The sequence below is a fragment of the Heteronotia binoei genome, chromosome 6 (assembly GCF_032191835.1).
Source record: "Heteronotia binoei isolate CCM8104 ecotype False Entrance Well chromosome 6, APGP_CSIRO_Hbin_v1, whole genome shotgun sequence".
Lineage (NCBI taxonomy): Eukaryota > Metazoa > Chordata > Lepidosauria > Squamata > Gekkonidae > Heteronotia > Heteronotia binoei.
In genome coordinates this window covers 40,195,358-40,264,756 of record NC_083228.1, presented here as the reverse complement: position 1 = coordinate 40,264,756, position 69,399 = coordinate 40,195,358, and the positions used below count along the sequence as shown (strand labels likewise).

The window sequence follows — 69,399 nt, the reverse complement described above, 5'->3', positions numbered from 1 at the left end:
TGGGGAACGCCAGGGCAGCCACTGCGGCTCAGCGTTGTTGAAAGGGGTCGGGTGGGCGATGTTGTGCCGAAGGAACTCAGCGGGAGCCGGGAGGCGTTTGCGAGACCCCATTGCTGATCTAGCAAGGGGGGGGGGGAGAGAAAGCTCTTTCTGGACAGCCTCGGAGTCGGGCTGCCCATCTGCAATAGGCGCTTTCCTCTTGGGCTAAGTGGTGGCAACCTGCACCCTCTTGGAGCGCAGGGCCAAGATCTCTCTCTCCCCCCCCCCCCTTTTACTTCTTTGTGCATCTCCCGCTCTCCTATTCTGTGCGCACCTGCGGGAGAGCCAGGCCCACTGACGTCAGGGGCCTTGGAAGGATCCCAGCTCGAACGTCTCAGCCCCGTCCGCTTCGCTGCGCTCTGCCAGGTGCCTGCAGCCGGCTCTTTCCCAGCCACAAGATACCGACGCCCGGATCGTGGGGGAGTGAGACAAGGGGAGCGAAGACCGACCCGGGAGGACGAAAGAGTCGGGGGTTGTGGAGGGGGTGGGGTAGGGCGTCAGGGTTAGGACTCTTCAACCTCCCCTCGCCCCTTTCCCGACGGGGCCGCCGCTTGGAGGCGCAACGATGGACCAAGACGCGTTGGAAACCGCAGCCAGCACGAGGGTCCCGGTGTGTGTGTTTGGGGGGCAATCTCGTCTCTTATTGGCTACCTGCGTGGTGAGCCCCCTCCCCCGACAGGGAAGATCTGTCAGGGCGACTCCCTCCCCCTTTCCCGGATTATCCCCCTCCCTTCTTTTATCCCGGACCCTCCCGGGCGCCAATCGCAGCCTTCTCGTCCTCCCTAGAAACACGCAGCCAAGACGTCATCGGCGAAGGTGGCTGGGGCAGGGAGCCGCCACTGGCTATATAAAGGTGTCGAGGGCGAGCATGGGGCCAGGGGGTGCGGTGGGGCTGGGGGCGAGTCCAGCGGGAGCCCAACCTGATGATCCCCTGGACGGCAGCCTTAGACAGCTGCTGGCCGCGGGAAGGAAGGAATGGGCGGGGAGGAGGAGCTGCGTCTGGAGCGCCCTGCCTGGGTAGGAACCCCTCTTGGCACGGAAGGGGCACCGGCTTCCCAGGAAAGGTGCGCGGAGGCGGCGGCGGGCTCAGACGGGGAAGAGGGAGGCGTAGCGGTGGACTGGGGAGCCGGGCTTCCTGCGCTCCGCCGGACTTGCTGCCTTGGACCTTGGCATCACGCAGGCAGCGAATGTGATGCGGTCCCAAACTGGAGGGCGCTTCTTCCCCGAGGTCCTTGGCTGCGCTGCTGCGGTCCTCTCTCACCGCTGCCCTCTTTCCTAGACAGCCGGAGGCCGGCGCTGAGTGCCGCCTGGAGGGGCCGTCGAGCCGGAGCGCCGGGATGGTGCCGCCGTCGGAGGCGGGGGAGGCGCTGTGGTGGCTGGAGGCCGGGCTGGCCGCCGCGGTGGCGCTGGGGCTCCTGCTGGCCTTGGCGCGGCATCTGTGGGCGCTCCGCTGGAGCTGGAGCCGGGACCGCGCCTGCGCCCTGCCCCTGCCCAAGGGCTCCATGGGCTGGCCCTTCTTCGGCGAGACGCTGCACTGGCTGGTCCAGGTGAGCGGGGAGCGGGGAGAAGCCCCGGGAGGCTGGGCTCTGGTGGTCTCGAGGTGCCTCCGGGAGTCCCAGTTCAGCTCCGTCCAGGCAGCGCTGGATTCGAAAGCTGCGGCTCTGCCTCCTTCTCTCGCAGCTCTGGCCACCCCTTCCCCAGCCCAGAGGGAGTCGCACCCAGAGGGTGATGGGGCTGGTTCCCACCGGGACCAGGGGCTGGGATCCTCCGTTTCCACCTTTCTGTAGCTGGACCGACGGGGGTTCAGGGAAGTTCTAGATGTAAAGCAAGCCAGTGTAGAGTGCTGGTTTAGAGGCTGGGAGCCCTGGGTTCGAAATCCGCTCCTGCCATGGTAACTGGTCAAGTGACCTTGGGCTAGTCACGCTCTCTCCGCCTGGCCGCCTACCTCGCAGGGTTGGAGTGAGCATAAAACGGAGGAGAAGAGAACAGTGGAAGCCACTTTGGGGAGAAAGGCGGGGCGCAAATGAATGAGTGAAAAGCATCTCCGCCGGGTCCTTCCCTGCATCAAAGCCCAGCTCTCCAGCGGTTCCTTCGCGCTGAGAAACAGGTGCTCTACCTGCTCGTTCTGGTCCCCTGAGCCTTGGAAGCAGAGTCTCTTCTGCGGCTTCAGCGCAGGGGCTGTGGAGGGGGTGGGGGAGGCACTCTGCACTTGCTCAGTGGTACCCTGGTCTAGCTTATGAATTCGACAGATGAGGGAGGGAGGGGCCAAGGCTTCAGCCCTCTCTCTCCCCCCTTCCCCCCCCCCCCCCCCCGCTCCGCAGGGCTCCAGTTTCCACAGCTCCCGGCGGCAGAGATACGGCTCCGTGTTCAAGACTCACCTGCTGGGCAAGCCGGTGATCCGCGTGAGCGGCGCCGAGCACGTGCGGCGGATCCTGCTGAGCGAGCACAGCCTGGTGGACGCCCAGTGGCCCCTCAGCACCCAGATCCTTCTGGGCCCCCACACCCTCCTCAACGCCCGCGCCGACACCCACCGCCAGCGCCGCAAGGTAGGCAAGGCAGCCCCGCTCGCCGGGGAGAGCCGCGGGACCCGGGGAGGAGAGGGGAGGGCGAGAAGGGCTCCTCCTCTTCAGCCAGCCCCCGAAGGCAAAGGCAGCCCCCACAGCAGGCGCGGCTGACAGTTCAAGCGGGCTGGTGGTACAGTCCTGCGGAAGCTGGGGCTCTACCACTGCCGCGCCTGCGACCTGGCTCCAGCGCAGTCAGCCGACGCAGCCAAAAAGAGCAGGACCGGAGCCCAAAACGGGAGGCAGTCATGGGTTCCGATCTAACACAAGTGCAGCGCAGGAGCTGCGGTTCCTAAGCAGGACGGGGCGGGGGGGATACTCTGCACTTGCTCGGTGGTACCCTGGTCTGTCTTAGGAATTAGAGAGATGAGGGGATCTTTCTGTGGGGATCAGCCCACATGACGCCAAATAGCGCCAACCTCTGCAGGGCTCCAGAACTCCGTCAGGCTGGATGTCCAAGACAAAGGACGGGTGGGGGGGAGGTAGGGAAAAAAGGGAGAAGATATTTCCAGGAGTGAAGGGGAGGGGGCCCCGTCGGGTCGTCTGCACGGTGACTCTGGGATTCCTTGGAGGTCTCGCATCCAAGGCCTGCCCAGGTCCACGGACCACCTTCCTGGCTCCCGGGGTCTGAGGAGATCGGCCTAAGTAAGCCCTCTTGAACTGGGAAGCCAGGCCATCGCCAACCGAGCGGGCCACCCGAAGCCAAGGGACACCTCGCTAAACTCCAGTGACATCCGCGAACATAGAAGGGGGCGACTCGGCTGGCGACTGCGCTGGTGGCAGGCAGGAGGCTCCTCAAGGCGTCTGCTCCGAATCCTCTCCCCGCCCCGGGGCTGACTCCGAGGCAAGGCTGTTGGGGATTGTGCGGGGAGGTGGATGAGGCGGCGGGGGCAGACGCCTCGAGGGAGAACTCTTGGAAATCATAAAGGCCAGCAGTGAGTTACCTGCCTGGTCTCCGCCCTCCTGTTTGCAGCCTGCTGCCTGGAAGCTGGCCCGCCCTCTTCTTTTTGCTTGGTCCTAAGGAAAAGGGGTGGGCTGGGGCTTGGGGGGATTTCATAGAATCGTAGCGTTAAAAGGGACCTCCAGGGCCCTCTAGTCCACCCCCTCTGCACAATGCTGGGAATTCACAAATGCCCCCCTCCCCCAACCCCCAGCGTCCCCCGCTCCGTGCCCAGAAGATGGGAAAAACCTCCAGGATCTCTGGCCAAAGTGGCCTGGAGGAAAACGGCTGACTGACCCCAAAGTGGCCACCGGCATTTCCCTGGGCCTGAGTGAAAGGATTTGCCTAGGGGAAGGATTCCCCAGCCCTCCCTCTTTGGAGAAGGGACTTGCCCATGGGCTGCCGGGCGCCCCCTTCTTTTCCGGAGCTCCCCAACGGTCTCTCTCTCTCTCTCTCTCTCTCTGTCTCTCTGCAGCTCCTGGCGCGCGTCTTCAGCCGCTCGGCGCTGGAGAGCTACTTGCCGGGCGTGCAGCGGCTGGTGCGAGGGGAGGTGGGCGGCTGGTGCCGGGCGGCGGGGGCGGTGGCGGTCTACCCGGCCACCAAGGCCTTGACCTTCCGCGTAGCGGCTCGCGTCCTGCTGGGGCTCCGCCTGGAGGAGCAGCGCTTCGCTGAGCTGGCCCGCGCCTTCGAGCAGCTGGTGGAGAACCTCTTCTCGCTGCCCCTCAACCTCCCCTTCAGCGGCCTCAGGAAGGTACCGGCGGGGCGGGAGTGGCGGGGGGGGGGGCTAGAGTGTGGGTGCCTGAGCCAGAGATCCAGTCAGAGACCGAGCGATCCCTCCAGATCCCCAAGAACAGCCGGCAGGTAGCCGGCAAAGCGCGCCTTCCAGCCCCGCCCTCTGCTCTGCAAGAGGAGAAACGCCTCCCTGGCGAAGGAAGACGTTGTGGCCCCCTGCGGCGCTGACTTGGATCGGCTCCGCTCCCGATTTCTGTGGCTTTGCCTTTAAAATTAAACCCTTCTTTTGCAACCTGAAGAAGTGTGTGCACACAAAAGCTTTCACCCCCAATAAAACTTGGTTGGTCTGAAAGGTGTCACTGGATGCAAACTTCTCAGGGCAGGGTTGGCCGAAAGCCCATTTGGCCTGTTTCTGGCAATGAGAGAATCCTGGGCTATCCGGGACAGGGTGAAGCACAGCCTTGCTTGATTTGACCTGGGCTTCCTTGGATGCAAGACTCCATATGAAAAGGATTTCCTTTCTTGCCGCTACACCTACCCCCAAATGACCCTGTTTGTTTCCGCCAGGGAATTAAGGCCCGGGACCTGTTGCACCAGTACATGGAAAAGGCCATCCTAGAGAAACTGCAGCGGAAGGACGCAAAGGCTGATAGTGATGCTCTGGATTTCATCATAGACAGCACCAAGGAGCACGGCAAAGAACTGACCATGCAGGAGCTGAAGGTAACCCTTGCTTCAGACCATAAGTAGTGTAGAAGTCATAAAAGTGCCCCTGACCATGTGCAGGGATTTGCAGCCTATTCCAGCTCTCCCATTCTCCTTCCAGTCTGCTCTGCATGCTCTGAACTATGAATGTATGTCAGGATCCTTTCCAGCCTACCTAAGGGTGGTCCTTGGTCTCCCCATGTTGAATTTCAGCTAGTCATGGAGTGCCTCCCCTGAGCTGGACAGTCCAGGCAAGTCCAATCTCGTAAGATCTCTGAAGCTTAGCAGGGTCATATGTTCATCTCCGGAATTCACCTTGTGCTTTTAACACAAGCAACATTAGAACTCTATTATAACATCATGATCATTTTGGGATAACAGATAATATACTAGTATCATATTTAAATCATAACTCGGCCTCTGGGAGGTCAAGAATCCTCAAGAATCAGAGTAGGAAAGTTGTGACAAGGAATCTCGTGGATGCTGAGAGCAAGAATCAGGAGGAAAAATAATGTTGTTCACTGCATTGCCAGTAGTATAAGGCTTCTCTTAAAGGTAAAGGTAGTCCTCTGTGCAAGCACCAGTCATATCCAACATCGCATCATGACGTTTTCACGGCAGACTTTTTGTGGGGCGGTTTGCCATTGCCTCCCCCGTCATCTACACTTCCCCCCCAGCAAGCTGGGTACTCATTTTATTGAGCTCAGAAGGATGGAAGGCTGAGTCAACCATGAGCCGGCTACCTGAACCTAGCTTCCCCCAGATAGAACTCAGGTTGTGAGCAGAGAGCTTGGACTGCAGCTTTAACACTTTGTGCCTTGAGGCTTCTCTTAGATAGATCCAAATTGTCATTAAAACATGAAGCTGCTTTATACTGAATCAAGACCATTGGCCCATCAAAGTCAATACTGTCTACTAAATTCTGTCAATCAGCAGTATCATCAATAATCTACTTCAGTTAATTATACAGGCATCTTGGAGTGTGTGCAGCCATGAAGCTGATTTGTAGTCAGTCTGTCCAAGGTCAACATTATCTACTATACTATAGAAATAACAATAATGCTCCAACTGGTTGCTCTCCAGGGTCTTACCTATCACCTGCTATTTGAGCCTTTTAGCTGGCAGTGCTGGGTATTGAACCTGTGACCTTCTGTATGCAAGGCAGATGCTCTGCCTCAGAGCCATGGCCCCAGTGAGACATGTTGAAGACTAGAATGGTATTCCTTTTAGTTTAATCAGTGGAGAAGAAGATTGTGTGTCTGTGGCAAACTTCCAGGCAATAGATTTGATGTTCAGCTATAAATTGACTGACCTCCTGCTTATGTCTTGAGTTGAATCCAGGGCTAGGAGTTCGGATATTTGTTGCCAGTAGTTCAGAGTGGGATTGTTTATTCTGTTCCATTTCCCACCACACTTCTAAATGTGTTGAACAGAAATCATGCCGGTTTTATTGCCTTGGATTCTCTTTTTGAAATGAATACGGCACAACAGCAGCAAATAGCCTTGAAGAAAATCTATTTTCTTTTAAATATGCAATTGGACACGCAGTCCATTTCAGGTAGGTCAGGTCTAAGCACAGTTAGGGAAGCAACTTTGGCTGCAATCCATGTTAACGTCCCCTGTTAACAATCCATGTTCCTTCCCCTGTTAACTTGCAATAATAGGATGCCTCTTTTGCCAGACCCAACCACAAAACCACATCAGAGTGATAATGCTGTATGAAAGCCAGGGGAAAAAAGGTTGTTTGATTGGCATTCACTTGGATTATACAATACTCCAATTGAAATCCAATTGAATGGTCAAGAATAAAAGCTTCCAGAATCCCAATATTAACCAGAACCATGAGTGGGATTTTAAGAGGGTTACAGCTTGCAAGTCTTCATATGACATAAGCCAGGAAGAAGGAAAAGGAGTTCAGATAATGAAATATGTATATGAGGCCTGTGGATCAGCAATGTGTTGTGACTTCTCTAAAGGAGTCTGTGCATATCTCAACAAAGCCAAGGACAACTCTGAATGCCATTGGGAAAGGAATTAAATAAGCCAATCTTTAGAGCATTATAAGAGTTTCAGAGCCAAAGCCAGTAAGATTTTCAATTTTCTGTGGGTATTGCGATTGTATGTGTCTACACCCATTTTGCTTTGCTTTCTAAGCTTCAACTACCTTCTGCTGGACAGCTGCCCTTTTTTCTTTCCTGGTGATGATTCTGTACATGTCCAACTGGAAATTTCACTGAAGTACTTGAGGGGGTTGCTGAAAAACCACATGGCTAACTCAGAACATTTCTTTACTTATACGGAATAAATAAATAAGGGAGGCACTGGTTTTTCCTAGAGAGTCAACCTGTCTGGTATCAGAGTTCCAATGATATTCTCTGGCTAAGAATAACAGAAGCCTGCCTGGAAATGGATTAATAAATTCTTTGGATTTCTTGCAACTAACAAGTGTCTTTCCCTTTTGGAACATTTATTTTTTCTGGATAAGGCAGAACTGTAGCCAAGTGGCTCAACTAGGTCAGTTCATGCTGCAGTGAAGAATTTACAGCTGCAGTAGTAATCCAACAGCAGCTATATTATGTTGAGTCACAGCTCTGGTCTCAAACTCAAACCTCAGCTATGTTCTCCCTTGAATTTCCCATTGTACATTGATCCTCATCTGCAGTCTTTGGTGCATCCTCCCCAAATTCTCATGATGTTACATTGCAATCTGAAGTTCTATCCAGGATCTTGAGTTGGCTCTGACATGCCCAAGCAAGCCTGATCTTATCAGGCCTTGGAAGCTGAGCAGAGCTGACTCTGGCAAGTACTTGGATGGGAGACCTTCGTGGAATACCAGCAGTCAGGAGGCAGGGGCAGGCTTTATTCAGCCACATCTCTGAATATCCTCCAGTCCCGCAGAGGTCACAATGACTTCCAGGTGCACACAAACACACACTCAGGGCTGACCCTGCCATTAGGCAAACTAGGTGATTACCTAGGGCACCAGCCTTCCGGGGGTGCCGAATTGGGTGCCCCCATGTGACTTGGTGATGATATCAGCGTGGGGGCTGTGTGTGCCAGAAGTTGTGTGCCTTGTCTAGGATCCTAGACAATCTAGGGCCAGCCGTAGTGCAAATGCATATATAAATACAAAAATTAAAAAAAAAATTAAAAAGGATCTTGAATTGAAAACACAAATGAGTTCTGTTGCTTTGAGCAATGAAGGAAAACAGTATGGGACTGGAGTCATTAAATATGAATAAGCACATTGCATGAAAAAAAGCACTTTCACAGATGTCTCTTGGTGCCTTGCCTTGCAGGAGTCTGCAATCGAGCTGATATTTGCGGCTTTCTTCACGACGGCCAGTGCCAGCACTTCTCTGATTCTCCTTCTCCTTAAACACCCCTGGGCTATCAAAAAGATCCAGCAAGAGCTGGCATCCCATGACCTCCCCAGGCAGTGCTGTTGCTTCATCACGGGACGATCTCCAACAAGCCAACAGGCCTGCCGAAAGACAGTCAGTGAACAAGAGGTTCAACACAAGGACTCTGAGGCACCTCTTCCACCCAGGCTGGGATGGAAAGCAGGGACAGACCCAAGAGGGGAGGGGAGAGCTTCTCCCTTGCCTCACATGAGACCTGAGTGCGATTGCCAGTCTTCCCTGACCCTGGAGAAGATGTGCCGCTTGCGCTACCTGGACTGTGTTATCAAGGAAGTGCTCCGTTTGCTGCCCCCGGTGTCTGGAGGCTACAGGACAGCCCTGCAGACTTTTGAGTTGGATGTGAGTTACAGGTCTTTTGGCAAAGATTCCTTTTGTAGATCTGCGCAGACAGGGCCAGCCGTAGACTGGCACCCTAAGCAAGGCTAACTTCTGCCCCCCCCACACACACTGATAACGTCACCAAGTCACATGGAGGGTGCCCAATTTGGTGCCCCCAGAAGGCTGGCGGCCTAGGCAATTGCAGGGCTGGCCCTGTGTGTGGAAAGTGTAGGGTGGGCTTGGGCTAGATTGCACAAGACCCATCCTCACCATTCTGTAGGGGTATCAGAAGCACTTTTGCTGCTGCGGCTGATGGGAAGGGAGTTCCCAGAGGTACTGTGGCCCATGAGTTTCTCTTGCTTCAGAGTTTTGGTGGTGGGGGGGAGTGAGTTATGACAGTGAGGGATCCTAGTTGCCATTGGGGGCACGCAAAAGACCCAGTGGGCACACCCTTGTGAGGGGCAGTGGGCAACTGAGTGCAATCCATGGGAGTGGAACAAGGGAGGCATGGTAGTGAATGGGGGCCCTCTCAGTTGCACATAACTGTTTAGCATAGCTTTGTGAACAGAAAGGTGCTCAGAAAAAGCCCTGTCAAATGTCAATAAGCCATTGAGTAAGGAAGGGACTCCAGAGTTCCTCACAACAACCCTGTGAGGTAGGTAGGCCTGAGAGTGTGACTGGTCCAAGGTTACCCAGCAAGCTTCTGTGTCCAAGTGGGAATCAAACTTGAGTCTCCCATATCCTAGTCTAAGCACTACCCGGCATTGACTCTCACATTGGTAGGGTTCAGTTTTAATACATTATCTAGTCACCAAAGTGTCTCTGCTCAGACCTATTGCTAATTAGAGCAGGGTTACAGCCAGACAAGGTCTTCAACCCTTGGGTCAGGACTTTTGGGTGCAGTGCAGCACCCCACCCGCCTTTCTGGGGCAGCTATTTGCTGCTAGAACATGTGTAGAGAGCAAGAGTGCCATCCATTGTACCTCTGTTTGCCCATGCACAGCAAGATTAGATAATTCAGTGGTGAAGAGGATGACTAATTAGCACAGGCAAGTTCAAACACATTGACTCCTCCTCTTCGTGTCACATGGTAGTGATGTCATGTGACTTTCTGCTATGTCTTGGAGTGCATGCTGGAGCCAAAGGAAAGTCTCCGGTCTGGAAAAATTAAAGACCTCTGACCAACTATTTAACTTATATTAACTGTTGTGGCAGGACAAAGGTTATGGTCCAATTGATGGGGAATTATAAAGCACTTAGTTGTAGATAGGTCACTTAGTTTTCTGTATCAGAGCATATTTTATTAGGAAGTCAGCAGGATAGAAAAAGATGGTTACAATGAACGGATACATTTTTATAAGAGCTTGCTTCTTGGACAGTGGCTCTGTAGAACTTTCATAGTGTTTCTCTCTCTCTCTCTCTCTCTCTCTCTCTCTCTCTCTCTCTCTCTCTCTCTCTCTCTCTCTCTCTCTCTCACACACACACACACACACACACAGGAGAGTTGGAGCAGGTGCTGTATCAAATGATGTGAATGATAGTGCCAGCATCCTTACTTATGCATAGCAATTTCCTTTATTGGCATTATAAAACTGTTAGTGTAGAAAAGTATAGGATAAAAGAAAATGCTGAAATAAAGCATACATATGTAAAAAAAAACATATTCCATCTTTCAGTTCCAATCTTTAAAAGTTATGAATTAAATAATTATAAAATAGCTTAGTTTACTATAGTACTACATATAAGAAGGGCTGCCTGAAGGAACTTTGCCGCAGTTTCCTTACTTTTAAAACTGTTCTTCCAAAATCTATTATCTATCCTCTACTCCTCCTTACTTGGACCACTACATTAAACAACTTAACTTTCAGGGTAAGAGTCCTTCAACTCTGATCCATAAATCTCTGAAATATCAGCCACCTACTAACATCTGTGGGGCTTGAGAGTTGCAGCTCAAATATAAGGACTTGGCAGCTCAAATGGTGGTGAGTGTTCTCAGCAGGTCCCCCTCCCACCGTCTCCAATGCTGATTTCCTTTTCTTTCCTTCCTGTAGGGCTACCAGATCCCCAAAGGATGGAGTGTTATGTACAGTATCCGGGACACACACGAGACTGCCAGCATCTATCAAAGTTCCCCAGATACATTTGATCCTGAGCGCTTTTGGGTACCCCAGGAAGAGGGTGAGGAACACAAAGCAGCTGGCTCTGTCCGCTTCCACTATATCCCCTTTGGCGGGGGAGTCCGGAACTGCATTGGCAAGGAACTGGCCCAGGTCATCCTCAAGCTGCTTGCCATTGAGCTGGTCAGCACGGCCCGCTGGGAGCTAGCCACCCCTCACTTCCCCAAGATGCAAACGGTGCCGATTGTGCACCCCGTGGATGGTCTGCAGCTCTATTTTCATCCCCTGAAGCCTGGGAGAGAAAGTGGTGAGCCCAACAATGCAGACACTTGAACACCATTTGTAATCTCAACTGTGTGTGTCTATAATCTTCAATATAGGACCATTGCAGAGCAAACATTTGGGACCATACTAGATCCCTGCAGGCATAAGGCCCTCCTTTCTGTCTGTTGAGTGTGGGAGGAGAAAAGGCCTAGGTCCCTGTCCTTGGTCCTTAACGGCCTATTAAAATCCATGCACATTTAGAGACGTGACTCCACGGTGAGAACCCCTGCTGTAATAATCAGTTGCACTTTGTGTTAATTTAATGCATGTGTCATACTACCTTGTAACCGGGCTAAGGGAAGTTCTACTTCATGGTTAGATGTTTCAAAAGGAATCCTACTGCTGCTGGTTTTTACGAAGGAACAGAAATGAGCCAGCTGTCTATAGAATGGGTACACTATCTCATTGCTGGATACTGCTTGCCATCAAATGATGAATGCGCAGGCAAGAGCTGGCCCTTAAGACTGTATTCAGTCAGTCTTGCACCCAGTCTGCTCTCTAGTCACCATCATGGATGAAAATGTAAGGATATACTGGCATACCAATCCATGATTTCCATGGTCTGAGGGTATGCTTCATAGTAAAGATCTCTGTGAACCCAGAACAGAGTGTAAGCTTCAAAGGGACAGCAAATGAAAGGAAGGCTTTGATTTCTACTTCTTAAGATCTAGTTCTTGTGTATGTCATGTAACACTTCTTAAAAGGTAATCAGCATAACTGAGGAGTTGTATTAAAAAGGGAGAAAGTGAATTTTGCATGGTAGCTAACTCATCTGCTGGGTTGCACTGGTTTGGGTTGACCTTAAATTTCATAGAATCATAGAGTTGGAAAGGACCTCCAGGGTAATCTAGTTCAACCCTCAGCACAATGCAGGGAATTCACAAATACCTCCCCCCGCCCCCCCATACAACCCCAGTGACCCCTGCTCCATGCCCAGAAGACTGGGGTGGGGGGACCCTCCAGGATCCCTAGCCAAATCCCACATCACAAAATGTAGATATGTAAGTTATCTGATTCTGAGAAACTGTGAGGGAGAGCAATCATGTGGGGAAGATTCTTATATCTGGTTTACACATCATGTATGCTTCTCTCTTATTGCTGAATATGTGAGTCAATTCCATTGGCAAACATAGATCTCAAGGAGATATGAGGTTGTACATAATTTTGAATAGTGACTGATTAACATAGGCAACTCATTGCTTGATACTTCTGCCATCAAGTGATGAATGCACAGGCACGAGCCAACCCTTAAGACTGTATTCAGTCAGTCTTGCGCCCAATCTGCTCTCTAGTCACCCACAAAAATATTAACCGAAAGAATAAGGCTGCCTTGCTGAATTCACTAGCAGCTCTCTCCATAGAACAATTCCATAACAATAGATGTATTTGATTAAATTTCAGATGAGTAGTTAGCCTGTTTGGCACAAATAAGCCTTGTGGCACCCTGAGGACAAATGCATGTAAAGAAAATCCAATCTAAGCTTTCATGGACAAAAGGAATTTGTCTGTGATCACACACACTAAATAATGCACTTTCAATGCACTTTACAAAAGGATTTTCCCAACTCATATAATAAAATCTTGTTGGACAGTGCCTTGAAAGTGGATTGAAAGTGCATTATTTAGTGTGTGTGATCACTCTTAAAAGCTTATACCCTGAAACTCTTGCTGGTTTCTATGGTGCAACTGGACTCCAATCTAACTGTTCTACTGTAGGCTAACATGGCTGCCCTCTGAAACTGAGCTTACCACAAAACTCTGTTTATGTTTAAATCAGTTCCACATAATTACACATGTGGACTGTAGATTGCTTTAATTGGTGAGCAGATGCCTTTGGGGAGGAATGCCATCCACAAAGTCAATTAGACCAAAGGGGGTATCTCTGGAGTCTATGAAAGAAGTTGGGCCAAGGCCTCTCATCATGACCCCTGCCTGTTGCTGAGCAAAACACCACTGGGAGAAGGTATGTTTAGGGTATGTCGAGGCCTGCTCTGCAAGCAGAAACGAATGATCTTGTGTAAGAGGAATGCTATATGTGGAAACATATAATAAGAATCATGGGGTCTATTCTGTTAGCAGTGTCTGAGTAGGTATGATCTTGCTTTGGATCTAAGGACTGGATTTGGTTCAGTGGTCCTGCCAGATGTCTAATTCAAGTGACTATGACTTGTCTAAGGTGCCAGGAGTATTGTGCCATGTAGAGGAAGAGAATCAGACTGTGAATTGTGGCTCAGAAATTGATGATGATTTTTTTAAAAAAAAATCGAAATGTGTACCTGGTTCAGAACTGTTGCATTAATTCTAGGATTTCCATGACAGCAAGAAAAACAGTCTTGTCTCAAGCCTAATTCTCACAGAGGTGATAAGTTAGTGTCTTATACTTATTTGGCTTGCAAATGGGGGCTCACATGCTTGAATGTTCTGCCATACCCATGCCCTCCTACCCCATCCATCCCTGTGCATAGAACATTTAGGGAGAAAGCCAGTCTGTTCTCTAATGTACTAAATTTCTATGTGCAGTAGATCTTGGAATGAGGAGCCTTCAGTCACTATGACCTTAGTTCTAATGTCAGTGGTACAGCTCACAGGGTTTATCACCTCAGTGAACATCAGCTTTCAGCTGCAGCACTTCGGAGGGGCCCTCGCACTTCACTCTCTGCCTCTTCTTCTTCTTCCTTAGAATGTCTATACCAGGAGGTCCATCAGATGTTGTATGGTAGTGTTGTATGTTTAAACTGTACTGTCCCAACCACCATGCTGCTAGTGGTAAAAGGATTAGCAATCTGCATTCAGGGTAACTTCTGTAGCAAATTTAGTTACAGGTAAAATCCCTTTGTGGGGAAAAGGGTCTATCAGAAATAAATGTTGGTAAGGCATTGTTGTGCTTAGTCTTTATTATTGATGTCTGCCAGAATTGAAGATGATGATGATATTGGATTTATATCCCATCCTTCGCTCTGAATCTCAGAGTGGCTCACAATCTCCTTTACCTTCCTCTCCCACAACAGACCACCCTGTGAGGTGGGTGAGGCTGAGAGAACTCCCTTTCAAGGACAACTCTGTGAGAGCTATGGCTGACTCAAGGCCATTCCAGCAGCTGTAAGTGGAGGGGAATCAAACCCAGTTCTCCCAGATAAGAGTCCACACACTTAACCACTGCACCAAACTGATAACTGACTTGGAGTATGGGATTCAGAAAACCTTCTGTTTCCCACACGTGGCTAAAAGGGACCATTTTAAAGCAGAATCACATCCTTCTACATCCATTGGACTTGGAAGTTTATAACTGTATTTAAGACTGCACCATAAGAGCTGGTGCACACACTATCTTGATGGCAGGTGTTCTACAGAAAACAACAACTCTGGTAAGATTTACACAAAAAAGTATCCTACTGTCACTGAAGCTGAAATGGGTTTAAAACTTAAGTATTGCAATAAAGGGAATACAACTGATTGCCTCCTAGCTGGCAACTACCTTCTAAACAAACCATATCTAATGTTAAGGCTGAAAATGATTCAACAGTAAGAAATGAATCTGAAGACAGTGATACTTTGATTTGGACTTACCAGAAAATCCAATTTTAAATAAATTTTGCTGTGGTCTACACTTTGGTCAAAGGTTAAATGTAGAAGAGGAACACAGAGGAACTAAAAGGCACAACAAGACAGCCAAACAACAAATCTCCTGGGATGGATGGTTTCCCCAATTAGTTTACAAGAAGTTCTTGGGTGTCAACTTGTGGGAAAATAATGTAAGATAATCTGAAAAGGAATTCGTAAAGTTATATATCTCCTTAACCAGAAGATTTATTTCAGCCTGATGGATTTATTTCACATTGAAAAGATCACTCTCATGAGGAATAAAATAATATCCATAGAACTCTAAATAGTATCCATTATTGCAACCACAACAAATTGCCAGTACTGGAGCCATTTTGATGCCCTATCTGATAGCTTATAAAGAACTGAAATACATGGAGTTTGTCAGGACTAACAAAACCTGAGGATCAGGAGTCCCTGGCCTTTTTGGGCCTGTGGGTACCTTTGGAATTTTGAAAGGAGGCAGCAAGTGCCATCCCAAAATGGCTGCTATATGAGGTGGGGCCAAATCCCTAATAGCTGTAGCAGGAGGAGGAACCAAAAGGAAAACTTCCTTCCTCCTTTTACAAAAGAATTGCATACAGCTGCCACATCCAGAGTCTGGCCATTGTGTTTTCAGGGTTAGTATTAACTGTACTTTGGTTGGAAAAATAGTCCAGCTCCTGGGAGGGGAGAAGAGAGAGCCTGAAAAAGGAATGTGCTTCTATTCCTGAACGCATCTTCCCTCTTGGAATAGCCTGCCTCCCTCGACTGTAAGACTAGACCAAAGCCCCCTCTCTGTATTGCAAAAGAAGCTCATAGCAACAAGAAGTCAGACCTGGAATGGAGCCACACCCTGAGGAAGGAAAGCTGGACTGATTCTTACCAGGCACCCTGGTACTCTCTTGACTGTGGCTGCTGTTGCAACTGCAGAAACCCCTTCTGTTTGAATGAGGGCAGCCAATGAAAAGCCCTGCCTTACAATTTTATTTGTTTCACCGCAAGGCTGGATCACAACAAGAGAATACAAACAGTAAAACAACAATTGAATAATTCAATAATTTAAACAGTTAAGAGCAATATAGATTAAAAGCAGATAGTGCTGTCGATTAAAGGGTAACAATCCCAAAGCTAGAGTGCTGGGCCTGTAAGATCTACTCAGTCTAAACAGCTTAAAGATGGAAAACTTCAGCAAGAGAGGCCAACTTCATTGTCCCCACCCACTTTCTGACAAGCTTGGCGAGCACAAGGGGAATTAGTAGCAGGTGCCCCACTGGGCTGCCCTGCATAGGCTTATCTTTTTATGGGCATTTGGAGGAGAAAAATATTGCCTCCAATCTCAGATAGGTCAGTAGTACATCCTACTGTTGAAATATCAGAAGACCCCAAGATTTTCATTCTAACATCTAGTCATAAAAAGTAGTGTCAGCAAAAGGATTAACTGCTTTGGAGAGTGTATAATCTAACAAAATGGGTACCAGATAAAATTCTATAAACTTTCTTCAAGTGTCATGTTCTCAGGAGACTTCATCTGATGGTGTGCTGGGAGTCTGTGCTCTTTTGCTCCTTGTAGGGCAGGGTAGGATAGAAACACAAAAAAACAAATCAGTATTGGAGGTTGTGGAAATTTTTGAATGAACCTCTGCCTGACTGGAGAAAATTAAGAGGAGAAATGCCCACCTCTTGCAAATGCAGCAATGAGAAAAGTTCCTGCCTTTGGACTTGTAGAGTGCAACTATTAAGGGCACATAAGCACAACCACTAAACAATAGCAACAAATGCACGCGGCAACCCAACCTGGGGAGGAGTCTGAATTTGTCTCCCTTCTGCATCCTTCCCAGCAGTGAACCTCAGAGAAGGTTGGCCAGCAAGGGCTGTGTTAAATGCTGGTGGCAGGTTGACCTTCTAGTGACCCAGAAGTCTCTGCCCTCCTGACCTTGTCTTGAAGGTGGATCTTTGTGATAAAATGAGAGGGGAGGGAAACAGTAGGTGGGAAGATCCAGGAGTCAATGACTAACTTTAATTAGCACCACTCTCTAAATGATCTGTCCAAATGCTGCGGGTCCTATTGTGAGATTAATAAAAGGCTTCTGAATTGGAAGAAAAAGGAAAAGAAAGAAATGAAAATGGTGAGGCCTGTTGGGTTTCGATTGGGTCATCAGCCTTTGTTCCCCAGCCTCACATCTTTTGATATGGGTTTAACCTCCAGCCTATCTTGTTTTTATACTCCAGACTTGAATTAGGAATGGATGAGGGAGGGAAATTATTTTTATTTTATTCTATTAGATTTATATCCCATCTCCCTGTAGCAGGCTCAGGGCTGCTAGCAACCAGTAAAAACACAACATCGAAGCATAACACATAAAAATCAACAAAATACTATACCATAAAATAAGCAGTTAAAAAAAATCTGTGACCACCATACCTAACCACTCAGGCTCCTGCGTTAAGGGGTTTGGGAGAGAAGGGTCATTTTAACATCTGAGCTCCCCAGAATTTTCTTCCAGTTTCCACTCTAACCTTGATCCTTTGACTGAAAGGCTAGTAAAGAAGTCTGCCTTTCAAATGTAAAAGTGCCTTCACAAAAATCAGGGCATCTTCATTACAGCCTAAGAGCCAATGGGTGTATCTCCTTACAGAACACCACAGCGCTGTACACTGTTAAAAAGCATCCCTAATCTAAATTGGGCACTTTCACACAGTTTCAATGCCCTTCGGTGACCATTTGCAAGTAACAGTAAAATCCAGTTTCAAGGTGTATTGAAAGTGCATTATTTAATGTGTGTGAAAGCACCCTTATTATTGAAGGAAATTCGAATTTGAAGTTGGCTTGTAGTGATCCTTTTATTTACCCTTTTTCACCAGGCAACACACACACACAAGCAATTAAGGAAGGAACCAGGCCAGACTTTATCAAGTGAGTTTTTTGTTTGTTTTTAAAAATCTAGACGGCAGTCCCTTGTAAAGTTATAAATGTGGGTCAGGGAAAAAAGGAACAGATCCGATTTCAAATCGAATAGGTGCTGGCATTACAGACCCGTTTCTGATTTAACCCATCCCCTGCAGAAACGAATTCACATTCGGATTACAGAAGAGCACGATTTAAATTCCTGATGAAATCTGATGCGACATCTTCATTCTGTTCTTTGCGCCCTTCCTTAAACGCGAACCCTGCGGAGTCCCCACCCACTTACCTCTGAGGGAACATGGAGAGGGGAAACACCTTGGTCGTCTAGTTAGTCAGTTTTTTAAAAAACACAACCCGGTCGCGCTCTCAAGCTCAGGAATTGCGGCCTTTCCTCGCATGCCCTTGCTCCGGAGCCAACGCCAAGGAAGACGGTCCCCCCCTCCCGCGAAGCCTTTAGCCCGTTTGCAAGCGACGCGTAATAAAGGCGCAGCTCCTAAAGGCGCGGCCGTCTGTTGGGACTGCCCGAGGGTTAGCTAATTTCTCGACCTCCTTCCAAGATGCCTTTAATGATCCCGTTCGCTCTTCGCGCCTCGGGAGCTCTTGTCTGTCTGTCTGCCCCTCTTTCTTTCTTTCTTTCTTTCTTTCTTTCTTTCTTTCTTTCTTATTTCTTTCTTTCTTTCTTTCTTTCTTTCTTTCTTCTTTCTCTCTTTCTCTCTTCTCTTTCTCTTCTTTCTCTCTTTCTCTCTTTCTCTCTTTCTCTCTTTCTCTCTTTCTCTCTTTCTCTTCTTCTCTCTCTTTCTCTCTCTCTCTCTTTCTCTCTTTCTCTCTCTCTCTCTTTCTCTCTTTCTCTCTCTCTTTCTCTCTCTCTCTTTCTTTCTCTCTTTCTCTCTCTCTTTCTCTCTTTCCCTCTCTCTTCCCTCTCTCTTTCTCTCTCTCTCTCTTTCTCTCTCTCTCTTTCTCTCTCTCTTTCTCTCCCTTTTCTTCCTTTCTTCTGCCGCCTCCGCCCGGCGACTAGATGGCTGCAGTGCTGGGGCATCATCCAGGGTTTTCCCATCCGCGGCGGCAATTAAGGGCGCTCTTCCGAGTCAGCGAGGCCCGCATCTCGTTAGGGGACGCGCGGGCGGGCAGTGAACTTGGCGCGGAAGGAGGTGGCCGGGCAGCCCCGGCCGGGTTCACGCAAATGTCACGGTCCTGCCTGCAGCGGGGTCGCCCGCGGGTCAGCGCCTGGGAAGGGCGGCCCCCGGGCCCGGGAAAGCGCCGCGCCTGCCCCGCCATCCTTCCAGGGTCCCGGGGGGAAGGGCGTTATATAGGTCAGACCCCCGTGCGGGGGGGCGCACGGCCAGAGTGAGGCTTGGGAAAGATGGGATCCCCCCCCCGCCCCCAGGTCAGCCTGAGCTGAAATGGAGCCCCCGGAGGAGGGACCACCCCAGAAAGACCCCCACGACTCCCACCCCCCTCTTTCCTTCCTCTCTCCTCCCGCGAAAGGAACCCGAGGAGCTTCCATCGCGGCCAAAAGGGAGCCGCGTCTTGGAGAAGGAACGAAGGGCGCTCGCAGCGCTTACTCGGGAGGAGAGGCGGATCTAGAATTGTCCTTCCCGCGCCTCCCGACGGGAACGCAGTGGGGCTTCCTTCGCAGGAGACCAGCCCAGGCGCTTTTGGGGGTTTCGAGCAGGGAGAGGTGCCTGCTTGGCTCAGCAGCAGCAGGAAGTCCCATTTCTCCTCCTCGGTGGGGCTTCCCCTAGCCAGGTCAGCGCGCGTAGGCCTGTGCAGACGCCCGGCCGCGGGATCGAGTCGGGAGGGTGGTCGTCCGTGCTCGTCTGCCAGCAGTTTAAAGACCAGCCCATTCCCCCGGCCTCTGGGGCGTCCAAGCTCTCTTCCTCGGATCTGTAGGATTTGTATCTGTATGTTGTATCGGAAGGGCTGGGAAGGCGGAGACCGACGACGACAACAGCAGCAAAAGGCCACGTCTAGCCCGCTGACCATGCTGAAAGGAGCACAGGGGCAACAGAGAAGGGAGGCAATGCCAGACCAGTTTTGCACTCGGCCTTTAATCCTTGCTTAGCCCTGTCCCAAGATGACATTCTACGTAGAGTTGGTTTCTCTGATTCTAGCGTAGAAGGTCAGTTTGGGGGACCGGGCTAACCCAGGATTAAAGGTCCAGCGCGGAATTGGTCTCCGTTTCTCGATCTGTGCAGCGTCAGGAGATCCGGGAGCGTCCCCCATAGGCAGAATCCACAGGAGACACGCGAGCTTGGGTCGAAAGGGCGTCTGAGTTTAAGAACTACGATGCCGGAGTCTGGATTGAGGACGCAGCCCTCCACATGCTGGAGAGGAGCCCTCCAGAGGCTTGGATTCCCAGTCAAAATGCGGAGAGTCGGGTGGTCAGATGTAGTCTATGCTTGTCTGCTTCAGTGGGTTTTAAATTGCATATAAGAATGCAAGGACGATAGTTACTTACTGTGTTAGCTGTAAGGTCAAATAATAGGTTTAAGCAGCGTTCCCTCTAAGCTGAGTTATTGTGAGCGTGTTGGCAGGTTTTTGGTCTCCAACTCACATATTTTTGTCTTTGCTCAGGAAAAATGGCCCCAGAGAAAATTAATTTATACAATAACAATTTTAACGCCAGTAGCTCACCAAGTAGAATTTTTGCTCACAAGACTTCACAGATTTGAGGAGATATACTGATCCCAGGAAGGTTACTTATCAATTTGGGGATGGATTTAGTAATTAATTGCTGATTGATACATGTGATTGATTGCTTTATACGTTAAGATTGTTGTAAAATTATTTATATATATATCTCTCTCAAGTAAACTGCAGGTTCGAGTCCTCTGCGCGGTTAGGGTTGCGATCCTGGTCGTTACTGTCTTCTTGGGAGTCAACTCCATGGACCTCAGCAGGAATTAAACATCTGGAGGCTCAAATCTTGTTCCCACCCCAGATGACGCGAAGATGCTTTAGGCGTTCCGAAGGTGTGGCCATCTTTTACCCGGGGGTGGGAAGCAGTCATGTTGCAATCCTACAAACCCTTTCTCGGCCCACTGATTCAAAGGAGACTTATTTCCGGGGGGCACCTGCTCCCTCTGTTGCCGGGCATCGGCAGCTGCTGGTGTGGTGTGTGGACGTGTAAACTAACAAACAAAAAAGCAACAAGCAACAATGCGCTGCGCAGCGAACCGCCTTTGCAAGGCACGCCTGGCTTCGGTTGCGTGTGGAGGGGAAGGCAAAGGCCGGTTTCAACACCATTACTCAGGGGGGCCAGCGGAAGGCGTTGTCCGGATCGACCCCCCCCCTCCCAAACCCCTGCTGCAATCCATCCGACCCGGGCTTGCCTAGAAGACTCGGCCCATAGCGCAGGCAGCAGGAGAGAAAAGTCCTCCACCGGCTGCTGTTCGGGCTGCCCCGGAGTCACTCACCAGCTCCCTCCTCCAGCTCGTGTCCCCTGGGAGTAAGACCACCCATGGACCTCCGCGTAAAGCACGCACAAGCTGCGTCGTGGATCGCAACCTTCCCGGTCTCCGTCCCCCGCATGTCCCCCCAGAGATACAAAGTCCCAGGGATGGAATGGGGCTCTGACTCCCAAGGGAATGGACCTCGAGCTAAAGAATTAAGCCCTTTATTTCTGCTCGGGCGTCTCTGCTGCTGCTTAAGGCACAGGAAGACGCTGAGGGGGGGGGGGGAGGGGGCGTCTGGAAATTGCGGCGCTTTGCTCAGCTGCAGCCGTCTGCTGCCCCTCACAGCCCTCCGCGGGGCGCATCGCTCGGACGCCAGTCGGAGCCTCCCGGCTCCTTCCAGGGGTGGGCAGAAAGGAGCCGGTCGGCGGGCCATTGGCTGGCGGCCTCTTCGGGCTGAGCCCCGATTGGTCGCTGCACTTCAGGGGCCAACGAAGGCGGGCCGGAGTAGGTGGGTCTCGTCTGGAATCCAGCTGGGCACCCAAGCCAGGAGGACTCCCCCCTCGGGGTCAAGGGGGGCGGGGGTGGAAAGTGCCGTCCAGTTCCCCAGCTGACATGGTGGGGACCCCCCTGAGGGGGGATTTCAAGGCAAGAGCGGTTCGCCAGCGCTTGTCTCCGCCTCCTGACCCTGGGGGGGGGGGTCTCCCATCCAAGTACTGACCCTGCTTCGCTTCTGAGATCTGACGAGATGGGGCTAGCCTGGGCGGGGGGTGGTGGTGGTAATCTAGCATGCATTAGAAGTGAGCTGACTTTATGAATCCACAAGATATTGTAAGATCGCCGGTGAGGAAGGTTAGTTTTGTTTTGCAGCACCATTCAGTCGCCCCACGCGAAAGCATTCGTGCAGGACAGAGCAGACCAAGCAACAACAGAGCGGAGAATCGCTTCCGCTTCACCCGATGAACTTGACCTCAGGCAAGGGGCCATCTCTGGAACGCGCACGACACCTCGCCAGTTCCCTCTTGCCCCTCTCGGCCCACTCCCTCCCTTCCTCCACTTTTATAGGGAAACCCTCCTCCCCGCCCCCGCCAGCGAACTCGCTGGGCCAGACTGGTGCGGAAAAGCGCAGGAATCTGACCTGATGCAGGTGAGTTTCCCCCAGCTGGGTAAACATTTCAAGCCGCTAAAACCGCTGCGCCTGTGCAAGTTTCCAGTCTCTCTCTGCTGGCGCACCACCGTCTATCCGAATCGGGTCCCTCCCCTGCCCGCCGCCTGAGAATCTGGGTAGACTCTCAGCGCACGTCCGCCTTCCAGGAGGAGCCCGGGAGACTCGTCTCCTTCTAGCCGGAGTGTCTGCTGTCTGGGCGCAGAAGAGACCGGCCGAGCGCCGCCGCCGCCTCCCCCTGGGCTGGCTCTCTGCTCCTTCCCGGGGGCGCCCTTGGTGCAGCTGCAGAGCTGGGGGCTCCCGAGAGGAGCGCTGCGTGCCTCCGGCGTTTGGCCAGCCTCCAGCGCAGCACTCCGTGGCACGGAAAGGGGCGGCCGGCCTGGCAGCGTCCGAAGGGACTGCGTTGGAAAGGAGGCCCGGGAATCCAGCCAGCTCCCTCCGCTCGCTTACGGCGAAGGAGTAAGAAGCCCCGGAGCGAGCGAGCGAGCGAGGCGATTCTAAGCAGCCAGAGCCACACGGGGAGGCGGGAGACGGTCTCCGGAGCGGCGAAGGAGCCCTGCAGCGGGTAGGTCTTCGGGAGCCGCCCCCAGGCAAGAGGCGCTTGGAAGCGGCCGGGCGAGCCCCCCGCCCTCTCGGAAGCTTGCTGCATGTGGGTCAGTCGGAGGTAAGATTCCCGTGGCTCCTCCCCAGCCGCTCAAGAGGAAGCGCCGCCTTTGGCAACACCAACCACCAGGCGCCTCCGGGGCCAGCGCGAAGGCCTCTTCTCCCGCCCCCGCTGCGGACCATCCACCAGCGCCGAGCGAGCAGCCCTTCCGGGGGGGGGGGGGAGGTCTGGCTGCAGCCGCCTCGCTCGGGAGCTTCGACAGAACCCAGTGGCGGCGCCTTGAAGCCCAACGACGTTTCATTCCAGGCAGCTGGACCAAAGGGCGCCTGCCCCTCGAAGGAACCTGGGGTCGGGGAGGTGCCGCTGGAGGACTCGACGTTGGTTCTGCCGCTTCAGACCCACACGGCTGCTCACCTGGACGGAAGGGAAAGAGTTAAACCCGTTTGGGGCGGCGGCCTGGGGCTGAACTCGACTGCGGAGGGGCAGAGAAGAAGAAAGGTCTGAACAAAGAGCAGCCCACCTACCCACCCCCGCCGCCGCCAGCCTAAGGCCTGATGGCGCGTGTTGTTGGGGAGGGGGCTCGGAAGTTAGTTCCCCTCCCTCCATTCATTCCAGCGCGCTAAAGAGACTCACTGGCTCAGGCTGACGCTTTGCTTTTGGCAGAAACACGTCGGTGAATGAAGAGGTCGCCTCTGAATCCTACTCAGGCAGCTGCTGACTCCCCGGGAAGGGGAGCCGGCCTAGGATTGGGGCTCCCCTGCCTGCGGAGCCTCTCGCCTCTCGCCTCTCTCAAGGCCGGTGGCCTTGATGCTGGCAGGCTGGCCTGTCTTGCAGGGGTGTTGTGCGGGACTCCCACGTGGAAGGGAGGGAGTCTCCTGGAAAGAAAGATCGTGAAAAGTTCTAGACAGACCGGAACGATGCCCAGAGTCCCCGGGCGGCTTTTGCGGGGCCGGGGTGGAGCTTGTTTAACCTTGTCGAGCCCAGGGCGCAGACCGGAGTTCTCCATTCCCCTCGAGGCCGCTGGGAATTGGGACCCTGAATGCCACTCCGGCTGCGCCTCCCGGCCCCTGCTGCTGCTCCTCCTCCTCCTCCTGGGCCTTGGCGCTGGCTGGCGCAGCGGTCGGTGAGTGGGTGGGGGGTTTGGATGCGGCGCCTCCTGGGGATCCGGCTGGCTGGGCGCGTGTTTACCTTTGGGCGTCGCCGTCGCCGTCACCTCTGGCTCCCTCGCTGACCTGCGGTTGAACCTGCTGCCATTAGCGCCGCCTCAGCGGCTCGCCAATGGGCGCCGGTGGCCGCTGCTCCGCCGCCGCCTCTCTCTGCCCAGCAGCCCGCCCGGTGGGGGTGGGGGGAGGAAGCGCAGGCCAAGGGCTCCGGCTCGAGCAGTCCCGGGGAGGCCGGAGCGCTCGGCGAGGCCCTGCGTTCCAATCCAGCCCCCCCCCCCCCCGCTTTCCCGCGAGAATCTCCTCCCCCTTTCCTTGTTAAACTTCTTTTTATCGTTGCAGATCGATGGCGAAGGAAGGTCCTCCTCAAGGGGGAATCCAAGGGGGATCTCCCCAAAAGTCCAGGGTCCTCGTGGCCTTCCCGGGCTGTCCCTCTGAACAAGCAACCTACGCTGGGAGGCTAAACATCGTCGCCGCCAAACTGCCGCCCCCCCCCCCAACTCCAGCGCTGAACTTTACGCGATAAAGAAGAGCGCTTGGGAAGCCACGCAGAGAAAACTCGCTTGTAGCAGCATCACAACCAGCAGCACCCGCCTGCCCCCCCCCCCCTTGAGGGATCCTTTAGCAAACCCTTGTCTCCATGCGGAGAACAGCGGTCAGTACATAGCTTTGGATAAGAACATTTGAGGGCTTTGAAGGGCGGGGGGCTACAACCGAGCCTTCCACCCGCGACAGGCAGAAATTCATGCCCGGAAAAGGTTTTGTAAACTGTACTTCTATATCTGATGCAGCTCGAGACACTGGAGACAGACAATCCAGCTGCTGAGAGGGCAAAAGGAACCCCGCCTGACGGGAGTTTGGCTCAAACCCATTTCCGACCCCAACCAGGCTGCTTTAAGAATCCTGCGCTCCGCAATAATCCCCCTCAATGCGATGGGGTTCAGTCCCACGGAAGCCGGAACAGAACGGCAGGTCTGCAGCGCTCGGCGGCTGCATAGTCCTCCTTCCCGGCTGAAACGCAGAAGGCAGGTCTTCTGCCACGTCGGAGCGCCAGCCTAGACTACGATTCTACCGTGCAGTCCTAAACAGAAGGAAGCCCTTCTGAACCCATTGACTCCAACGAATCTAGAGGGGAATTACTTTGCTTAGGGCTGCTTACGTAGGCGCCACTGAGCCACCCATGCCTTCTGATGGGAGCGTGTGGGTGGAAATCCCTTTAAATCCAGCTGCCCCTTGAGTAGATACTGCCTTTTCAATTGATCGCAGCTGTCCAAAGCTCTGCAAGGAAGGGCGCAGCAGTTTAGGGGAGCATCCTAAAAAGACGTACAAACGCTCACATTAACCCTTGACTTGGAATTTTGCAGGGGAGGAGGAGATGGTGGCGGGAAAGGAATCTGCGCAGGGTCCCAGCAGCTACCGCCGACACCTTCGAGGGCTCAGCCCTAACTCGGAAAGCAAGGCACAAAACCGTATCCTCAAAGGAGGACCTCGCGCTCCTCTCCTGCACGTAATAGATCCGACCTACGTTATCAGTTACCCAGTTAGGCACGTACCGCCCTATAACTGCGGAGTCCTGCCTTCTATATAGTGACTAGAAAGCCAGTTCCAGGGGATTCGATCCGGGCTTACTCCTAAGTAAGTGCGTCTAGAATCTCAGCCGGGACTGCATTGGTCACTGTTTGCATCGGATTTATTGCAGCTTCGCCTTCTGCTAAACCTTCCTTCGAGCCTGGCCAGTCTAATAACCGGCAGAATTGCCCAGGAAACGGGTTTCTGCTCCGTTTTGGAACCGGGTAAAGACAACGCTTGTCCCAAGTGCCTCTCCATGGTCGTCTTAAATATCCACAGCCCGCCCCCAGCTCCCCAAGCTGGCTGTGGTTTGCAAGCAGCCCTCAGAAATCAAGGCTGCAAATCCTAAGCAAGGAATACCTCAAAGCACATTTACACCCCCCCCCCCCTCGTTTCCTTTCGCCTTTGCCCCCCGGTAAAGTCCGGGAGACTAGTTTGCCTTAAAGAGGCTATCGGGTCGGCACTCCTGTGTGAACCCCAGCTAGGTGGGGAGCAATGTTCCCTCTAAGCTGTGGAGTTTTGTGAGCAAAAATGCTGCTTTATGAGCTGCTAGCACTAAAGTTGTGAGCTGCCGCATAAATTAGTGTTCTGTGGGGCCATTTTTCCTGAGCTAAGACAAAAATGTGTGAGCCGGACGCGTGAGCTGGCTCCCATTAACTCAGCTGAGAGGGAACACTGGTGGGGACTTGAGCAATCTCTCCAAGGCAAAGAATTCCCCGCGCCCTTAAATCTTCGGAGCAGCCGGCGCAGGCGTGCCGGGCGGAGGGTCTCCAAGGCCACTGGAGCGCAAAGAGACTAGGAATGGCCTGGCCCCGATCCTCGACGCCCTTACAAGGGAGTCAGCGCTAGTGGCCTCCACCGCCTTCCACAGCCTCATCGTGCCAGAATCTTTGGGAGAAGCCCGCAACACATTCCTTTCCCGGGCAGCCTCCGGGCCGGACTGAAACGGACTGCTCCATCCATCTGGATAGATCCAAGCGGGCAGCCGTGTTGGTCTGAAGCAGTTGAACAAAGCAGGAGTTAAGTCGCACCTTTAAGACCAACCAATTGGTCTTAATTTAGAGCGTAAGCTTTCGTGTGCTCTTAAGCACACTTCATCAGACGAGGAGTCCAGCACAGTGAGCAGAGCCATGCATAGCTGGTAGGCAGTGGCCATGTTGCATGTATGGCTTTGCTCACTGTGCTGGAGTCCTCGTCTGATGAAGCGTGCTTAAGAGCACACGACAGCTTACGCTCTAAATAAAACCCGGTTGGTCTTAAAGGTGCGGCTTGACTCCTGCTTTGTTTCCCCCATCCATCCATCGGCAGCCTGGGCGTCCTGCGGTCTGTTTCGGCCGGCGAGGGCGGAGCCAGGAGGGCGCAGCAGCCCGGCGGGGGGGGGGGAATGGGCGGCGCCTGTGCGCCCCCGGCGGCAATTAAGGCTGAACTTTGGGTGAACTAATTGATCGCCGCCGGGAGGACGGAGGTAAAGTGGGCAGCGACCTGGGGCGGCTGGGAGAGGGGTGGCTATAAAAGGGGGGCCCGCCGCGGGGCCGGGCCCTTCTGCTGGCTGGCTGGCTGGGCGCAGGAGGCAGGTGCCCCCCACCCCGCCCCACCGCCACGCGTCGCCCGGGGCCATGGGCTGCTTCTCGGCGGCTTTGCTGGCCAGCGCCGCCTGCACCTTCGTGCTGCCCCTGCTGCTCTTCCTGGCCGCCGCCAAGCTCTGGGAGTTGTACTGCGTGCGCGGCCGGGATGGCGCCTGCCCCCTGCCCCTGCCGCCCGGCACCATGGGCTTGCCCTTCTTCGGCGAGACGCTGCAGCTGGTCTTGCAGGTAACGCGAGCCGGCGGGAAGAGCGGGGCCCGGGCCGGGCGGGAAGCGGGCGGGCGGGCGAGGCCCCTTTCCTCCTCTCCTCTCCTGTCCCCTTCTCTCGGCAGCGGCGGAAATTCCTGCAGATGAAGCGCCAGAAGTACGGCTTCATCTACAAGACGCACCTCTTCGGGAGGCCCACGGTGCGGGTGATGGGGGTGGAGAACGTGCGCCACATCCTGCTGGGCGAGCACCGGCTGGTGGCCGTGCAGTGGCCCGCCTCGGTGCGCACCATCCTGGGCTCCGGCTGCCTCTCCAATCTCCACGACGCGCAGCACAAGCACCGCAAGAAGGCGAGGCGAGGCGCGCGCGGGGGTGGGGTGGGGGGGGGTGGATCTCCTGGGCTGGCCTGGGGGGGCTTTCTCCGGCCCCGAGTCACTGGGTGGCGGGAGTCCTCGGAGGCGCTCAGGACGAATCAGGGGCTGCGGCAGGCAGGCGGATCTCCTCGGCTTTGGCAGCCAGCCTGCGGATGGGAAGCCAAGCGCCAGAGAACTCCGCTGCCCAAAGGCTGTAGCTGGCTGGCTGGCTCTCTCTCCTGGCGACGCGCTCTGAAGCGCGTTGACGCTGCCCGGAGTCGGTGCGGCTGGTTTCCTAGAAATGGTGCTCGACCAGACTTCGGAGCCAGCATGCACAGGATCGGACTGTAAGACGCGCCCGTTTTAGATCTGGAGAGGATCGCTTCAGCTCCGGGCTAAGTCGGTTCCAGGCAACCGACTCCGATAAGATCCATGCGGCCACCTTGAAAGAGCGGTCTGGAGACAGTCGAGGTCTGGCTGCCCCCCCCCCCCCTGCGGTGACACTGCTTCCACCCTTCCCAAGACATTGGTCGGGAGTGCCGGAAACTTGGGCCCTATTGGGCTGATGCTCAGAAACGGCTATTGGGGGTTGTGTAAGCCGCCTTAGGGACAAGTTCAGGCAGGCTAGATTCGAGTCCAGTTGCACCTTCGGAAGCTTAGAATAAGAGGCGGGGAGGCGGGGGGAAGCTCCCCAGCATCATAATTCCCATAGGCCCCTAAGGTGCTACCGGACCCGAGTCTGGCTGCCAGAGCTGCGCTCCTGAAACGAGAATCAGGAAGACGGCCTGTCGTTTGCGCCCCTTCGAAACAACGATTCTTCGGCTGTTTCCGCCGAGAAGCACAGCTGTGCGCGCCTCTACTCCTTCCCCAACGAGTGTGCCGGTAAACTGCAGCCCCGGCCACTATGGAGATGACAGGGCAAGATGGGGAGCCCAGTTAGCGTGTCGGAAAGGCAAGGGGTCGAGTAGCACCTGAAGACCGGCAAAACGTGCGGCAGGGCGATGAGCTTTCCTGAGCCGCCACTCCTCGCTCCTTCTGCAGCTACTCAGGGCAGCTCGTCCCCTCCCTGGCGCAGCTTCGCTGAGTCTTTAAGATACGACTGGCCGCTTGCTCTTGCCCTCTGCTTAAGCCCCGCTGAACAGGCTGCTGTTGGTGGGGCCCGAGCCCCCCTGAGGGTCGAAGGGACGTCTGGAGACCCCGAGGCGTTTGAAACTAGCGGGACTCCCAAGTCCGTGTTCTTGGCACGAAGGCGCGTAAACAACTGCCTTCTAGTCAATGGAGCTGCAGGCTGCGTCCAAGCCGTGCGCCCTCCTCCCCCCCGAAGGGTGGGCCGGGAAGCCTCTTTGGAAGAAAGTCCTCTCGATCCCGGCGGTTAGAATCTGCCTGGGAATCTTGCAGCCCCCTGCCAGTTGCTGATCCGGCCTTTCTTCGGCAGGTCATCATGCGGGCTTTCTCCCAAGAAGCGCTGCAGCACTACATCCCCGTCATCCAGGAGGAGGTGAGCGCTTGCCTCAAGCAGTGGCTGGCCAGCAGCGGAGGGGAGGGCGACGCCGCCTGCCTGCTCGTCTACCTGGAGGTGAAGCGCCTCATGTTCCGCATCGCCATGCGCATCCTGCTGGGGTTCCGGCCCAGCCAGACCGGGCCCGACAGCGAGCAGCACCTGGTGGAGGCCTTCGAGGAGATGATCCGCAACCTCTTCTCCCTGCCCATCGACGTGCCCTTCAGCGGCCTCTACAAGGTAAGGCGGGGAGCTGAGGAGGAGAAGGGAAGGCGGGGCGCTGGAGTCGGGCTCGCCGGCTAACTCAGGCTGCTGCTCTCTGCCGGCAGGGCTTGAGAGCGCGGGACATCATCCATGCCAAGATCGAGGAGAACATCCAGGCCAAGCTGGCCGGGAAGGAGCCCGCCGACGGCTATAAGGATGCGCTGCAGCTGCTGATGGAGCACACGCAGAGCAACGGGGAGCAGCTCAACATGCAGGTGAGCCCAACCAGGAGGGAGGGAGGGAGGGCAGGCTTCCCTCCCTCCCTCCCACCAAGAGGTTCTCTCGCCCCTTCTTCCATGCCAGGCTTTACAACGTTTTAGTTGGCTTGGAGCAGGGGTGGCTCATAAAGCTCCCACTGTCCCCTTGGAGAATGCATTTAAATCCAAGTCAGCCGGTGGCTTGGAGAATGCATTTAAAGTTGCTTTCTTTCCCTCAGCCCTCTTTCCCAATTTATTTCCTACCTTCGGGCTCTCAAACATCTGATGTTTGTCTTGCAACTTTCAGACATCTGACCTTTAGTTTATGCGGTTTTTACATTAAGCAAGTTTGGCCACCCCTGGCTTGGAGACTCTGAAAGTCCCAACAAATGCTCCCCCTCCCCATATAAAATCTAGCTACTGATACTAGAACAGATAGGTAGCCACCAACTGCATCATGCAGGCAGCCAGTTAAACTTGTTTTTTGGTAGTGGGGGGATGTTTCCATGATGTGCTGTTTAGTCGTGCCAGGGTGTGTGTGTTTGTGATGGGACAGGCAAAAGTTCAATTGGTAACACTTTCCCTTTAGAATCTCCATGACCTGATGAGTGCCTGCCTTCATGTAGTTTTGGAAGGTCCCAGGGCCCCGCCCAGTGTTTTCATGTTTCATATTAACAGCTTGTAGTAGACATAATGTGTGGGCAGACAAGGGAAGCAAACGCAGCTTCAGAATTCCCCTTTTGCTAGCCAATTAGACAGGCTTTTATACCCACACCAGCCAAAGAAAGTATTTCTACCATGACTCTGTATAATTTAATGAGATTTTTATCCTCCCCTCCCCCACAAATGGGCTCAGGAAGGGGTACAATGCATCAACAAACACACAAAATAATTAGATATAATTTAAGTTAAAATCTAGAAATCTCAATTAAACCTACATGATGGCAAGATGGTAATGCCTAGACCTCAGGGATATAACTGGATATGACTTGCTTAACTGGATTAACTTGCTTCCAAGGGATAGCAAATTTCATCTCTGTTAGCAGGCAGAGATTCTCTCCAGCGTTCCCTCTAAGCTGAGTCAGTATGAGCTAGCTCACGGTTTTTTAGCCTCCAGCTCAAATGTTTTTGTCTTTCAGGAGAAATGGCCCCAGAGCAAACTAATTTTTGGAGTAGCTCACAAACTAGAATTTTTTGCTCACAAGGCTCCACAGCTTAGAGGGGAGCTTTGATCCCTTCTAATGTTGTTTGTATACCCTTTTTTAAGGTATGGGGGTGGAGAAGAAAAAGAGCAAAATGGCAAATGGAAGCCAATGTTAGGGCTGAGGTCAAACAAAATTTTCAGTGGGTCTTGGACTGGAAGACCTAAAGGTATTGGTTCCTTGCCTCAATTCTGAAGGCTGGGAGCTCACCAAGTGTGCCACCTTATAAAATTTGGTGTAGTGGTTAAATGTGCGGACTCTTATCTGGGAGACCGGGTTTGATTCCCCACTCCTCCACTTGCAGCGGCTGGAATGGTCTTCGGTTAGCCATAGCTATAGCAGGAGTTGTTCTTGAAAGGGCAGCTGCTGTGAGAGCCTTCTCAGCCCCACCCACCTCACAGGGTGCCTGTTGTGGGGGAAGAAGATATAGGAGATTGTAAGCCATTTAGAGTCTCTGATTTAGAGAGAAGGGCGGGTATAAATTTGCAGTCGTCAGTCTTCTTCTTAAGGACTAGGCATGATGGCCTGAGCGATCACTATCCTTTTACTCCCCACCTGTAACCTGCAAAGTAGCCTCAGCTTCTCTACCAGTTCAGCCTGCCAGCTACCTTTCCTCTCCCACCCCTCATTCCATTTTTTAAAAAAGAAGTTGGCCAATTCCCTTCTGCATTCAATTTGGAGGAGTCTGACATGACATCGTCCTGGCTGTCCCTTGAATAGTGAAATCTTCCTTGGCTGATTATATTGCTTTCGGTAACAATCTTAACTGATGTCAGGCTTAACTGAGCTAGGTTACAATCTTGGGCCACCCTAAGAGCTAAACCAATTGCAACAAAGGGAGAGGGGTTTCCCAGCAAAATGCTTAAGACCAAACAGAACTCTGCACCTGAATAAAACAATAGCTCTGAAAGTGGTGGTGATGGGGGGAAGGGAATCTATTCTTGTTAGGTGATGAACCCATGCAATTTAGCAGGCAGCAGCTTGAAATGACCATCCTCTCCTAGGTAAAAGAGGAAGATGGATGCACTGCTGAGATGGTGCCAGCCACAAACTTTTTGCGTGTTCATAAAATTAAATTTTAAACAACCCATTCCCTGATTTAATGAGATGCAAGGCTTTTTAAATAGCAGGAACTCCTTCGCATATTAGGCCACACACCCCTGACGTAGCCAATCCCCCAAGAGCTTACAGGGCTCGTAGTACAGGGCCTACTTGTAAGCTCCAGCCCTTAATATCAGTGCTCAGTGTACTTGCTGTCTCTTTAAAAAGCTTGTACATATGAAACTGCCTTATACTGAATCAGACCCTGGGTCCATTAAAGTCAGTATTGTCTGTTCAGACTGGCAGTGGCTCTCCAGGATCTCAAGCTGAGGTTTTTCACACCTACTTGCCTGGATCCTTTTTAGTTGGAGATGCCGGGGATTGAACCTGGGACCTTCTGCTTACCAAGCAGATGCTCTACCACTGAGCCACTGTCCCTCCCCTCTTTACATCAGGGGGACGGCAGAGAGAAAGGTGGGCTGATTCACTAACCACACTCCACTCCCCTTGGCTGGATCTTCTCGGGCCAAGCTGAGGTGGTATAAAGCTGGTGACAAGATTGCAAGAGGCTATTTGTATGACTGAACCCCACCATTTAGAAAATAGGAGGTGAGGGAGAAGGCTAGTTTAAAATCCTAATCTCAGACTGTTTCTTAAACACAGGTTTTTTTCACCCTGTGGAGTAATATCCTCTCCCACCCCACTCCTCTGCAGTCTAAGTAGAACAGCCTAGATACACACTATCTTAATGAGGTCAGCAATGCCTTTGTGTCCCAATACATGCTATTGTTTTGACTTATCATGCTGTGACTACTTAGCTACCCAACCAGATTCCTACGTGCCTGGTAGGAATCTGGTTGGATAGCTAAGGTAATGGTGGGATATTTTAAGACCAAGGGCTGAAAAGAATGCTGTTCAAGTTAAAGTGCTACAGTAGGATCCTTCCATCTCGCAGTTTTGCCCTGCCTAATACTATCACATGGAAGAACCCCATGGCGCAGAGTGGGAAAGCTGCAGTATTGCAGTCTAGGCTCCCTGCTCTCAACCTGAGTTCGATCCCAGCGGAAGCTGGGTTCAGGTAGATGGCTCCAGGTTGACTCAGCCTTCCACCCTTCTGAGGTCAGAAAAATGAGTACCCACCTTGTTGGGGGGAAAGTGTAGATGACTGGGGACTAGACTTCCCTAGACTTTATGTGCAAATGGCGTCTCGAAGGACAGCAGGAACCCTAATGACTCATACCATGCTATTTTGATGTCATGTCAACTAATGTTGTAATTAGCCTTTAATAGCTAATGTTGTATGTTTCCATTTCCGTATTTTATATTGGTACATGCTACACATCTGTTGATGTCTCATCACTATTGTACCTTGAACTTTATATTAATAAAGCTTTTCGAAATTAAAAAAAAAAATGACTGGGGAAGGCAATGGCAAACCACCCCGTAAAAAGTCTGCCGTGAAAATGTTGTGAAAGCAGCATCACCCCAGAGTCGGGAACGACTGGTGCTTGCACAAGGGACTACCTTTACTTCTTTTTTTTAATACTATCACAGTATTTTCAATGTATCAGGAACATTTCTGATACCTATTTCTATTGCTTAATGATCACTGACACTTAACCAAGGGTAGTTTAGCATTTTATTTGCTTTCCAGTGAAGATGTGTCCACAGTTTCAAGGATTCCACAGGAATAGATGCCCAGTTGAAAAACGGAGCCTTCTTATAATTCAGTAATTGAATAGAAGAGGAGATTTGGGGCATCTTCCCAATAAGTCACAGGGAAATCGGCATGTGCTGAAAACCTAAAGATGCAGATACTCCATCACTCTATGCAACTACCCTTAACCAAGATCACTGAATGGGGCCAAATTATTCCAGAACTAGGTAACTTTCATGTTCTAAAACAGAAATAGCTGGGTAGGATGTCCTTTCTAAACACAGCAATGTTAAGATTCCCTCACCCTCATTCCAAACTAAGATCTTTAAATCTACAAGAAGTATGATGGCGAAACCAGACTGAAAGGTGGAGGGGGGGGACTTTGTATGACAGAACAGAATCAGTTAACACTCAATTTGCCATAGGACAGGGGTGGCCAACGGTAGCTCTCCAGATGTTTTTGCCTACAACTCCCATCAGCCCCAGCCATTGGCCATGCTGGCTGGGGCTGATGGGAGTTGTAGGCAAAAAAACATCTGGAGAGCTACCATTGACCACCCCTGCCATGGAACTAAAATTCTTAATAAAGCAGCATTTACCACCATTACCAAAGCCCAGGTATTCTTTGGCTCCCTTGTGCAATTTATACTCTACCACACTGAGTTTAATCAAATCATCTTCAGGGCTAGAAAGATGGCAAACAGCCTAACTCTGGAATGGAGGATTCTGTGTGCTTCTGCCTGTCTGCCTTTAAATCTGTAGTTCAGGTATAAAAAATGTGAAGATTTCCATGTGCAATAATAATAATGTGCAGTAATAATGATGAGATGCAGAATGTTCAGTCTGTCCTTATTTGAAGGCTGATTGATAGCTATAGGAAGTTATTTTTGCATGTATGAAGGCAGGCAGCCATATACAGGAAGGGGCTTGAGATGGCTGAGAGTCACAGGGGAAGACTATGGTGGTGCAAAAATTGGCAAATCTCTTCAGTGTCTGCTGGTTAGTGAGTTTGTCTCTTCAACCTTTTTGAGTTTGCCGTGCAAAAAGGATAGGTGTGTTAAGCCCTGGGTAACCTTTATCTTCCTCCAAAAGGAGCTCAAAGAATCTGCAACCGAGCTGCTCTTTGGAGGGCACGAAACCACTGCCAGTGCTGCTACATCCCTCATCACCTTCTTAGGCCTTCACCCGCAAGTCCTGCAAAAAGTGAGAGAGGAACTGCAAGCTAAGGTGAGTGTGCCAGAAGACAAATCAGGCTGGAATCAGAGGAGGGTCTGGACAATGCCCTATGAGGCATGCTTACCCTGGATAAGAGGAACATGACCACAGTCTTCAGATACCTAAAGATTTCCATACAGAAGAGCTTGTTTTCTTCACTGTTCCAGAGCATAAGTCAAGATCTAATGGCTTTCATTGATAGTACAATCAAGCCACAACTGACTTATGGCGACCCCATGGGGTTTTCAAGGCAGGAGACATTCAGAAGTGGTTTACCATTGCCTGTCTCCATGTCACAACCCCAGTGTTCCTTGGAGGTCTCCCATCCAATACTTGGCAGGGCCAACTCTGCTTAGCTTCTTGAGATCTGGTAAAACTGGGTTTGCCTGGTCTTAGAGGATAGTGTATTAAAGATGAACATTGGGAGAAACTTATTGGCACTGAGATAAGAACATTTCAGTAATACAGACATTTCATTATTTCGGAGAGCCAGTTTGGTGTAGTGGTTAAGTGTGCGGACTCTTATCTGGGAGAACCGGGTTTGATTCCCCACTCCTCCACTTGCACCTGCTGGAATGGCCTTGGGTCAGCCAGAGCTCTGGCAGAGGTTGTCCTTGAAAGGGCAGCTGCTGTGAGAGCCCTCTCAGCCCCACCCACCTCACAGGGTGTCTGTTGTGGGGGAGGAAGGTAAAGGAGATTGTGAGGCGCTCTGAGACTCTTTGGAGTGGAGGGCAGGATATAAATCCAATATCTTCTTCTTCATCATCTTCATTAATACAGCCAGTGGAGGAGTGGGTGAGTTCTCCCTCCAGGCTTCCTCTACTGAGCAGGAGTGATTTAGACTAGATCATCTGTAAAGGCTCCTTCCAGCATTCTGAAAAGCACAGCTGTGTAGGAAATATGTTGCTGTGAGACAGTGGACAGGGGTGTTGGGTACTTGCTGAGGCAATCTGTTTTGGACACACTTAAAATACTATAAATAGCTACTCATACTGATGCTTAAATCTTGTCACTATCAGCTAAGGGTAGCTAATTCTTAACTGCCTGAAGCATACAAGGTCTCACTTGCAAACAATGATTTCAACATGGCTGCTGGCACCTTTGTGCTTGCTTTCAGAAAACATGTTATTAAGAAGGGTTGCAGCAGTTAGTTTTAACTTTTTCGATGTCAAAGTTGTTTGGGGTTAATCAGCCATCATTTTTTCTCTCATAATTTAATTTTTTTTTTAAAAAAAAAATAGGGCTTAGGATTTGTCATAGAGGAGGCATTCTTATTTTTGCATTCAGCACACATCCTTTTGGAAGAGGCATTTTCCCTTATAACAACTAAAAACAAAATGATGGAGCTGAATATCTGTAGCTACAGTCAATACCTTTATTGGAATAAATATCTGCACATATTTGTATATATACTAAATCTTTTTTCCCCCCATCCCCTTTAACATAACATAATATAACAACTCCTGGTCAGGAAATTCCTGAAGATTTGAAGTGGAGTCTGGGGAGGTTTGAAAGAAGAAGGACCTTGGTGGGTTATGATATCATAGAGTCCACTCTACAAGCAGCCATTTTATCCATGGGAACTGATCTCCATGGGAACTGATCTCCACCCCGACCCCTCCCATAGTCTGGAGATCAGTTGTAATTCTAGGAAATCTCCAGGCCTCACTTGGGGGGGGGGGTGGTGGTAACCATAGCAGGAAGCCATTCTGGGAGTGATGGTGAATGGAAGGTGTAAAGATTTTTGTCCATTTCATTAAACGTTTGGTATATTCTATCTATCAGCAAACGATAGCAATGAATACACTGTGACTGAGAATCTTATAGCTGAAAAAGAGGCAGGGCCTTGAGGACATGATGTATGCCAGCAACATTAAGTGACTAGGCCTGCAAATTAGTGGGTGCTGGAAATGTGTTCTAGGGTTTGTGACTTGTACTTTTAATTTCCAGGGATTGCTGGGCAACGTAAGCCAGGATAAAAATTTGGGAATGGAAGTGTTGGAACAGCTGAAGTACACAGGCTGCGTCATCAAAGAGACTCTCCGGCTGAGCCCACCAGTTCCAGGAGGATTCCGAGTGGCTCTCAAGACTTTTGAGTTAAATGTAAGAAGGGAAGTAAATTCCTGGCAGTTCCCGTAACAGCCGTGTCTGCAACATATTGCTTGAGAGGAGTCAAACTTATTTCAATTGGGACTTGCTTTATGGTGCTTACATTGCCGAAATAACTAGACTGACCATGCTGTAACCAAATGGATTATGGCAGCATTTAGCATCTCTCCAGCTCTGTGGGAGAAGCCACATATACCGAAGCTCAAGTTCAACTTTGAATTGTTCTTATCGGATCCTATGTTCAGAATTTTTAAGGTGATCAAAGTCTATCAGGATTAGGGGCTGGTCTCAGTTTCAGACCACAGTCTCTTCTATAGAGCTGCTGTGATGGGAAAATTATGACTGTTGAAGATAGCTTGCTTTAGTTCTGCCTCTTCTGGATCATGCATCAATAGTCTTTTAAAGGCATAAAAACACATAAATTCCCAGGAACTTGGGCCCAGTTTTGCCTTCCAAACTGGCATCCATCCTGCAATGTGGACCAGTGCTATTATACAATTTCGCAACATATAGGAGTACCTGTCCACTATTCAATCTATCAATATCTTTCAGCTTATTGTAGTAAAGTATCTTTTTGCTTCCCAAAAAGAACTTCAGAAGAGAATGGTAGGTTCCTAATAGGAGAGTAGTGTACTAACCAAAGAGAATTCATGTGCTTCTTTAGGACATGTCTGCAGCTGCATGCAGATATCTTCTCCCCTGTACAGACAGTAGGTGCTGATCACCTATGCATGTGTTGGGAGAAGCATTCCCCTCAACAGGTGACCAGCTAAAAAGTCACCTGTTTCCAGACACAGATTATTCTTGGAAGATCTTTGACCTGTAACAATCTGGTCTATTAGAGGGGCAAATAAGAAGGAAGCATTGTGTCAGTCATGGATGAGGGTAAGGTATAAATCCACATGCTGGGAAATCTCTTGTTTGGAACATCAGTCCTGGTGGTTGTGAGATACTGCATTTGTCCTTCAGAATTCTTGCAGACATGACTATGATAGAAGAACAGAACATTGCAAATGTATTGAAGTAAAGGAGGAGAGCTGTATCTCCACTTGACTTCAGGTAGGAAGGGTTGTCATAGATGATGATTATGCCACTGATGGTTTGTTGTATATTTGATACTAACCACTTTGTTCCATTGGTAGCATACATCTCTCTATACATTTACTATGTTGTGCTTGGTTAGTGTCACAAAGAGGAGCTAACCCTGGCCAGACACTATCTGCAAGAAAACAGTTGAGATAAATCTGTCTTACATTATGTTTGGTCACTGTTCTGTTTGTCTCTTCTTTTTTTGATAGGGATACCAGATTCCTAAAGGTTGGAATGTTATCTACAGTATTTGTGATACCCATGACGTTGCAGAACTCTTCACCAACAAAGATGAATTCAACCCTGACCGATTCATGTCCCCTTTCCCAGAAGATGCATCCCGATTCAGTTTCATTCCTTTTGGAGGTGGCCTGAGGAGCTGTGTAGGCAAAGAGTTTGCAAAAATCCTTCTCAAAATCTTCACTGTAGAGCTGGCCCGGAACTGTAACTGGCAACTTTTGAATGGTCCCCCCACAATGAAGACAGGCCCCATAGTATACCCAGTGGACAATCTGCCTACAAAATTCACAAGATTCAATGGTCAAGTCTAATAAGTTTCCGAGTAGTGTCTTGGTGGTCCTAACTTAATTTTTTGATGCATTTAAAGTGTATACTACAGCTTTTTTTTAGTGCTCTAAACTCATTATTATATTTAAGTGTATGATAGCTATTTATGTGTTTTCTAAGAATATTTTAAAGCTATTTCATATATTTTGGACTGGTTTTTCAAGCAAGCACTATAATTATGGGTCCTCAGGATTCATAATTGGATAATTTTATTTCTATAGAAATAAAGTATCCTATTTAAGGACTTTATTCAAAGCTTGTTTACTAAATATAGTGAAGGTATTTAAGAATCTGTATGTGTATCTGTGGATGCACTCAGAAGTGAAAATGCAATGAGTTGTATATATACCCTGAACCAAAAAGCCACACTATGGCTTATGTCTAAATAAAGATTTTGAGAAACAGGATTTCAGCACTTGGTGTTCATACTTATGGGAATCTAGAGTACTCAAAGAAAATACAAGGATGCTCAAGGGCAAGCTAATGATCTGATCCTCAGTATTTTGGCTTTGCAAGTCTCAGTTATCTGAGGAATTTAGTTGCAAAGAGAACTGTGATAGTGATTTTCTATAGTGACATCGCCAATTCCCTAGGGATACATTAAGTTGTCTAGAACATGGCCTGGAGACCAGAATTTCCTGATCACCACCCAGATGTTCCCAATAAAGTTGATTGGTAGTATGGACCACAGGTGTTCAGAGGACTTGAGTGTATAGAGGTGGACAGGGAAGGGTGAAGCACAGGTTGCTAATGGTGCTTCCTGTTTCCAGAAGCTGTAGGAGACTACATTCATTACCCATGGAGACTCCTTGGACAGTTTTACTCATAAATAAACCCGCCCCCAGATTTACTGCACTTTGATTAAAAATTTTCACGAGATTAGCAGGATGGTTGTTTCAGAGACCAAATCAGTGCTGCAGGTCACGTATTGGGTATTAATCAAGGTCAGCCCTGCAAGGTAGGATGCTTGCAAGCTGGGTTCCAAAACTTTTTCTTTGGTAGCTGGAACCAAAATGGGTCAAGGTGTTGGGTTTAGATTGAAGCCTCCAAATCCAAATAACATAACAGAGGTATAAATAATAAGATTCATTAAAAGAAAATGCAAAAGTGTACAAATATAAGAGCAGTGACAAGCCTGGAAGAAAATAACCTCTAAATAGTTAACTCAAGATTAAGGCTTTTTGGTCCTCTGACACAGATGTTATACCTTACTAGTCTGAGGCACAAGAGTCCAGGAAAAGTTTCAAAGTCTGAACTTCAAGAGGTATTCCAGCCATGCAAGGCCCAATCTAGTCAAAAAGATGACCCAAAGGAACAAATTGAATGAATTATCTTCCTTTAGCCAGACTGCCATAGCTGGCCTGATCCTGTTCGGCCAACCAGGTGTGTTGCTAAGATGTGCCCATGTACTTCTGCAGCCAGTATGTGCTCAAAGTCCAGCAAGCACTCACTTCCACCCAATGCTTTGGGCTAATGAGATGGAATGGGAGTGCAAGACTTCCTCTTGGTCTCTGACCTTGAAACTCCCATGATCCCATTTGCACCTGTGTCCATCTCAACTCTTATCATTCTCTCTCTGATCTTGAAAGCCATCTTGATGTTAATTTCCCAAAGAGGTCCTTCTGTAATTTACCAGGCCCAAAAGCCTGAACCAAAGATTTTGAAAGGCCAAGAAACAGAGTAAGGCCAGTCTCTCGACACTAACTATCAACTCATCTTGTATTCCTGCTTAACTGTTAGCAGGTTTGCAATTGCCTGAATAGTAAATGGAAGCATTTACACAACCCTATCAGCATATCTTTAACACTGTAAAAAGACACACCAGAAAACACACCATCTACTCACCATACTGATGTTAGCGTGAGGGACGGCCCTGCCAGTAGGCAAACTAGTCAATTGCCTAGGGTGCCAGCCTTCTGGGGGTGCCAAATTGGGCGCCCTCATGTGACATTATCAGTGCAGGTGGGGGGCACCAGAAATTAGCCTTGCTTAGGGTGCCAGACAGTCTAGGGCTGGCTCTGGTTAGGGTTGCCAGGTCTGTGCTGGAAAATACCTGGAGGCTTTTGGGGGTGGATCTGGGTGGAGGCAGGGTTTGAGGAGGGGAGAGGCCTCAGCATGGTACACTGCCATAGAGCCCACCCTTCAAAGCAGCCATTTTCTCCAGGGGAGATGATTTCTGCCAGCTGGAGATCAGATGTAAAAGCAGGAGCTCTCCAGGCCCGGCCTGAAGGCTGGCAACCCTAGCTGATGCGCTCACGCGAATTAGTATTGTGTGTGTGTGTTTTGTTGCCAGTTGAAATAATCATTGTCTGAAACAAAACACTAAAGAAGATTTCTGAGAGTGGTGTGCACTGGAAGAAACATATAGCACACTTGCAAGCTAGTTCCATGTCCCTTAGCAGAGCTTAAGTCTAATTTCTCCTAACTTACCCTCCATGATGCTATAGCATCTCCTTCCCTCCCACCCAGTTTGCTGATGTAACTGAATCCCTTTTGCAGACACATTTCTAATATAGTGCCACCAGCATGATCAAGATGGATCAAATGGCCCAGGAATGACCCTCTGAACCTTGGCTAACCTTAACAGCTTAAGTTTGGTCACATTTCTGCACTGATGTTGGTCGTGGCTTTCACTACGCACCAAAACATTAACCAAGGTAATTCAGTTGTGTCAACAGTAGGAAGCACAAAGTTTCTCACCATACATCACTCCCACCGCACAAATAAAGCACACTGTTGAACCTCTGGGTCCCTCTGGAGAACTCAATGGATGCGGCTTGCCCTTTATTTACTTTTCTGAGAAAAAGTGAAGATTTTCACTCGCTTGTACAGCTGCACACAGTGTGCATTATTTTGCTGTCGATTTCAAGAGAATTTGGGTTTTACTTAGAGTTACAAAAGACTGATAGAAATGCATATGCTTTGCTACCTGGTCATAAGCATATTTAAGCATAACTTCCATAAGTAACAATCCTCATCTGTTGTAGTGCTTTTAACAAAATGTAAAGCTATGACCTGGGTGTGACTTCCATTTTAAAGATAGATTTTATAATATTAAAGCTGTGTCATGCATCTTTAGTGTTTTTTCCTGATTTCAAGTTATGTTGATTTCGATTATGCATTCTTTGGGACTGCAGGCCTGAATACATCTGCAGTGAGAAGCCACAGCCAACCCAAACTAGTTCATATGTTTGCTTCTTGTATGGCATCAATATATCTAATTTTCAACATGGTCAGATCTGTGGGTACTTAAATTCAGGGGTTGGAGCTATGAACTGACAAGACAGGTCTTCTATGAACCTGATAAAAGCCCAGATTTGCAGAGGGAAGGAAAACGAGATCTTAACAAAGGGGTGTTAACCCTCCCACAAAAAAACAAATGATAGAAGCACTGTCTGTAGCTTTAAGAAACAAAAGCTTTCAGTGGCCATTGCTAGACAACCACCGCAGCATTCAAACCTTGGTTTCTCTTTGTTGAGGGCTTTTTTACCTCAGCACCAGGCCCACCAGCAACCACCAGGTGACTTCCTACCACATGACTTGCATGCCTTATCCTGGCCCAGCGGCTTGCTATGGTTTGACAGAAGCCACTGCACAAAAGCCAGTGTGGTGTAGTGGTTAGAGTTTCAGGATTGCATCTGGGAGACCTGGGTTTGAACATCCATTTTGCCATGGACACTCATCGGGTGACCTTAGACCAGTCACACACTTTTGGCCTAGCCTACCTTACAGGGCTGTTGTAGGGATTTAATAGAGGAGAGCAGAATGATGTAAGCTGCTTCGGGTCCTCACTGGGGAGAAAGGTGGGGTATACATGAAGTAAATAAATATCAACATCACAAAGATGGGGGGCAGATAAAGGTAAGTTGATGAGTGGCTGGGAAGGAGAGAAAGCAGCAGGGAAAGATGGGAATATGAGGGCTGCCAGGATGAGGGAACAAAGGAAGGGGGATACAGGGAGAAGTGGGGTGTCCCAGCTCAAGTCCTTGCAAGTTTCCCACCACACAACTAGGCCTAGCAGCTGCCACTGCACAGCTGGGCCATAGTTTACCTGGTTAATGGCTGCAAGGGGGAGGGAAGGAGGGACAACTGAGGGCAGGGGGGCAGATACAGGTAGGTGGCTGTTGGGTGGAAATTGAAAAGGGGACAGGCTGTGGGGGGTTCCAGGGAAGAGAAATAGCAGGGAGAGTTAAATAAGAGGTCCCCAGAAAGTCCTAACAGGTCCCCTGTTTGTATGTTATTTTTTTTTACTAGTGGTGAGATCTTGCATAAGTTTTGGGCTCTGCTTCAGGATCAGAAGAACCAGAACTTGTGATTTTACTTTTTGTGCATGCACAAGAACACACAAAGTTGCTTTATATGTTCCTTCTAGCTCAAGACTTACTACTCTGGCTAGCAGCACATCTCTAGCATCTTGGGCACAGAATGGTCTACCTAACCCACAGATTCTTAAAGTGACATTGTTGGGGACTAAGCCCAGGTTCTGAAGCACATGTACCACTATTGAGTCATAGCCTTCCCCTTTCCTGGCATGCTGGTTGAGAAAGATAACTTATAGGGCAGGATACAACCTAGAGAGTCACATTAGGGATGCCCAAAAGCTTATGGGTTCCTCGGAGAAGCTTTGGCATTTATGTTTCATGATAGCAGTCCACAACATTTACTTCCTGCATTATCAGTCAAAAGATGGTAGTTTTAAGGTAGAGGGTGCTCATTCAGATGTAGAAGGCCAAAGACCTACTTGTGTGGTTTTCTGGACCATAGCCCTACTAGAATGATCTCAACTGCAGCCTGTTTCCAGGATATACACATAGGAAGGATAAGTTTCATCCTGGATCTGCCTGGGATAGAAAAACACTCCTAGCAGTCAATATAGAAGCAAAAGTCAGCAGTTCTACTGCATATCAGATGTCTGGAACATTTTTAAAAGTATGACTGTGAAATACTGGTAATTTATTATGAAATTGTACTTTTTTTCTTGATCAATGAATAATCCTATTACTTTTGAACGGACAAGCAAATTCAGAGGTAGGTAATGTTGACTTCAACAATTAAACTATTATGAAAACAATAAAATAAATACTTTCCACTGAACTAGGGAAAATTGTAATTGAAAACTGGGTTGTTTCATGTTTATTTTCTAGTCTAATGATTTCTATAGCAGCCCTAAACCAAAAGAAGACTCTCCAATGTGTTACTTCCCTTTCAGTCTCCTCTTATGCACATTACATACAAATCTCTTGTCACCTTTTTCACAGGTCTTCTACTGGCAGGACACTTGCTTTGCTTTTTTATCCCCTCCCCATAAAAGCTTTGAACATGGCAAGCTAAAAAGTAAACAGATGCAAGTCTCTCCCCCAAATTTGAATTAGATGCTGGTGTCCCCAGAATTAGAGATGTTATTGGAGAACTATCTCCAACCTGAGCTTCCCATGTAGCTTTTATTTGTTTCTTTGTTTTCTCCATTTCAAAAACCAACTATGCAATTTTTATTCTTGCTAATTTTTATATTGTGCAGTTCCTTCAATGTCCCAGCAAGGCTGGGTTGCATTCCATTCCATCTTACCTTTTTTAGTCTTCTCCAACCTTTTTTGTTGGAGAAAATATCTTGGGGGAAAGGCAAAATCGAGAACAATATTTTTAAAAGTTTTGTTTCCAAATCACTTTTTGCTAGGCTGACCACTTACTGAACATTTAAAAATGAATGTAATTGGATAGATTGTTGCCTGCAAAAGAGGACTGCCTGTTGACTGGAAAAGCTTTCTTCTGTGCACTTAACAGCAGGAATCATTAGGTGAAGCTTTTCATGATATGGAGCTAAACGTTGTCACTAGTGGATCAAACAGCTGTTAAAGGTCAGATCAAAAGTTGGCAGACCTAAGCCCATTCTTGCCAGCTTCCTGCTATAGCCTAGAGTTACACTCTTTTCTCTAGAAGTAAGAAATGTGGCCTAGAGTTGCCACATTTCTTACTGATAGAAAACCTTTTTGGAAATTCTACAGTTGTGTCAATGTATTGCCTGGCCAGAAGAAGCTGTACAACCCAGCTACACTTCTATTAATATCTCCCTCTGGGGGAAAAAAATGGTAGCAATCTATTGCACTTTTTTGCTATTAAATCTTTCCACCTCTCCCTCCCCCATTTTCCTTCCTTCCTTCTTTCCTTCCTTCCCTGATGTTCATATCTTGTGGCTCACAAACATCTGACATTTATTCTATGTAGCTCTTACATGAAGCAAGTTTGGCGATCCCTGCCATAGGGTTTTCAAGGCAAGAGGAATTCAGAGGTGGCTTGCCATTGCCTATCCGCATAGCGACTCTTGGTGATTTCCCATCCAAATGCAAACCAGGGACAACCTGGCTTAGCTTCCAGGATCTTATGAGATCAGGTTAGCCTGTGCTATCCAGGTCAGGGCATATTTAACATAACTGCAGCTGTCTTAAGATATCTAGATGCTTGATCTTGCTAGCTGGCTTGCACTATACTTGCAAAGGTTTGTACAAATTGGGACTGGTCAGATGGATTGCAGTCCACAAACTGTGTATGGTGGCCCACCAGAGACAAAATAAACCAACTTTTTTTGCTGTCTGCAGCTGGCGGGAGGGAGGGCAGTATCAGACACCTAGCAGGCCATCTTATTTATTTATTTTATTTCAATTTTTAGCCCACCCTTCCTGTAGGACAGTCTCAGGGCGGGTTACAACATAAAAACAATCAACAGTAAAAACAATAAAAGACCAATTTAAATGTATAAAATCTAAAACGACAGAGTGACAATAGATGACTATTAGGCTATATTCTGCTTCTAAGTCTCACACTGTAGAAGTCTAGGCTCGCAGAACCAAAGTATATGTCATATCTTAGTTAATATATCTACTCCAAGTAGATATATTTAGAACTTGCCTGTGAAATGAGATAGCCCTGAGATTCAGCAGTGGCAGAAGCATATATTGGCCCTACAGAATTCAATGAAAAAGCAGTTTATTTATTGGTGTTCATAATCATAATCCCCTCTTTTTCTTTTGCACTGGGCAACAGCTGCCCATGTTTAATTTGTCAGGACAGCTCAGGTGGTCTGACCCAATTAAAGCCAACCCCAACAACATACCTTCATGTAATTCTAGTGTGGGCCTCTGAAAGATACTCTCTATTTGATTTGTCAACCTTTCTTTCGCTGCCTAAGTGGATCCAATTAGCCACTAAAATCTAAAACTTAGAGTCATCCCTTCCACCTTTCCCTAAATTCTATGTTGTCAATCAAAATGGACATTCTGGAGAGCTGGAAAGAAACATCTTCACAAAATTTGGATTTGATCACAAACATTTGTGTAGCTCGTTGCAGAGGAGTAGCAATAGTAATCTGTCACAGCAAAAATAAACTGTAGTATTTAGTACCTGAAAGATGAACAGTTTTTTAAATTCTATCACAAGCTTTCATGGACTAGAACTCACTTCATCAGATGCAAATACCTGGTCCTTGCTAGGTGTGCGGCATACACACACATAGAGGACCATCGAGAACAAAAAGTTGTAAACTGCAGGATCAAAGAGGATATGAATTGCAGGAAGTACAAGGTAGGAAGACAATAGGTAAAATTCAAATGTAATGCAGGAAAGCACTACTCACAGTAGCGTTAACTGGTAATCATGCAACTTCCCTAGTTTTGCTAAGCTAGTTAACACCTGTAATTAGGGATTGTTTTGTAGAAAAAATAGGTGGTGGAGCTCATCCAGGGATTGTTATGCAGCTGCACCTACTATTCAATGGACAAGGTGGGAAGGAGGAGGTGGAACTCTCAGAAAGGTTCAGGAACTATGCTCCTGTGAGCTCCTGCTGAATCCGAGGCCTGCCTGTAATGATTGAAGATTCCCAAGTCCTTGTTAAGTCTTGGGGAGATATTATCAATTTTTTAAAATAAAAATATATTGTTGTGTATTGGCATTTTACAGTGCAATCCTAAGCAGAACTACACCTTCCCATGTCAACTGAAGTAAATGGACTTAGAAGGGCATAACTGTTCAGGATGGCATTGCTAGACAATGAATCTACTTCATGCCTGTGGTGAAATGGTTGCCAGCCAACAGCAGCTTTTGCCACAATACATGTGTTAACCTTTAAGTTGCTTTAGAACTCTTTACCAGTTTTACTCCTGCATTCAAATACAGTTAAAACTCACAGAAGGATGCTGCTAAGTACATCAGCACAGGCATTATTTGTGCTAAGATGACCCGTTTAGCACTGGTCAAGGCACTGAAAGGTTATCACAGGCATGTTTGTGTACTGATGTCACACAAATTGCATAAGTCTGTTAAAATGCCGAGCTAACTCATCTAGAAATGCTTGGGCATTTTAGGGTAATCACAAATAGGTTTGTGTATTGTGTGCATTTAACAACTGCTGTCCCCCTACCTAGAAAAGGTTACACTTCAATGAATGCAGTAATTCCTGGCTGTAAAACTCTTAGGGATCAAAGGCCCTGCTTTAAGGGAAGAGGCTATATTTTCCACTGAACACCAAAGGATGGCAAAGTTGGGAAAACATCCACCAAGACAAGCGGAGCTTTCCTGGCAGGTGGTCCATGTTCCAGTTTTAAAAGTTTCTTGCCCCCTTCTGAATGCCATACAAGAGATACATGTTGATTACTCCTCAAATGCTCTTGACGTTTATGAGGTGAAAACAGTTAACGTGATAGATTAGCAGTAAAGGGAAGGTAAGTCAAAGTCCTCATGTTTAGAGAGGGTTGATTACTGAATGAGGGAGAATGCCCAAATGGTTGAATAATTACATGACAAAATGGATGAGGGGGTTGTATGAATTATGCAGCCTTCGTTGTGGTCTGGAAATGAATGCAATTTCAATGGGTGGATTTGAAATAAAATATTTAACAAACCTGTTTGCAGATGAAGCACGACAGGGTGGCAAGCAGTCTTTAATTATATCCCAATTAATATATTTCAAATGTAGTTGACAGCAGAATACAGGGGCAAAGCGTGGCGTCACATTAACAGATGTTTGCTGCATGAATTAGAGAAGTGGTTAATATTTAGGGTCTCCTAGTCATTAACAATATGCATGTATAGCATCATTTATTTGATTGGCCTAGGAACTTCCAAAAGATTCAGAAGATCCCAAAGTTATATCAAGAGCAAAAGGTGCCATGCAGATATATATATTTTACTGTCAAGTCACAACTGACTTATGGTTACCTTGTGGAGTTTTCAAGGCAAGAGATGTTCAGGGGTAGTTTGCCATTATCTGGCTGGCTCACCAGCTATATCAGTTTCTTTAAAAGTGTGATCTGGCCAAAGTGATCCATTCTCTGATCACATCGAAGTTAAATTACTGTAATGTTCTCTATGTGTGGCTGCCTTGGAGAACAGTTCGAAAACTTTGGTTGGTCCAAAATGTGGCCACCAGGCTATTGTCAAGAGTTGGCTACAGGGATTGTATCACCCTTGCGCTAAAAAAATCTACACAGGTTGCAATCCTGGGCACAATTCAAAGTGCTGGTTCTTGCTTTTAAGACCCCAAATGTCTTGGAGCTAAGGTACCTGAAGGACTGTCTCCTGCTACACTATCCAGCCCACCAGTTAAGATCTGCCTCTCAAACCCTGCTCTCTGTGCCCCACCCTTCAGAGGTGAGGTGGGCATTTTGAACATATGAAGCTGCCTTATACTGAATCAGACCCTCCGTCCATCAAAGTCAGTATTGTCTACTCAAACTGGCAGTGGCTCTCCAGGGTCTCCAGCTGAGGTTTTTCACACCTATTTGCCTGGACCTTTTTTAGTTGGAGATGCTGGGGATTGAACCTGGGACCTTCTGCTTACGAAGCAGATGCTCTACCACTGAGCCACCGTTCCTCCCCTTTTTGTGGTGGCACCTCATCTTTGGAACATTCTCCCCCCTCAAAGCTTGCGTGGCACCTACATTACTTTCTTTTGGGTGCCAAGCTAAAATGCATTTTTTAAAACTTGGGCTTTTAATTAGGGGTTTTATTTTTTCAGCCTTTTAACTGTCTGCTTCTGTTTATGGATGGTTTTCATGCTGTTTATGTCCAATGGCTTATTTTTAAGCTCTTGAGCACACCTGAAGTGGCCTTATACTGAATTAGATAGCTGTTCCATCAAGGTCAGTATTGTCTACTCAGAGAGCAGCAATTTCCCAGGGGCTCAGGCTGAGATCTTTCACATCACCTACTACCACTTGACCCTTTTAAATGGAGATGCTGGAAATTGAATCTGGGTCCTTCTGCATGCCAAACAGATGCTCTTCTGCTGAGCCATGGCCCCTTCCCTAACTTCTTTTTAATGACTTGTTTTTAATATTGTGACATTATTTTAATTGTAAGTCACCTCAAGCATGACCCTGAGGAGGTGGAATAGACATATTGCAAATAAATAAATAATGGGGGAAAGCCTTGTGTAGACCTGTCCAGCATGCAGTCTTTGCTTGCTGTCCCATGGCCCAAGCAGTGGGAAATTTTTAAATCAGCATTTAACGTTTAAGTTTTAAGTTTAAGTTTTAAGTTTAATGTTTTAACATTTAATGTTTAAATCAGCATTTAATGTTTTAAGTGCAACAACAATAATATCACTGTAAAGCTTATAGTGTTAGCGTGTTGTATTAGTAACAGCATTATAGTTTACACAGACTGGGTTGGATCCTGTGGAGGATTTTCAGTGATGGGTGATTTTCACCAGTTCCCCTCCTCCCAAGGCTGATGTTTGATTTAAGGCCTTCTTTCCTTCAAGAGCAGGTTTTGGGGTGCAGTAGGAGGTGAGAAGTTACTCTGGGCTGATGGAAATCCTTCTATTGGTGGGTGTTTTTGTAAGGAACCACACAATCATATTTATTTCTTAATAAAGGCAAAAGGTAAAAGTAGTCCCCTGTGCAAGTACCGAGTCATTTCTGATGCATGGGGTGACATCACATCACGACATTTTCATGGCAGACTTTTTACGGGGTGGTTTGCCATTGCCTTCACAGTCATCTGCACTTTACTCTCAGCAAGCTGGGTACTCATTTTACTGACCTCAGAAAGATGGGAGGGAGTCAACCTTGAGCCAGATTAGCCAATCTTGAGTCAGCTACCTGAACCCAGGTTCCGCTGGGATCGAACTCAGGTCGTGAACAGAGCTTGGACTGCAGAACAAAGCTGTGAGCTTATCACTCTGTGCCACGGGGCTCCTTTGTCACCGCTGTGTGCTAATTTATTTCTTAATACCAATTAAAAAAAAGGAAACTTAGCTGATTCAAAGTACAATTGCCTGTGGGAACACTCTGATTCTTTTCTGTCCATCAAGCCAGGATATTAGTGAGCTAGAGAAGAAATCAAAGACCTTCTCAGCACACATAAAAAGAGAAGAGAGTGTATTTTAAACACACATACCTGCACAAACTAGGCTTGCATTCTACATGTTGCTGATACCTAAAAACCCATCCAAAATAACATTATTATTTATTTACTTCGTTTATACCCCAACTTTTCTCCCCAGTGGGTGTTTTACATCATTCTCCTCTCCCCCATGTTATTCTTACATCAACCCCATGAGATAGGTTAGACTGAGAGTGTGTGAGTGGCTCAAAGTCAATCACCACACTGGCTCTCACATGCAAAATGTGACATAATCTGATAACTCAAAGACAATAACAGTCATTTTCAGGAAATAAACTGGAATTTGGACCACCCAGAGTCACTGGCCTGTATCATATATATAAAAAATCAGAGCTGCTGCTGCTGTCTCAGGGTTTGGTGGTCCATGTTCGGCATGGCACTTCATGTTCTGTATTTTGCACACAAGTAATTGCACATTTCATTACATATACTGGACTTGAGACAAGGTATCAGTTATTCTTCTAATTGATTTGTTATTACTTTTGCTTTATACTTCTTATTTCAGTAATATTCCTTTGCATTTAAGTACTGTATAGCATTCAAATGGGTTCACGTACACGGGACTCAGTAATTTTTGCGACAGTTCTGTAAGAAAGACTAGTGTTATAATTCCCATTGAGAATTATAGTGGGAGTGAGAAATGATGGTTCACCTGCAGTCACTTAATTCAAGGTGAGATTTGCTATGCTACCTTTGTATAATGTAGTACATGAGGCTGCCTTATACGGAATCAGATCCCTACCTAGTATTGAATTAGACCACTGTTCTAACAAGGCCAGTAGTACTACCTACTCAGACTGGCAACAGCTCTCCAGGGTCTCATAGCACCTGATACCTGGTCCTTTAACAGAAGATAGGAGGGATTGAACCTGGGACCTTCTGCATGCTGAGCAGATGTTCTACCACTGAGCCACAGCCCCACTTTTTGAAGGGCAGATGGTCATCATAACATATCTCTATGTTCCGTATGCTCTATGCTCCACTGCTGTATGCTAATACCCTTCTGCGAACAGTAGGAATTTTACAGTGCCATCTTAAGCAGAGTTAACGCCTTTCAAAGTCAATTGAAAAGTGCAGCTCTTCACATATGACATTATCTTCATCTGATAAAACAGAGAGAGGGAGAAGACTGGGCCAGGGAAAGAGTGCTCCATTGCTCTGTTCTTAACAAGAAGGAGCAACCAGTCATGGCCCAGTGATAAAAATACCTGCAAGTGTTTGCATGTGTTTGTCACATGAACACCTCACCTTTTCAGGCACACACTCACAACATTGTAGATGCACACCTGAAAATATAATATATGAAGTAGCTCTCCACTGATTTGTCTGTGAAACCTTTTAGGTCATCATTATAGTCCTGTGTGTGTGTGTGTGTGTGTTTACATAGTTATCTTTTCTAAATAATTTTGTCCTCAACTTAGAGCAGGGGTGGGGAAAGAAAACTCTGTATCCTCACAGGAGGAAAGGTCTTGAAGAGTAAACGACAAGCTCTATGGATGCATTGGAATGTGGTAATATTCCTCTTTTCACCTTTTCTGCACTTGAGAATAGATCTTGATGTGAAGTCTAATAAAGAGAGACCAGCATACTGCACAAGGCACCCTCGGGTCACAAGGGGCAGGAGGGAAATACATCTCCAACATCAGCCAAGAAGTGGAATTCTGAAGGCTGTTCTTCTAGCTGGCCATTTCACTGATTTGTTCATTTGCAGTGATTTACAGTATCAGCCCCACAGCTGACACCTTTATGTCCCTCCCTCCTATCCCAGCAGGCCCCACAGACACCGGTCATGATAGATGCTGGTGAACTTTTCCTCTGATCACCTTCTAGAGAACTTTCCCATAATCTATTGTTTTCCATCACAGTAGAATACAAAACAAGTTTTTCGCTTCCACCCTTGACTTTCACTTACTAGCTATTTTGCCCTATCTTTAAAGCAATGCACAGAATTTATTACATCAGTGTGAAAGAAGTTCTAAGCTCCTCGTCTCTTTTTCCCACTCCATGAACTTAAAATGGTCCAAAGTAAATCAACATAATGGCTGCCCGCCTTACATTGTCACGGGACTTCTTTATACACAGCGTTGTCATGTTATTTAGAACACTTAATTGAAAACATAAAAAGAACAGAGCTAGTTAACTTTGTTTGGCTTCTGTGTACTGTTTGAAAGTACTTAAAAGGCAACAACTGGCTCCACTAGGCAAAATAAATCAGATGGGGAATATCCCAATTTTTAACCTTTAAAATAGTCCTTTCTTGATTAAAGAATATATATGATATTAATGAAGAAGACGAGTTGGTTTTTATACTCTGCTTTTTGCTACCTGAAGGACTGTAAGGAGTAGCTTACAATCTCCGTATCCCCACAACAGACACTCTGTGAGGTTGATGGGGCTGAGAGAGCTGTGAGAGAACTGTGACTGTCCCAAGGATACCCACCAGGCTTCAAGAGTTGGAGTGCGGAATCAGACCTAGTCCTCCAGATTAGAGTTTGCCATTCTTAACCATTATACCAGACTGTCTCTAATGAAGTATGTTAGCTATTCGACTACAAACAACTACACAATGTGCTCAACCCAGCTACCGATAATATTACATTTAGATTTAAAATATCAATGTTAGCTGCATTGGCTTCACTGCTACAACAGCACAGGGAAAGAAATTTCGGGAGGAACAGGCAGAAAAAGACAGTGGTGATGGGAAAGAAATAGTAACCATACATTTTTTAAAAAAACAATGCTGGTCCTGTGGCTATACCTTTGTAAGAGGTAAAAGGCCCATTGTGGTATAGAATTTAGAGTGATGGACTAGGATCTGGGAGATACAGGTCTGAATCTGCTTCTGCCATTGCTGACCTGGAGTCTCTCTCTCTCCCCCCCCCCCCCATCCTTAACCTATCTCTCAGAATCATTGTTGAGAGGATAGAATAGAGGAAGGAAGAATAATATTGTGGTTTCCATAGGAAATAAAAGAAAGGGAATAAATATTTAAATAAATAATAAAAATAGCATAAACTTAGCAGATGGTCTGTTTTTATCACATGCCCCCTCCCCCCATGTGCATTTTGCACCATTTTTGGGTCAGATTGCATAAACACCCGAAGTTGCTTTATACCAAGCTATTATTGTCTACTCAGACTGGCAGTGATGCTTCAAGATTCCAAGTACAGCAGGTCTTTCCCATCACATCCTTTCTGATCCTTCTAACTGGAGATGCCCAGGGTGGGGGGGACTGAGAAAGAGACATTCTGTTTGCAAAGCAGATGTTCTACCTGGGAGCTTTCGCCCTACCCTGTTGGTCAGGCTGCCATGAAAAGTGTGACAACATGGCCATGTCAGTAAAAAACAAATTAGTGGAGTTCAGTTTTGGTAATAGTGAGATACAAGCCTGGAGACAGAGGTTCAGAGAACCATAGAAGAATGAGCGACCTTTCCTGCTGTCCTGCAGGTCTTCCCAGCAAGCATGCAAAGAAAGGCAGGAGGCACAGCTCCTACTCTACATATGCCTAACCAGCAGAAAGTACTTCAAAGTGGTGGTGTTTGTGACCAATGCTCCCTCTAAGCTGTGGAGTCTTGGGAGCAGAAATTCTACTTCATGAGCTACTAGCATTAAAGTTGTGAGCTACTAGCAATAAAGTGAGCTACTGCATACATTAGTTTGCTCTGGGGCCATTTTTTGTGAGCTAAGACAAAAATGGGTGAGCCAGAGTCTAAAAAACTGTGAGCTAGCTCACATTAACTCAGCTTAGAGGGGACACTGTTTGTGATCCATCTGAGGGCTTCGACCCATGGATTGAACCACTGTGCTACTTGCATGCTTCATCAGTTGCATCTGGATGGAAGGAAGAACTGTACATGATCTTAAACAGAAATGGAAATCAGTGTAGTATTTAGGGCATGATTCTTAGGGGGAATTTTTAATCTGCCTTCTTTACAATGCAGAAAGTAGAAACTAGGCTAAGGGATAAGAGAGCCAGTTTGGTGTAGTGGTGAAGTATGCAGACTCTTATCTGGGAGAACTGGGTTTTATTCCCCATTCCTCCACTTACAGCTGCTGGAATGGCCTTGGATTAGCCATAGCTCTCATAGGAGTTGTCCTTGAAAGAACCCTCTCAGCCCCACCCACCTCACAGCGTGTCTGTTGTGGGGGGAGAAGATATAGGAGATTGTAAGCTGCTCTGAGTCTCTGATTCAGAGGGAAGGGCGGAATATAAATCTGCAGTCTTCTTCTTCTTCTACCACCAGAACCAGCTTTACTTAAAGCATTTGTATTCATATTCACATGAATGAATGTTTCTCTGAACACTAGTGTTCAAATTTGTCCTGTAAACCTTCATGCCTTTAATAGTATCATCCAACTAAATAGGAGGGATTTAACAAAATAGGCTAGTGTCTATCTTCTTCAATCAAGAAGCCCAATTAAACTCTCTCACTGCCATAAATTACTTCAAAGGACAAATCCTTCAGTCTTTCCCCTTTAAGTGAATGATGTCTTTTCCAGCTAAAAGTCAGTAAACTGGTTTAAAGCGAATGCTTCTTAATCTAATTTTTCTGCTGGATCTAATTCCTGCTGAATCTATGTAAATAGGTAATAAAAGGTTTCAGAAAAACAGGAAAAGGATCCACCTATTAATACTATTTAGAGCGGCTTTCTCGCTCAAAAAGATTGCCAGCATCTTCCTGACAAGGGTTCAGTGCCTATACCAGCATTAGACAGAAATTTGGTTCCAGGGAGACTTTAGATCCCCATTTGCTGCTCTTGGGATAGCCATTCCCTCTCAGCCTAACATGGCTGTCATGAGGACTAAATTGAAGAGAGAATAACTACCAAGCCTACCCTAAGTTCCCTGGAAGAAGGGCTCGAGAAACCTGAGGTAAATAAATAAACACATCTCAGTTTCTTGCAGGATTCTAGATTTTGTAAGGAAAGAAGATGGCAGACTGATTTCTGAAATGTGTAGAAGAAATGACTATAACTTGTTAAATGTTTTCCACCCCTTTTGTGAAGCAGTTCTGCTGACAAGACTACTGTTTCATTTGGATGACTTTTTACAAATACGTTGTGTTGAAAAGGAGTTTCATCTTCTGACAGGAAGCCGTTTTCATAGGGGAATCCCCAGTTGTGCTTCTGGCATTATTTGCAGTCTGCTGCACTCTTGTTTTTGGGCCGAAACATATCAAGCCTATCCCAAACTTAACACAGATTTTGCTTTATGAGCATTGTGGTTTTTAGAATCTCTCCAAGTCAATCAGAGTTTATTAAGCTTGTGGAGACTGTAAAAGAAGTTATTCTCAAGGCAGCATTGTTTAATCACAGAAACAAAATAGAGTTGGTTTTCTGAATTGTCTGAAGTTTGGGCAAAGCTAGATTCCTATCCAGTGACACAGACAATCTCCACACATGAGACTTTCTAAATGAAAGTGTGACCCTCTCTATTTACATCCACCAGTCAAGCTGTGGTGGCTTGCTTGTTTGCAGAAGTCTCTTTTTCTTCTTTCATCTTTATTGGGCAATAAACAATTAAGAGGTTTTCATTCACCTTTCCGACTTGCTTCTGACTCTTTCTCCTTTTCAAAACACAGCTCAGTTTATTGTTTGCCTTCCACCCTGAAAGCTCCTCCCTTCCCCTTCCCAGTCCATGATGTGCCTTCCTCTCTGCTTGCATCTGGGCTCACAGTTTTTCCATAACTCCGGCATCCAAGGCAATTGATCTGCCCTTCTCCCAAGGGTTGCCAGCACCAGCACCAATTATAGGCTGGTAAATCTTTCCACCATCCTGATTCCATTTTTATCATGGGGAAGCTTAGTACACAGGGTTAAAAAGGCATCGAACAGTTAATGTACATACGCTGGAGAAGTCATCCCTTCTAATTTCAGATATAGGTAGGGTTGCTGACAAACAGTGCTCGCAACCAGCCTGAGGTGCAGAACTGTGGCCAAGGAATAGGAAATACATAATTTCTTCATGATGGGCTAATATTAAAGGAGCAGTGGGCAGAAAATGGCAAGCATAGCTGGTGGATGTGGCTGCAGCTGCCTGCAGATGTGCAAAGGAGGGCTGGTTCCAAATTTTGAGAGGCCCTGGGCAGAGAGTTCCCGAGGCCTCCTTCCCACCCACTCACCCCTGTGTCTCACTACCTGCCTGTTCATCCCTCCTTGCCTTGCCTACAGGCCCTCCCAGTGCCCACGCTCACAGCGCTGAATTTGCTGATTGCGCCGGAAAGTGGGCGTAGATACCGCCGGCTTCAGAGTGGCTTTTCCAGCCAATCACATGATCGGCGGGGGGGTCACCTTGCAAGAGCACCAGGAAGGAGCCTGCTCTTTACCCTTTTGCCCGGTGGGTCAATGGGTGGCTGGGTGGGAGGGAGGGGGGGAGGTGCTGCACTGAGGGGGTGGGGCCACCAGAGCCTTAGGGAGAAAAGTGCCGGCAGAGAGAGTTGGGGCCTTCAGAGGACGGGGCCTCTCCATCCAAAATTATTTTGTGCCCCCCCCACCGGAATTTTCTGCCTATGGGCCCGGGTCCTCCAGAAGCACCAGAAGCAGTAATGCTACATGAGAACAATACATACTTTAAAATCAACGTATATGACTTTGAGAACTATTTAAGTGGCTGCATTTATTTTACTGAGCAGGTAGAAGCAGATTAGCAATACCTCTTCTCTACATGCTCTTTTTAAAAAATGCAGATTGATAGAGCTGCCAGGTATCCCTTGGCCTCTGGCAGGGATTTGGGGGAGGGGGATAGGGTTGCCAGATTTAGGCTGGAAACTCCTGGAGATTTGGGGATGGAACCCAAGGAGGACAGGGACCTCAGTGGAATACAATGCCATAGAGTGCAACTTCCAAAGCATCCATTTTCTCCAGGGGAATTGCTCTCTGTAGTTAGAGATGAGATGTAATTCCAGGGGATCCCCAGGGCCCAACTGGAGGCTGGCATTCCTTCAGAAGAGAACTCAACATATGGCATGTGGAAAAAAAGATATGGAAATTAGAGAAGGTGAAATCTTTGCAGAGTGGTTAGAAATGACACTATTTTTGTATTATGCAGAGCTCTTCAAAGGAAAAATGCAAAACAGCAGATTTGCAACAATATAGTGCATAGTGCTGATTAATATAAACTTTTCAGGGTACAACCCTAAAGCCAATCTATAAGTAGCTTAGGAGAGCAACTAAATCCCATGCCAAAGTAACTCTGAGAAACTCAGGAGTAAACTGATGCAATACCAGCAATGCAGCCAGAGAAGGGAAGTACAGCTGTGTTGTGTGTGGTGGCAGAGGGGCTTAGCAGGTATCCTAAAACCCCTCTGCCAATGCCCCACTGTGCCAATATGCCAGAAAAGGCACCAACTTAAGAATAAACACTCCACATTCAATTCAGTAGGACTGAAAAAGTCTCCCTGCTTTCTACCTTTCATGTCTACACACACAAGGCACAATTTAGGACTTCTTTTCTGCACTAAGAAAATACATACACACACATATGTACGTACATACATACATACATACATACAGGAACCTTACTGGCATCAGCAGTGTCCTGGTATCCAGAGTTTAAAACTGAGCTATAAATCTTGTAGCTAGTGCCCTAACCATAGAGGTTAAATCTTCAAACAGATTTCAGTTTAAGACTTGGGGAAACAACCCTTCTCCCATTCTTCTGTCACTTTTCCTTTCATGTCTCCAGCTCCGTGACTTCTTTGACTTCTCACATTTTCCTTTATACACCAATAGGAGACAGTCTTTTTTGGCCTGAATCTCTCTCTCTCTCCACCCCCCACCCCCACCCCCTGTGTTTGCAGGGCAAAACAAATAGCTATGCACTAATCTATTTTTCCTAAGCACCATTTCTTGAATGCAAGAAGAGAACCAAGGGGCACACCAAGCAGAACCAAGAGATGAAGAAAAAAAACAACAGCACAGTGGGAGGACAATTTTATTCTAATATGTTAATAGCCCCTATGTGTTTTACATTGAGCTTCTCAGCTGGTTTAGTGGAAGCATTGCTGTTTTTGTATTCCACAGATCTCTCTGAGGAAGCTCAATGAAAAAACACATAGCGGATGTTAACTTATTGGAATAAAATTGTCTTCCCATTCCACCACTGCTTTTTATTCATTCATGCGCAATTCACCAGTCACTTTGCCTCAGGATTCTTGTTCTCAAGTAAACAAATGCACCATCATATCCTTACCCTGTCTTGGGGAACAGAGTTATGTCAAAGAAGCATGAACATGAATATGTACAGTGTAATCCTAAACAGAGTTATACCCTTCTAGGCCCTTTAACTTCAATGGATCTCAGGAGAGCAATATGTCGGTTTAGGACTACACTGAAGCCCAGTTTATTAACAGTCATTTTGTGCTCTTGATTGTGGGCTAAGGACCAGAAGTCTATCTTTCTCTACCAACTGAATTATTGTAAATGACCAGGCCCTATAATAAAGTCATCCCAGTGAATTAGTAAGTTAGAGAGTACACACAGCATTAGGTGAAGATTTGTACATTTACATTCTGTGTACATGTCACAAAATGTAATCAAGTGACCAGAATGACAACCAGAACAAGGAAAACACAACACTTCTACTTCCATGCTTTTCTCATGAAGCAAGTGTGGGAGTGCCACTGTGCCAGGGGGGACTTGCAGGAGCGAATCAAATGAGTGAGGAGAGTGGTGTTTAACCTTTCCCCCTACCTGTCAGTTCACCTCTACCATTTTCAGTCTTTTCTCTCTCTGAAAGAAAGCCCATCTGGGGGGAAAGCTAGGCAGGATTTTCAGGACACAATCAATGTCCATGAGAAAGATTAAGAACTCTTGCTTTGTTGATTCTTCTTCACAGGTGCTTCAACATTTGTGTTACTGGGCACACATAGGTGAGAAATAATTTGTCAAGATAACCTCAAGTTCTGCCCTTATTCTTTCAATGTGTAAATGTTTTTTTTCTCTTACCATTCTCTTTACCAATTGCCAGTTACCAATTACCATACCTTGATCAAAATTTGCTGAATGCATAATCGACTCAGGGGTGGAGTTAGATCTGGTCCATTGTTTACTGTTAATGTAAAAAAACAAACAAAGCCCACAACACCCGGAGAAGGCAAGCATTGTACTACAAGTAAGAATACAAATTTCATAGGATTTGTAACATACTGTTCTAGACACATTTCTACCATTTTCTGAATCTGAAATCTAGCCAAAATAATAATGTAAATATATCAGTTTTCTATCTAGCTTTAGACACCTGGTTTTCAAATGTAAAACCACCTGTCCTGTCTTGAACAGGACCAAAGACGGAAGTACAGTACAAAGGGAAGGGGGGAACCACTGGGTGATGTATCCCTTAGGTTAGACAAGAGGAAATTTGTAAATGACCCTTTTCTGAGGCAGACATCCGAATTCCCAAGAGTGGTGCATTCTACAAAGGGATGCATTAAAAGGCAGTTGTTCACAGCAAGGGTTATACTATATGGCTATTAGACTGAATGGAAAGCATCTTAATTCTTGCCAATGGCAGGAAATAAGGTCAAGCAAAGATAACAGGCCTTTTAATTAGAGGGCTCAAAAATAAATATTAGCTTTATGTCTTCAGAGCAACTTTAAAGAAATTAGCAGTACACTACAAAAAATAGCATTCTGAATTCTTCTCATGTAAAGAGAGCTAAAACAATTGTGATCTTTTGGGTTTTGTCCCTTGTTAACTGGATTTCCACAGTCTCCAGTCCCTGAAGAACTGTAAAACACAGGCAGTGGTTACCATGTTGATAATTACATGGCTGATAACGTTGCTAAGTACAAAAGCCATTTCAAATGTTACAGCTTCTTTATAAAGAAAGCACTCAGTGAAAGAAGAGGGATACTTCTTAAAAAAAGCCAAGTGTTCATGCTTTCATAATGAATACATGCATCAAATAAGATTGTAAAATGCTTTTTGTAAGGTGTAAAATCATTTACACTGCCCTTCAGCTCACAGAGAGGGTCTTTCTGTTATTGGAAGATGTCTTCATGTAAGGGCATCACAGGATCTAACTCCATAGCTTGGATCTAATCAGTTATTTTAGCAATACTTATATTAGGCCAGCAAGTTAGGGTGATCTTATTATCCCCACATCAGTTATTATCATGGATAGAGGACAAAGTTATTTTGGGACGAGAACAAGCTGGATTCCATTAGGGGTGTTAGTACAGTTGACCATTGTCACACTCTTCAGTTTATTATAAATAAATATACCAGCTCAAAGGATAGCATGTTGGCTATGGCCTTTATGAACCTTACAGCTGCCTTTGACTCAGTGATTATGGGATAAACAAAGAAATCTATTGACAAGCAACTCCTACGATTGGCCTGCAGCCCAATTAAGATGTGGTCCATCAAGTGAACTGACTAGAGTAAGGGGTGTCAAACATGCGTTCTGGGGCTGAATCAGGCCCCCGAGCAACTAGCTGTCATCTGCATCCTTCTCCCTATATCTTGCTTCCTTCTGCATAACAGTTTGCTTTGCAAGGCTTGCTTAATTGCACAGGAGCTACAGAGCAAAACATTTGTTTTCTCCCCCTCCTTGGGGAGGCAGAGCTTGTTTTTCTAGGGTCTCTCAATTGCACAGCAATTGAGCCAAGTCTCTCTCCCTTCTGTTGGCTGAGGCTGCCCCACCCCCCCCAGTCCCCTGGGGAAGGAAGGAAAAAGCCACAGCTTCTTTTGCCCAGTTCCCTGTATCCCATGGGAGAAATACAAAGAAAGCATCTTTAAGACCAATGAGTGCTAACATTTTAAGCATGTTTTAAGTTTTTTAAAAATATATATTTAATTGTGTTTGTCTGTGTCATTTATAAAGTTTATATCTCTGCTACCTAATCTTAAATAGGAACACATACGGCCCAATCCGACATGGCCTGGCATACCATTTATGTCAGATCCAGCCCCCATAACAAATAAGTTCGACACCCCTGGACTAGAGCTATTGTACTGAGCAAAGGAGTGAAGGAAGTATTCATCCTTGTTCCTCTGTTATTTAATTTGTATTTCAATGAGCTAAGCTCCTGTATTTCTAGAGGAAATCTAGCTCATGTCCAGTTGCTGCGTCTTTTATATGTGGATGATATACCGTAGCTCTTCTATCAAGATCCTCAGTAGGCCTATAGAAGCTTATAGGCCCCTTTTTGGAGTATTGCTCCAAAGAGGGCCAGTTTTTAAGTTAAAGGTCTTTCTCTAGTAAAAAAAAAAATGGATGAGGAAATACAAATGGTTAGTAGCAGGTCAGCAAATAGAGCAATTAAAGTATTTAGTAGTTATATTTCAAGTGGTTCTTTCTTGAAAGGTATATTTGAACTTGGGTTGCCAAGTCTAACTCAGAAAATATCTGGGGACTTTGGGGGTGGAGCCAGGAGACTTTCCCATTTCCTAAAATAAATAAAAATACAGCACTACAGTTCCTCTGAATACAGTCTTCATTTCTTCATTCCCCAGGAGCTGCACGTCCCCTTGAACACTCTCTCTCTCTCCCCCCTCTCATACACACACAGAGCAGCCAAAATAAACAGTTTGCAAGTTCACACTTTTGTGGTCTCACTGGGGCAATTTACTTACTCATGAGTTGCTTTATATTCAACCAAGTTCTTCAGGCTAACACAGGGAAACCAAAGGTTCTAGTTTACTTTTTGTTCAGTGCAAACGACTTCTGAATGGACTAAAACCAACAGCTCTCCCATCCTTTCTCATAGCCACATTGTTCTGCTGGCTAGCCCCACCCCTGTTCTGTCTGTCTCCTACAGATTTAAAGGCGCATACACCCCTTCAAAAAAACAAGCTATTCCTATGTGTCTTCTTAAGCTGTCCCAGGTAGAAAGGCACATGAAAGCTGTTGGGACAGGACTTCCTCTTTCACCAGCCAGCTGGCTGGGAGTGGGAAAGAGCCTTCAAAACTGGATGATTCCTCGCTGGGACCTGGGGACAGGCAAGCCTAATTTGAACCTGGGGACAGGCAAGCCTAATTTGAACTGTTATAAGAACAGCCGTGGATACTGGGAAGGCTATCTTGAGATTTTATTATTCCTCTGGAGGACAATATGTTCCTGCCTCAGTTAAAGCATTTAATGCTAAAGTTTCTGGGCAGTTGTGTGCTGTAGGGCTCTGGATTAGTGTGGTAAATAACAGATAATATTGATGGACCATTATTAAGATTTTTAGATGTTGCAACTGAATTTAGAATCAGGTCTAGTTGGATAAATTAGGCTGGTTTTCATATGAATGACTGGGGCAAATTCTTGGAGTTCAAATTATTATATTTGAGCATCAACTATTATATGATAGAAACTATGAGTAGCTTCAAACTGAGTCACTCAATTAAAAGATGCTTGAGGGATCTCGATTATAAGAGTATGCTGGTTAGAGCTCGTAGAATATGTTCATCTTTTCCAATTGGTATTCTTCCCCCAATAAAAATGCCAAACTATTTGTTCGGATCATCTCTTTCAAAGTACAGAAAGGCATTTACGCTTGCATATTTGTATGCCTTGCCTTTGGTGGCTGTGTTAGGAAGGTTTAATGCTTTTCCATATTCTAATAGATTCTGCATAGTTGGTACTAAACAAATTGACTCTACAGATCATATTCTTTTGGATTGCTCTGAATTTTCAGATTTGAGAGCTGAATTGATTTTTTCCATTGCTTAAGCAGGACTTGATCTTTCTAGAAGCTAAATATTCTTGGTTACTAAGAGATGAAGACAAACAACTAATTTTGCAGGTGGCTAAATTTTTGGTGTCTGTAGTACAATCACAAAACTCTGGTAATAAGGCTTTCCTTGTAGAGTATGATACTCTTTGTCATGAAAAAAACAGTAATTAAGATCATCCCCATATCAGAGCTGGAAAAACTGAAGTAGAATAGTTTACTTAAGACCTCCCAGTGGCTTTGATAGGATCAGGATCATGTGGAAAAAATAATGTGAATGATCTGCTCTGACTTCTAGCACTCTTTCTGGCTTCCACATTACAAAATGGTAAGTATTGTGAGATGAAGGCCAAAGGCAATGGTGACTGTGCTGTTCCCATAACATGAGTCAGGCCTGTACAATGCATCTGACATCACCGTACCCAACTGCAAATTACCATATGCATGCAACAGGGACTGTTTGATACACAGAGACTGCTAACAATCATAAGGGAATGTTTGCACAGTCCTGGGTATATCTAGCGAAAGCAAAAAAGGATAGATTCCAAAGGGGTAACTGTGTAAGTTTATTGCAGTGAAAACAAACAGGAGTCTTGTGGCACCTTAATGACTAACCTGACTAAAGACAATTTCTTCTTATACATGCTGGAGATGCATTAGCAAACACTGACAACGGCTCATCAGACACAAGATCAGTGAATGTCAACAATTTCCCAAATTCCTAACGTTCATAAACTCCCATATAGATCATCAGAATTTCATTGTAATTATTGGTATTCCTCACTTTGGGGTTGTAATACATGCATTATGGCATTTGTATATGGAGGAATTATTTGAATGAATGTTTGTTTGTTTAAAGTATTAGGTTTTTTTTAAAAAGTGTGTGGCGGGGAAATATCTATACTCTTTTATGTGCCAAATCAAAGTTTGTTTGGTTTTTTAAGACAGCCTTTTACCTAAGCGGCTGATTTTTTTCAAAACTGTCGTTTTGTTATACTCTGCTTCTAGCCTGAGAGCTTTGAGAATTATTTTAAGATTTTCAGTGCAGTTTTTATGTGTTTTGAAGACTGGAATTTTAATGTTTAATAACTTTTATGACATTTTCTGTTTTTATTATGTTTTACTTTGTAAGCCATCTGGAGCAGGTTCTCTGGAAAGGCAGCAGAGACGTTTCCTAAATAAATAAATGCACACCTTGACATGCCCTCGTTCTGCAAACTCAGAAACTTGTATCAAACACGCTCAAGTATTTTTGGTTGAATTTACAAATAAGTCACAAATAAGGAATGAATAAAGAACTGGGAATAAGGAACCACCTTCAGCCTCTTGTATTTTTCTGAAGACTCCTTTAGAATAGGATAGATTTTTCTCTTTTTAACAATATAGGTGGCTGATTTTACTTCCATGCTACCTGAGAACTATTCACCTCTTCATTTGAGAAGAAATACCACACCCCCATGTCATGTTCCTTTATGATTTCCTCCATATGGGGAAGTTAATCTTGGGCACATGAGAAAGTGGATCCTTGCTTTCCTCCTTCTAACCCCACATCTCTAGAAGGTCATCTTGAGTGCAAGGTCGTTGCAAAAGTCAGACAACTGGCTCTTCACATGGCTGAAGCCACCCCATGGTGAGGCTGATTCTAAACTGCCTCTAACTCTGCCTAAAGGCAACAGGACACCATAAAATTGATACCATGCATACTTTTATTGTATGTCTTTGAAATCACAACATTTGGTTTTTACTAGCTTGGTGTCCATCCTACATACACATTCAAATATGCCCCTGGCTTTCTGTGCATTTTATGAACATATACCAAATGCATGAGCTTAAATGGTTGTGTTAGCAATACTAGGGAATCTGTGCCCTGTGGGCAGTATGTACAACCTGAGGCTATTCTACATAACCTGTGAATTCCTGCTTATACCTAAGGATTCTTGACTAACTAGAAATGGAAAGGCTCAGTACAGCAAAGGTTAAGCACTTTAAGTCTCATTAATTTAAATGGGTAAGATTTAAGCATATACTTAACTTTTGCACTGTCATGGAATGAGATTTTAAAATGCTTGATTTAAAAATGTTTAATTATATCTTGTTCTCTCTCTCTCCTACACTGCGTTAGTCCTTAAATAAAGGTAAAGGCAGTCCCCTATGCAAGCATCCAGTCATTGCTGACATGAGGGGTGATGTCACATCACAACGTTGTCTATGCAGACTTTTTGTCATGGGGTGCTTTGCCATTGCCTTCCCCAGTCATCTACACTTTACCCCCAGCAAGCTCAGTATTCATTTTATCGACCTCAGAAGGATGGAAGGCTGAGTCAGCCTTGAGCTGGCTACCCAGTGTCTGCTGCGATCGAACTCAGGTTGTGAGCAGAACTTGGGCTGCAGTACTGCAGCTTACCATTCTGTGCCATGGGGCTCCTAATCTTTAAATATGACAGTGCAATCCAAACTATAACGTACACACATACACCCTTCTATGCGCATTTATTTAGAATGGATTTACAATCATGTAACTCTGTTTAGGATTGCACTGTAAATTACTGTCATATGAACAATGGTTTCTAAATTTGTGGCAGGATCTACTGTCTTATGCATACTGACACTGAAGCTAATAAGGAATACTCCTCAGTGAGGATACACAGGAACAGGCCTTAGTAAAACAAAACAAAACATGAAAGCAGTTTCCGCACAGACCAGCGAGACTCTCAGAGTCATTATACACAGGATCCAGGTCCCAATAAAAGAAAACTGTGGGCCAAAAGTACAGCTCTTGATCGCTCATCTCCTCTAAGCAGATTTGTCTGCAAAAAGGTGCCTTGGTAGGTACTATGCTAATGCAAAACATCCTAGTTATGTAGAAATTAAGCTGCAGTTTAGATCAGGCTTTCTGGCTCCTTCTGGTTTCCTGCTTCTGAATTTAATTGATTAATATATTTATTGTTTGATTTCCTCCCCAATGGAGACCCAAAGCTATTCACAGCCTCATTGTCCCCTTCTTCATTTTATCCTCACCCTTTGAGGTGGGTTAGGATGAAAGTGTGTGACTGGTCCTAGGTCACCCAGCGAGCTTCCATGGCAGGGTGGAGGTTCAGACCTGTATCCTCCAGATTCAAGCCTGACACTATAACCATCACCCCATGCTGAAGATACCTCTCTTGCAGTTTTTGCCTGCAAATTAGGAAATAATTACAATCTCTTCACAATGACTGTTACTAAATGTAAATAATCGGAGGTCACATCCCAAGACTGTAAACTTAGGAAGAAACCAGTACAGCCTCCTGCAACACATGAATAATTTCAGAAACGTATGCGCTGTTACTGTTGCCCAAGAGTAGAGAATGCTTTAGGCAAAATGGGACTCGATAGAAATAATTTGATGCTTTCATTTTTCCCCTGACCTGAATATTTTCCAAATTATTTCTTATTACCAGTAAAGTGACATGTTTCCTACAAAACCACATCTTGAATAAATATTAGTATGAAGCCTTTGTAAGAAATTCATTATTGCATTAAATATGCTTAACATTAACAGTTACCAATTGAATTCTGTCTAATGTTTGATATATATTTCTGTCTATTTTCAGCATTAAACAAATCTAACTATTAAATCGGAGTTACATGTACAATATACATATAAAGACGACTCTATCTATCTATCTATCTATCTATCTATCTATCTATCTATCTATCTATCTATCTATCTATCTATCTTCATCTTCATCATCATCATCATCTGACCCAAATTAATCAAAAACCTAAATTGCAAAAACTGGTAAAATTCACAATCTCATTTTTAAAATATTGTTACAATCTGGGAGTATGTGGTGGCCACCAAATGAGAAGGGAGTACTCACTGGAGCAGATCCTGATGCTGGCAGAAGGCAAAAGAAGAAGGGGACGGCAAAAGATGAGATGGCTGGACAGCGTTACTGATGTAACAAATTTAAGCAGACTTCGGACTTTGAAGTAGACTTCGGAGGATGGTGGAAGACAGGAGGGCCTGGCATTACTTAGTCCATGGGGTCGCAAAGAGTTGGAATCAACTGTGCTACTGAACAACAACAAATGTTCAAAGGGACATATCTATTATAAAAAGAGGATCTAGAAAGTAAGTTCTTGTCTTATTTAGCACAAAAAAAGATGAAACTTGGCATCTTTTTGGTGGCAATTAGCATGTGTTAGGTACTCCATGGAAGAGATTAAACATCCTTTCCACATTATCCCTTAATCATAGGCAATCTCCTTGATGTTGGGTTTTCCTACCTTTCATGGGGGAGTCAGAATGGTCCATCTAAATTGCCCAGCAGAAAGCAAGTGGGGGAAAAGTTCACACACACAAACATTCAGTTTGCACTTTTAAGGCTAAAAAGGATATTAACATCTGATTTTCTGCAGCAAGGGTAGAAAAAAAATCTTACCTCTTTGGCACCTTTCCTGTTCCCTGCATTTATTTTGACAGCAAGCATTATTGTTGTTTTAATGGCAAAAAAAAAAAAATCTGAACAATTTTTTTTTCAAATTTCCAGTTTTACCCAGGCCATAACATAAATGATAACAACAAATTTTTAAAATCACATTGCTTAATTAATGAGTCTTCACATGCTAGGAACAAATATTGATCTGTCCACAGTGCCAGGGCAATATTTTATTTTATTTTATTTATTTATTTACATTATTTCCAGTCCGCAGATTACATAGAGTAACTCAAGACCAAAAGGATGGAACATCCAATAAACAATGCAATAGGGTATGAAATGCAGAAATCTGAGTTGAGACAAAGCTTGAACAAAGCACAAGCATTTAAACATGACATGCTAAATGATTCAGAATTACATAGCAGAAGCATATTTTAAGAACATAAGAGAAGCCATGTTGGATCAGGCCAATGGCCCATCCAGTTCAATACTCTGTGTCACACAGTGGCCAAAAAATTATATATATATATATATATATATATATATATATATATATATATATATATATATATATAAAAATTTATATATATAGAAATATATACATATACATATACACACTGGGCTAATAGCCACTGATAGACCTCTGCTCCATATTTTTATCTAACCCCCTCTTGAAGCTGGCTATGCTTGTAGCTGCTACCACCTCTTGTGGCAGTGAATTCCACATATTAATCACCCTTTGGGTGAAGAAGTACCTCCTTTTATCCGTTCTAACCCAACTGCTCAGCAATTTCATCAAATGCCTATGAGTTCTTGTATTGTGAGAAAGGGAGAAAAGTACTTCTTTCTCTACCTTCTCCATCCCATGCATAATCTTGTAAACCTCTATCATGTCACCCAGCAGTCGACTTTTCTCCAAGCTAAAGAGCCCCAAGTGTTTTATCCTTTCTTCAAAGAGAAAGTGTTCCAAACCTTTAATCATTCTTGTTGCCCTTTTCTGCACTTTTTCCAATGCTATAATATCCTTTTTGAGGTGCGGTGACCAGAATTGCACACAGTATTCCAAATGAGACCACACCATCGATTTATATAGGGGCATTATGATACTGGCTGATTTGTTTTCAATTCCCTTCCTAATAATTCCGAGCATGGCGTTGGCCTTTTTTATTGCAGTCGCACACTGTCTTGACATTTTCAGTGAGTTATCTACCATGACCCCAAGATCTCTCTCTTGGTCAGTCTCTGCCAGTTCACACCTCATCAACTTGTATTTGTAGCTGGGTGTCAGCGCAGGGTTCATTGACTCTTCAAAATAATAGAACTCTTTCTTTTGAAATAAGTTTCTTTTATTGAATATACAATGTTACTGCTGCAGAAGGTCTTTGAGAGTGATAACATACATGGAACAGGCACTAGCATTTATGGGGGCACATCAAAGACAGGGGCCTTTAAATCATTCTCAAAACAAAGTTACTTTCCCTCTCGAAGGTGTTTGATTCACACGCTGGCTATCTCCTTCCTGGGCCATCCACCCTCCCCCTTTCGGCCAATGTCCTTGCGGTGGCTGGGAAGCGGCGGCGCCTCCCTCTGGTCTTCCCGCCGTTTATGGCTTCTGGCGCCCTGCTCTTCCCTCCTCCTGGTTGGCATACCTAGCATTCTATCAAAGGGCCCTAGGGTTAGTTCTAAGCAAATAAACAGTATAGGCAATGTGGTTAGGATCAATAGGATGCAATTGAACACAAGCTGACACTGGGATTCTTGGCCCCAATGTGCATTACTTTGCACTTGGCCACATTGAACCTCATCTGCCACGTTGATGCCCACTCACCCAGCCTCAACATATTCCTTTGGAGTTCCTCACAATCCTCTCTGGTTCTCACCACCCTGAACAATTTAGTGACATCTGCAAACTTGGCCACTTCACTGCTTACTCTCAACTCCAAATCAGTTATGAACAAGTTAAAGAGCATGGGACCCAGTACTGAGCCCTGCGGCACTCCACTGCTTACTGTCCTCCACTGCAAAGACTGCCCATTTATACTCACTCTCTGCTTCCTATTAATTAGCCCGTTTTTGATCCACAAGAGGACCTGTCCTTTTACTTCATGACTCTTGAGCTTACTAAGGAGCCTTTGATGAGGAACTTTATCAAAAGCTTTCTGGAAGTCAAGGTAAACAATATCTATCAGGTCTCCTTTGTCCATATGTTTGTTCACCCCCTCCAAGAAATGTAACAGGTTAGTGAGGCAAGATCTTCCTTTACAGAACCCATGCTGAGTCTTCCTCAATACCTCGTGTTCATCAGTGTGCCTACTCATTCTGTCTTTGATAATGGTTTCTACCAACTTTCCCGGTATTGAAGTCAGACTGACTGGCCTGTAGTTTCCCGGATCTCCTCT

At 46.8% G+C, this 69,399-nt stretch overlaps 2 protein-coding genes and 1 non-coding gene across 3 annotated transcripts; 2 read left to right on the top strand and 1 right to left on the bottom strand.

The window, feature by feature from the left end:
* The first annotated feature begins 1,403 nt into the window (after positions 1-1,403).
* On the top strand, positions 1,404-11,169 carry LOC132573318 (cytochrome P450 26C1). Its single transcript, XM_060240825.1, has 6 exons — positions 1,404-1,586; positions 2,361-2,585; positions 4,016-4,291; positions 4,840-4,995; positions 8,277-8,738; positions 10,769-11,169. Exons 1-6 carry the CDS (start codon positions 1,542-1,544, stop codon positions 11,165-11,167), a joined length of 1,563 nt encoding a protein of 520 aa, XP_060096808.1. The 5' UTR covers positions 1,404-1,541; the 3' UTR covers positions 11,168-11,169.
* A 15,906-nt stretch (positions 11,170-27,075) lies between these two features.
* LOC132573691 (cytochrome P450 26A1) lies at positions 27,076-38,924 on the top strand. Its single transcript, XM_060241334.1, has 7 exons — positions 27,076-27,346; positions 27,451-27,675; positions 29,114-29,416; positions 29,506-29,655; positions 34,630-34,764; positions 36,703-36,855; positions 38,160-38,924. Exons 1-7 carry the CDS (start codon positions 27,152-27,154, stop codon positions 38,499-38,501), a joined length of 1,503 nt encoding a protein of 500 aa, XP_060097317.1. The 5' UTR covers positions 27,076-27,151; the 3' UTR covers positions 38,502-38,924.
* Positions 38,925-48,307: 9,383 nt separating this feature from the next.
* TRNAT-CGU (transfer RNA threonine (anticodon CGU)) lies at positions 48,308-48,374 on the bottom strand. The gene has a single exon. It is a non-coding gene; the product is annotated as a tRNA-Thr (tRNA).
* Positions 48,375-69,399: the final 21,025 nt, after the last annotated feature.

Bases quoted from the DNA above. Each gene is read 5' to 3' on its own strand.
- LOC132573318 (XM_060240825.1), top strand. From the start codon at position 1,542: ATGGGCTGGCCCTTCTTCGGCGAGACGCTGCACTGGCTGGTCCAG. The intron at 1,587-2,360 runs GTGAGCGGGGAG...CCCGCTCCGCAG, and splicing joins CGCTGCACTGGCTGGTCCAG to GGCTCCAGTTTCCACAGCTC. The intron at 4,292-4,839 runs GTACCGGCGGGG...TGTTTCCGCCAG, and splicing joins CCTTCAGCGGCCTCAGGAAG to GGAATTAAGGCCCGGGACCT.
- LOC132573691 (XM_060241334.1), top strand. From the start codon at position 27,152: ATGGGCTGCTTCTCGGCGGCTTTGCTGGCCAGCGCCGCCTGCACCTTC. The intron at 27,347-27,450 runs GTAACGCGAGCC...TTCTCTCGGCAG, and splicing joins CGCTGCAGCTGGTCTTGCAG to CGGCGGAAATTCCTGCAGAT. The intron at 29,656-34,629 runs GTGAGCCCAACC...TTCCTCCAAAAG, and splicing joins GGGAGCAGCTCAACATGCAG to GAGCTCAAAGAATCTGCAAC.